This window comes from Silene latifolia, chromosome 2, assembly GCF_048544455.1.
Source record: "Silene latifolia isolate original U9 population chromosome 2, ASM4854445v1, whole genome shotgun sequence".
Lineage (NCBI taxonomy): Eukaryota > Viridiplantae > Streptophyta > Magnoliopsida > Caryophyllales > Caryophyllaceae > Silene > Silene latifolia.
In genome coordinates this window covers 88,859,406-88,931,494 of record NC_133527.1, presented here as the reverse complement: position 1 = coordinate 88,931,494, position 72,089 = coordinate 88,859,406, and the positions used below count along the sequence as shown (strand labels likewise).

At 37.3% G+C, this 72,089-nt stretch overlaps 1 long non-coding RNA gene and 1 other non-coding gene across 2 annotated transcripts; one reads left to right on the top strand and one right to left on the bottom strand.

Moving 5' to 3' along the window:
- Positions 1-3,810: 3,810 nt before the first annotated feature.
- Positions 3,811-3,917, bottom strand: LOC141645591 (small nucleolar RNA R71). Its single transcript, XR_012545069.1, has one exon. It is a non-coding gene; the product is annotated as a small nucleolar RNA R71 (small nucleolar RNA).
- A 56,110-nt stretch (positions 3,918-60,027) lies between these two features.
- On the top strand, positions 60,028-67,281 carry LOC141629913 (uncharacterized). Its single transcript, XR_012537383.1, has 3 exons — positions 60,028-60,350; positions 66,690-66,927; positions 67,051-67,281. It is a non-coding gene; the product is annotated as an uncharacterized LOC141629913 (long non-coding RNA).
- Positions 67,282-72,089: the final 4,808 nt, after the last annotated feature.

The following is a 72,089-nucleotide window of genomic DNA, read 5'->3' as shown; positions in this document are numbered from 1 at the left end:
ACTTCTCAAAACCAAGAGTTATGGGCCAACCACAAACAAACTCCACAAAGCCAAATTATCCAACCAAAATTATCATCTCACAAAAGAAAGAGAACTGTCAAAAAGGCGTTAAGGGAGGGTAAGTAAGGAACAAATGACAAGTTGAGAGGGTACAAGAATAACTTCCAAGAAAAAAAGAAAGAAAAGAGAGCTTAGAAGAGGAAATAAGCATCAAGAAGTAAAATAATGAGGCAAGGTACACAAAGAATGAGCGATATCTTTGAGGAAGAAAAAGCATTCTTCAAAACGGACAAATCTTCAATCTTCGGCAATAGGCACCAGGTCTTGATCGCAACGCGGGTAGGCTTACGGTCATTGATCCAAAGGTACAAAAATAATTGACAATCAACAAACATGTTAGAACCTACCATGAAGCATACACAAAGAGACTGTAACATTCATTATTTTAGGTCCTTATTTCTACCCATCTCTCATTCATTATTTTAGGTCAAGTTCAAATTTAATTTTGGGGTACACGTGTGTGCGTCGGGAGCAACAAAGGCTCTGATACCAACTGTGACACCCCGCGATAAAGCGGAAAGTATAACTAATAAAATGCGGAATTTTAGGGAATTTTTTTGAAACTTTTAAAATTTAAAGCGCGGGTTCACCAAAATCTAAAACATAAACAAAGAGTGCGGAAATAAAGATTTTAAATTATACAAACGTGATAGTCGAGGTGAGGGAAAATATATCCCTCGAATGACAATGCAATAAAAGGTGAGTCTAAACAATCCTAATAAACCAACTACTAGGCCAAAGTGCTCGCTAGCTCACACATGTCTTCACCCCTTGAATGCACCACTAATACCTGTCATTCATGTAAACATGAACGCCACAGTCAGTGGGGAGTAACTCAAGGTTCTCCCAGCCACAAAATATCAAAATGAACATAAGAAAGAACTAAAGCAGGTAAGTCATATAAGATACCTACAAAAGATAAGAATATCAAATTATATGTAAATATGGAAATCAAATGAGATGGAGTAATATAGATCTACATTAGCATAAAAGTGACTCAACTATTCATGTGAAATAATTAAATAATAAGAAAGACAAGATTACGGTCGTCTATGCCAAGGCACACATTTCAAGTAAGTATAACATGGATGTGAGGTTAGAATCCGAATCATGTGAAGCAGTTAAGTAAGGAGTCATCCAATGCAATTTACAAGAATAGAAATTGTAGCCATTATTTGGAAAACCACTTAGCAAACATTATACGGGACGTGGCTACTAATGTCACATTCATACTTATGGCTTGCATCTCACCATAAGAACGGATGGGATCATCAATCCCGACGATCATTGATGCGACCATAATTGGCGCATATTTAGCCCCCGAATTACCATTGTTTCTATGCTTTTTAGTGCCTATTTGGGTCATTTCTTATCTTTAGATCTTTGTTTTGCATATTCTTTGAGATTTTGATCCCTTGGTAGGAAAGGAGTAAGAATCTTGCATTTTCATGGCAAAACGAGGCTAAATGGATCGTATTCAATGACCAAGCATCAAGGAGAGACAAGACTAGAAGGCCTTTGTACATAGCTAAGTAGAAGATCAATGTTGAGAAAGGATCCTTGAGTCCCCAAGGAAATCCCCAAGGATTCTATGAAGAAAAGGAAAGAAAAGAAGAAGGAATGACGCTGTAGAAGAATCCGAACGGATCATCCATGATCCGTCCGTCCGCCCAGCTCAATCCGAGCGTCCTTACCCAGGATCCGCTCGGATCCCCCAGGCCCAATCCGAGCGTCTTCTGCCTTGATCCGCTCGGATCGTCCATGCCCCATCCGTCCGTCTCGACCTCCATCCGCTCGGATCACAGTACAGCATGGTTTCGTCCTTCAAGTTACAAAATGGAGACGCCCTTCTCTCATTGAATACCGGAGTCTCCTTGCTCAACTTAAAAAGTGTAATTACTAGTTTAACCCTTAGTTAACCCTAATGCATCCTCCCTAATTTTCACTATAAATACCCCATTAGTCTAATTAGAGGAGCATGTTCTTCTAATCAATAATTAGTGTAGTTAATATCAATCAAATCTCTCTTCAATATTGTAATCAAATCAAGTTTTAATCCAAGTTTTAGTTCCTTAATCTCTCTCTTGTTCTTACTTTATTTTGGGTAATTGAAGATCATTTGGGTTATTATTGGGAGATTGACAACCTCTCAATCTAGGATTCAAGTACTTCTATTATTCTTGCTTTATTATTGGAATCATTAGTAGGTATAATCTCTTAATCCCTTTTTAATTATTGCTAATTACTTTCATTTATTCATCATGTTTCATTATGTTAGTATGATTGACAACCTTTCTAGCATGATCAATATGATAATGAGTGAGTAGTCTCTTAGCTAGGGTTTAATGGGTGATTAAGGGAAACCAACATGGGGATGATTCATGCTTAAATCAATATGCTTTCATATCTTATTTGCTTGCTTGTTTTGATCTTAATACATGCACATGTTATGTTTGATGAAATGCTAAGCCTATGAATCCTTGCATTTATTATCATCTACTATCTCTTCAACTTGACTTGTAAGACATAACCCAACTCGAGTCTTGTTAGATCATGCATGTGTTAAGTAGGAAAGATTAAGTCGACTTGTAGGTGTTGTACAATCTATGTGATTCGGCTCCGGGACCCAAACTTTCCTAGGATTGTAAGATATAACCCAACTCAATCCATCACAACAATAATTGCTTGCTTATAAATTGAGAACATGTTTGTATGATCATATCCCATGAATCCCCTATGAACCCATGACACCCTAGTGCTTTTAATCAATTGTTTACACCCTTATTCCATTTACCTTGTTAGTTTATTTTCATTGCTATTTTAGTTTAGTAACCTTCTACATCAACCCAACTTGTGACACCCCTAGACACCACTAGTAGCAATAGAAATCTTCGTTTTCAATACCCGTCCCTTGGGATCCGACCTTTACTTGCCTCTTTACTAATTTGTAGAGTTGTTTGTGAAGTATAAATTGTGTTTTGTATCGACCATTGACCAACGACCACAATTACTTAATTTGTGAACTAAATGGCTCCGATCAAAAATGGCGCCGTTGCCGGGGACGGTGTTTAATTGATTTTAGATTTCTTTTATTGTTTTTAGTTGTGTCTTTTTTCACCTTGGGGAAGTAAAACTCCTCAAGGTTTGTTCTAATTGTTTTCTAGTTGTTTGATATTTTGCATGTCTAGAAGGTTACAAAGAGATTTGTTACCTTTTGACCGTGAAATCGAAAGAACCTTGACGAATAATAGGAGACTTGTTAGGAGGAATTTGGGAGGTGTTGGTGAAGTTGTTCAACCCACTAGTGAGTTTGTCAATCCTTTCGCAATAGAAGGAGAAGAGAACCCATTAAACAATACCACACAAAATCCACCTACAATGCCTAAATTTTCGTCCCACTCTACACCCACCGAGGAGAATTTACCAAACGGTACTCCTACCCCACAACATCTTACCGGAAATTTTATTGCCAAGTCCGCCTTCATCCAACTAGTTGAGAGGAGCCAATTCGGGGGCATGCCAAGTGAGGACCCTCATTCTCATATGGAAACCTTTTGCGATTATTGTGATGCTATCTCTCAAACGGGCGTGACTCAAGACCAAATTAGATGGGTCTTATTTCCTTTTTCGTTAATCGGAACCGCAAAGCAATGGTTGAAGGGCCTTGATAAGGCCACCCTTGGAATAGATTCTTGGAAGAAGTTAGCTCTCGCTTTCTACAAAAAATTCTACCCACCGGAAAAGACCAATATGCTAAGAGCTCAAATCACGAGTTTTAAACAAAGGGATGAAGAATCTTTGTATGAAGCTTGGGAGCGGTTCAAAGGTGTTTGTCGCTCATGTCCTCACCATGGACTTAGCGAATGGTTTTTAGTGCAACAATTTTGGAATGGTTTATATGAAGATTCAAGGAACATTCTCAATATGGGATCAAATGGAATGTTCACCGAAGTTGATGACAATCAAACATGGAACAAGATTGAGGAAATGGCGGTCCATAATTCGCAATATAGTAGGCCTCGCAAGGCTACTAGAGGAAAGTATGAAGTGGACACCGTTACTCAATTGGGTGCTCAACTTAGTGCTCACATTGACACTATCAACTTGAAGTTTGAACAAGCTATGGCTAGACTTGAGGAAAACTCAAAATCAAAACATCATGTCAATGCCATGACGGCATCCTCATCAATCCCAAGTGGGATATGTGAGAATTGTGGAACCTTAGGTCATGATCAAAGTGAATGTAGGGGAACAACCGAGCAAGTCAATGCTTTCCAAGCTTACAAAAGCGGTACCCCTTATTCAAATTTTTACAATGAAAATACCAAGTTCCACCCAAATCTCTCATACAAAAGCCAAAATGTTCAAAACCCTCAAACAACATACACTCCACCACCCATGAGAAATCAAAACCAAAGACCCTTTTTCAATCAAAACCAAGGTTACCAAAATCAAAATCCATACAATCACCACAATGACCAAAGTTTTGATGTCCAAAAAGCGGTCCTTCAAATGCAAAAGAATCAACAAGAATTCTTCACCCAAATGCAAAAGGATAGCCAAGCGAAGGATACCACCATCAACAACATTCTAGCTCACACCAAGATGTTGGAAACACAATTGACCCAACTAGCATCTTCAAGCTCACAAAGACAAAAGGGGCAATTACCACCTCAAGGTAATCCCCTAGACATGAAACGGTTAGTGCCATTCACTTGAGAAGTGGTACAAGGTATGAAGCACCGAAGGAGCAAGTTGAGGATGAAGTTGTGAGAGCTAGTGAGAATGAAGTTGTGGTGCAAGGTCCCAAAGAAGGGGAATCATCAAAAGAAGAAAGTTCAAAGAAAAATGAAGATAAAGCCAAAGAAAAGGAGCCCATTGTGATTAGACTTCCTTTTCCAAGTCGTCAAGTCAAGCCCAAATTTGATGATCAACTTGGAAAGTTCATGGAAATTGTGAAGAACTTAGAAGTCTCAATTCCTTTCACGGAATTAATCAATCACGTTCCGGCCTATGCAAAGTACATGAAAGATATCCTCACAAAGAAGAAGTCGATCCGGAAACTTGAGACTATCGCCTTCACTAAGGTGAGTAGTGCCATACTTCAAGGGAGTTCACCTCCAAAGTTAAAGGATCCGGGAAGCTTCTCAATACCGTGTACCATTGGCGACACAACGATCAACAAAGCCTTATGTGATCTAGGGGCTAGTGTGAGTGTCATGCCGTACTCGGTGAGTAAAAGGTTGGGAATGGGAGAGCTTAAACGTACCAATATCACTCTTCAAATGGCCGATAGATCGACGAAGACACCGCTAGGGATATGGGAAGATGTCCCCGTGCGAATTGGGAAGTTTTTCATCCCGGTGGACTTTGTCATTGTTGATATGGAGGAAGATTCCAACATTCCAATCATCTTAGGAAGACCTTTCCTACACACCGCGGGTGCGGTGATTGATGTGAAGCATGGAGAGCTCACTCTAGAAGTGGGAGATGAAAGCATAACTTTTAATCTTGACAAGACCATGAGAGCTCCTCGTTTGCATGAGCCATGTTTCATGATTGATCATTATAGCCTAGGAAAGATGAGAAGAAGAGATCGGAACTCCAATGGAGGAAGAAAGTTGAAGATGCTCCATTCAAAGAACAAGTGAATTGTGACAAGGAGAGCTTGCATAGCTCATCAAAATCAACCAAGGAAGAAGAAGATGGCCTCATTAGCCAAAAGAAGAATTTGGGAGAGTTGTCTCCATCCAAGCAAGAGATTTTCAATGATCAACTCAATGAAGTTTGTGGTCTTTGGGACGACGAATTTAAAGGGATCTTTAATCCCTACATTGGGCATGCCATCGATCATGATCAACAACAAGAACCACGGTCTATTGAGAACCTCTACCATAACAACGAACAAGCTTTTAATTACTTCTTCGAGGTGTTGAGCAACATCAACAACACCTTGAACATGACTCCTTGACATCTCATCAAGAATGAGAGTTTGGTGGAGTCCTCCCTAAACCACCACTTGTAAATATTTCTAACTCCCTAACTTACATTTAATTTTTGCATTGCATTTTTGTCATTTTTGGATTTTATTTACCTTGATCAAAATAATTGTCATGAAAAGAGAGAAGTGAGGGAGGGACTAATGATTTTAATTGATGTGTAGTGATTTACCTTAGTGTGGGGATGGCAATTGCCTAGGCTATTCACGCCTTAGTAGTGCCCCCACAATGAAGAACACAAGAAAAGAAAGAAAGAAAGAAAGAATGTTAAGGAATGGGTTTGCGCAAGGATCCGTGTAATCAAGGAAGAATCCGAGCGGATTACGGAGAATCCGCCCGTCTGCAGAGGATCCGAGCGTCCACCGAGAAGACGCCCGTCTTGGGCTGTGCAAAAATTGAAGAATTCCTGTCTGTTAAGGAATCCGAGCGGATTTTCGGAAAGACGCCGTCTCCCAGGATCCGTCGTCTCTCGGTAAAATCCGCCCGTCTTGAAGCCGAAGAAAAACAAGAAAAATCTCTCGGATGAGAATCCGACCGGATTTCCCAAGAGACGCCCGTCCCTCAATAAAAATCCGTCCGGATTTCCCAGAGACGCCCGTCTTTAGGCGGGATTTTTAAATTTTGAAGCTTGAAAATCCGAGCGGATTGCGCCTAATCCGCACGGATCGTGCCTGCATCTTCGAGATTTTCGTTTCTTTAAATACCCCCTCCCCACCTTCATTCATTCATTCATTCATAAACACTACCCATAACACCAAAACCCTCATCCTCTCCATCTCAAACACAAAAACCCTCAACAAAATCACCAAAACAAAATCAAACCACCCTTCAAACATCAAATTAATCACTCCATCTTCAAGAAAAATCAAAACCAAGCACAAAATCTTCACCCTTTGAGTCGATTTTTGCTCTCATAAAGGCAAAGCCTTTCACTTTCAAAATCGATTTGGGCATTCTACAAATTGAAGATTTTTGATTCTCTACTTGGTTTGTTCATCAAATGGCAAGAACAAAGGGAGCAACAAAGGCAACAAAGGCACCAAAAGCAAAGGCTCTCTCTCAAAGGCAAAAAGCTCTACAAACAAAGAAAGCTTTGGCAATGGTGGTGTCAACACCAAGCTTGGTAGTGGAACAACCTCAGCAAATTTCTATGGAAGCATCACCTTTTACTCCGGTAATTAATCAACTCTTGCATTATCCGGAGGTAACTTTCATTTCCGATGACCATAGAAATTCTTTTGTCAAGTTTGCTATGAAACAAATTCAATCCACCAAGTTCATATGTGAAAAAACCTTAGAGAAGCTAGGTGTCCTTGAACAAACAAGAGTCTTTTTCAATGCCATGGGTTTGAAGAAATTGTTTGAAATGAAAGAAGTAACATACCCCTCCCTTGTCTTGGAATTCTTAAGTTCCTTGAAAGTGACAAAGGTTGAGAATAGAGAAAATATTGAGTTTCGTCTAGCTAACACTAGTAGACGCATTTCCTTTCCGGAATTGGGTGCAATTTTGGGTCTTAGCGATGAACATAAATTCTATAAGCAATATGGTAAGTACGATCCCGCGCCTCTTTGGGAGGCAATCTCCGGGAAGAAATATGAAGATTTTCATGCTTGTCGTGCTCTCTTGGTCCATCATCCGGGCATAAGAGTTTGGCACAAAGTTGTGGGAAATACCATAATTGCTAGAAGAGACACCAATCATTTCACGGGGCTCGATTTTATTCTCCTTGAATCAACCTTGAATATTGGAAGAAGTTACACCAAGCCTTACAATTGTTTGAGGCTATTGGTTGATAGATGGCTTCATGTAGATAGTGGGAAGAAGGGTACGACCGTTATTGTTAATGGCGGCCTTGTCACGGTCCTAGCCAAGCACTTTGATCCTAATTTCAATAAGGATAGCAAGTACAAGGCTAAGGATGGTGGCCATCTCATTGATATGTCCACCTTGATTAACAAGTTTAAGTGGGTTGTTCACAATTCCCTTGATACCAAGTATGGGTGGCTTACTAGTGAGGCTCGTTCATTCACTTTACCCGCAAAGATTTGCCGTCTTAGTGTCCACCGGACCAACTATTTACTTCCCCTAACCAAAGAAGCCGAGTACATCATTCAACAACAAAAGGGTGACCATGAGGCCCCCTCCTCTTCCATTATCATACCACCTTACCCCTATGACTATGAAGAGTTTACGCCGGAAGGAATTGAAATTGGGAAAGACTATGTAACTCTTCTTATGAGAGCCATGCACAAGCAAGCTTATGAAGACCGGAAGAATGCTTATCTAGCTCAATATCCTCCCCTCCTACATTTAGCTAGGCAAGGACTCCTTGATCCATCTTGTCCTTTGCCTAGTTGGGCGGATAGAGAAGCTTTGTTCCCGGGTGCATCAAGGGATGTGGTGGAAGATAATGAGGTTGTTGGAAATGATGAGGAGATTGATGATAATATTGAGGAAAAAGCAAGTGGAGATGAAGAAAGGGATGGTGAAGATGGTGAAGATGATGATGAGGAAAGCAATGAAGAAAGTGCCAAGGAAAGTGGCAATGAGACCACTTCTCATGAGGGAAGTGGTGATAATGATAGTATGATGGAAGACTAGCCTTGGAGACTCCTACTCTCCCACGGTTTGTCTATATCTCTTTGTACTTTACTTCATTTTGATCATTGGTTAGTTGAGTCCTAGCAACATCAAAGGACTCACACCTCGGTTCCTTTGAGGTGTTCTTTATTGTTCCCATTTTTGAAAATCCAAAATGACAATCTAGTCTCATGCATAGCATAGCATGTGCATGAACTCCCCCATGTCTCGACATTAGCAATAGTGTCTTACTTGGTTTGGGGAAGTTGATGCATACGCAACGGGAGGTAATCTAAATTATCCTCTCCGTCATAACAAAACAACATGCATCATGTAGAATAGCTTAGTGTAGAATTGCATTTAGCATAGAAATCATGCATCACTCTTGCATAATTTCCATCATTTTGGCCATTGAGGACAATGCCCATATTAGTGTGGGGATGGGAATTCTAACACTTAACTTCTATTCAAAAACCCATAAAAATTGAAAAATTTCAAAAATCATAAAAATTTGAAAATTGAAAAATCCAAAAACAAGTTCATTCTCCTTTGTATATATTGTCTTGTATATATTATGTTTGTTTCATCCTTGTTCACTTTGATTGACTACGCCACATCCGAGACATGAGGATATTGAAGACCGCATGGTATGATCTTTCCAATCTCCTTTTTCCTCTTTATGTTAATGACTATGTGGCTTTATTTTGATTGATGCGGTAAAACAATGTGAACTTAGGACTTGCATTTAGTTTATATGTCATATTAGTTGGTAGAATCATTTGCATTAGGATGTTTATATGTTAGTTGCATCATGGCATGTAGTTTGCATGTTAGAAAAATTTTGCGAAACCGTCTACTTCGGAAGCTTGACAAGTGTATATAGGCCCTAGTAGATGCTTTTTATTCTTAAGACTTTGCTTGTTAGAATGCTTGTAAAACACCCTAGGATGTGTCATGCTAGTATCCTTTGACCCATGGTTTAAGGCCGAGTCAAGAGTACCTTGTGGTGTGATAACTCCTTGGCTACCGTTTATTCCAAGGTGACCCTTGAAACCATGCATACTTCTATCCATCATCCATGTTCTACCACATTTTTGTCATCAAAGGGAATGGGCACAAAAAGAAATTGATTTGAGTTCAAAGAAATGAAAAGTGAAAGAAAGTTTGCAAAAATGCATCAAATGAAAAGAGGAGCAAAAATAGAACTCCTAAAGCTTCAAATACAAGGCACCCTCGTTACTAATTGGGGTGACTTTGGAAATGTTCAAAAATGCAAAAAGTTGTCAAGTATTGAAATGTCAAAAATCAAAAAGAAATGGCAAAGAAAGTGTTCTCAAATGTCAAATGCCAAAGAAATTTGGGGGGAAAACAAAAACAAAAGCAAACTCCCAAAGTGAAACTCAAATACTATCGATCCCTTTATCCATCATATCTATTTTTGTGCATGGTAGAGAGGGGACGACCCTTCTTCTTGTCTAGGCAAGAGGGGAATTCCGCGATCCTCCAGTGTTTCTAACACCATAGGGAGTCTACTCTTGACAAAAGCATTTAACGATTGAGGACAAAGGTACCCTAGCTTGACACCTTTTGGAGGTGATTTATTGGTATCCTTCTAGGCTTAGTAGTTTGAACAAATTGCATCTATGAAGGATTGTGTACCCTCGAATTGCTTCCCTTGTAGATAATTTCCGCCACTTAGATGAGGAAAGTGGCTATTCTTTTGTAGATGCATCCATTACTTGATTTTGTGTGCTTAATGTTTGGATGTGTCGCCATTTTGGCAAGACCCACCTTGCCTTGCAAGAAGGCATCCTACCTCATGGTTGTCTTGTTGTGAGTTGAAGGGGCGGAGTGAGACCCGCTAATTGTCTCATATCGGCTATTATTATTAGGTTAGGTTAGTTTTGGTCCTAGTCTTTGTCACCTCTTTACTCGGGACGAGCAAAGGTTCGGTTTGGGGATATTTGATGCGACCATAATTGGCGCATATTTAGCCCCGAATTACCATTGTTTCCATGCTTTTTAGTGCCTATTTGGGTCATTTCTTATCTTTAGATCTTTGTTTTGCATATTCTTTGAGATTTTGATCCCTTGGTAGGAAAGGAGTAAGAATCTTGCATTTTCATGGCAAAACGAGGCTAAATGGATCGTATTCAATGACCAAGCATCAAGGAGAGACAAGACTAGAAGGCCTTTGTACATAGCTAAGTAGAAGATCAATGTTGAGAAAGGATCCTTGAGTCCCCAAGGAAATCCCCAAGGATTCTATGAAGAAAAGGAAAGAAAAGAAGAAGGAATGACGCTGTAGAAGAATCCGAACGGATCATCCATGATCCGTCCGTCCGCCCAGCTCAATCCGAGCGTCCTTACCCAGGATCCGCTCGGATCCCCCAGGCCCAATCCGAGCGTCTTCGCCTTGATCCGCTCGGATCGTCCATGCCCCATCCGTCCGTCTCGACCTCCATCCGCTCGGATCACAAGATACAACATGGTTTCGTCCTTCAAGTTACAAAATGGAGACGCCCTTCTCTCATTGAATACCGGAGTCTCCTTGCTCAACTTAAAAAGTGTAATTACTAGTTTAACCCTTAGTTAACCCTAATGCATCCTCCCTAATTTTCACTATAAATACCCCATTAGTCTAATTAGAGGAGCATGTTCTTCTAATCAATAATTAGTGTAGTTAATATCAATCAAATCTCTCTTCAATATTGTAATCAAATCAAGTTTTAATCCAAGTTTTAGTTCCTTAATCTCTCTCTTGTTCTTACTTTATTTTGGGTAATTGAAGATCATTTGGGTTATTATTGGGAGATTGACAACCTCTCAATCTAGGATTCAAGTACTTCTATTATTCTTGCTTTATTATTGGAATCATTAGTAGGTATAATCTCTTAATCCCTTTTTAATTATTGCTAATTACTTTCATTTATTCATCATGTTTCATTATGTTAGTATGATTGACAACCTTTCTAGCATGATCAATATGATAATGAGTGAGTAGTCTCTTAGCTAGGGTTTAATGGGTGATTAAGGGAAACCAACATGGGGATGATTCATGCTTAAATCAATATGCTTTCATATCTTATTTGCTTGCTTGTTTTGATCTTAATACATGCACATGTTATGTTTGATGAAATGCTAAGCCTATGAATCCTTGCATTTATTATCATCTACTATCTCTTCAACTTGACTTGTAAGACATAACCCAACTCGAGTCTTGTTAGATCATGCATGTGTTAAGTAGGAAAGATTAAGTCTTGTAGGTGTTGTACAATCTATGTGATTCGGCTCCGGGACCCAAACTTTCCTAGGATTGTAAGATATAACCCAACTCAATCCATCACAACAATAATTGCTTGCTTATAAATTGAGAACATGTTTGTATGATCATATCCCATGAATCCCCTATGAACCCATGACACCCTAGTGCTTTTAATCAATTGTTTACACCCTTATTCCATTTACCTTGTTAGTTTATTTTCATTGCTATTTTAGTTTAGTAACCTTCTACATCAACCCAACTTGTGACACCCCTAGACACCACTAGTAGCAATAGAAATCTTCGTTTTCAATACCCGTCCCTTGGGATCCGACCTTTACTTGCCTCTTTACTAATTTGTAGAGTTGTTTGTGAAGTATAAAATGTGTTTTGTATCGACCATTGACCAACGACCACAATTACTTAATTTGTGAACTAAATGGCTCCGATCAATCATATCGCAACTAGAGGGCTTATAGCTCACCCCTAATATCCGATAGGACCAAGACAAACAACACAAGGCATAACTCTTACCTTAAAAGACAACTACCAATATCTATAACCAAGCAAGACCTTTACTACTCATATATAAATATACAATTCCCCTGGTAGGATGACAATGATACTCCCAAGACTCAGTCCTAGTCTAAATCTGGCCAGACTCTCGGGACAGTACAGTTCCCGATTCGACATGCGGCTGATCGGTCCGCATCCAAGACTCGAAGACAGATCGGAAATCGAGAACCTACAATTGGCAGGACAATCCGAAAGAGGCGGAAGATATGAGCTAAACCCACAATCGGCAGGACAGTCAGAAAGAGGCGTAAAGATAAGTCAAGCAAAAAGGTATTGCATAAAGGCATTATCATAAGAATACGACTCAACCAAGCGATACGAATCAACTTGGAAAGAAACTAATACATGTAATGAGCGAATGATAATCCAAGTCCAGTTATACTAGTAAACATGGATTACAGACTCATTTCTTAAATACTTGTCACTTGAATAAAGATGTAAATAAACGGAAACAGACCATTATTAATCAAAACAAGGACTTAATTGCAAATAACTCATGTGTTGGATAAAGCATTTATTCCTTACAAGGCATAAACAAATAAATTGGACTCATATTAAAATGGAGACATGTCATTTCATATACAAATGAGGTAATAGTGAATGTATTCCACAAGTATCAACCATGTGAGAAGAATATAAAAATGAACGATATTTAATGAATTACATTATATAAAATACGAGGCGGGGTTTTAATAATTCAAACAACCAACTTATGCCGAGACAATCATTAACCACGACTCAAAGACCCTTTTGGACAGCACCCAAACACGACTCAAGGGCGCCATTTGTACAGCCCTATACACTACTCACAACTAGCCATGACCAACCTGCAAAATAGACCGATTACAGCTGTGAAAAGCAGCCAATGCAGGCCTTGAACCGCCCAGTTGCATGGCAAAACAGGCTGCATTGCAGCACCGACATAACTACCATTTGACTGCCCACAATCACCAACTATGTCGCCCTAAAATAGCACCTCAACGGCGGTCCAAAATAGGTCCAAAACACTGTATAAAACCGTACCAAAAATGGTACTAAAACAATCCAAATAACCGTATTTTACCATCCAATTTCAGCACTAAAACAGTCCACTTCAAACCCGTTTTTAAGACGACTCTTGAGACAAGGTTAAGGCGGAAACTAAACACAACAAATCCCTGAATAACAACGACCAAACATTATCCAACAATACTCGGAATTACCATGAAACAAAACAGCTCATAACTGAAACAAATTTCCGCATTAAAACAGTCCCATTTTAAGACCCTCTTAGACAAGATGTAAGGCATGAATAACATGGAATTCACTCCCTTGAATTACCCACCAGCTCAGCCGAGCTCAACCCGACCACATCCTGGACTGGAGGCAAACCGTGGCCTCTGCACAACCAGGCCACCCCTCCTTGCACTCTCCCAAGCCGCGGCCAACACCACGCCACATGACGGGTCTAAAATATAGTACACAACCCAGTCAAAATAAAACATAAATCTGAAATTAAAGGGGCAAAAGCACGGACTTTTATACATGAGACGAAGTTTATTAATTTACACACCCTCACACTCAACACGAACTACCAAGATACTCAAATCTGTGCAGCACAGTCCACACCGCCCTTATTCCGACTGCCTAAAACAGAGGACGAAACCGTCCCAAAACTGTTCTATTTCTATCTATAAAACAGTTCAATTTCAGCTCCTAAACTTCATGGAACCGTACCAAAGCGTAAATTCAAACGACTCGATTCAAAGATCATTTTGAGACGAAAATCAACATACAAAAGAGAAAAAAACACAAAGAACCAAGCTTTAACAAACAAGAGCATATAAAACGATTTAAGACAAAATTTCGACGTTTTTGTCGAGTAACCTATCACTGTTACCTTTTTGCTCTCCTAAACGACTGAGGAATCGCCCAAGGATGACCTTAAACCCAAAAATAGAAGAAATTAGACCAAAATCCGAATCCCTTGTAAGACGGCCGTTCTGAAATAGGACGAAAGCTTGACTCTTTCTTACATACAAAGAAGGAGGATGAGATGAGGAAGCTATTGGTGTAAAATTTATCGAATTTAGTTGAGAAATGGGGACGGGATCGGGGTAAGGAGGTCGGCGGAAATGGGGTTTTTCTGGGTTATGTTGGATGTGGTGTTGTTGTAGCTAAGGGCTCACGCAGAAGAAAGGGAAAAATGAAGGGGGTGGGGACGGGAGGTAGAACATTAGTGATAATAATAATAATAATAATAATAATAATAATAATAATAATAATAATAATAATAATAATAATAATAATAATAATAATAATAATAATAATAATAAATAATAATAATAATAATAATAATAATAATAATAATAATAATAATAATAATAATAATAATAATAATAATAATAATAATAATAATAATAATAATAATAATAATAATAATAATAATAATAATAATAATAATAATAATAATAATAATAATAATAATAATAATCATGAAGTTAGAGTGTAAGAGTGAGTGTTGTCGGAATCGGGTTGGTCCGAATTGAAATAGCTTTATAAGAGAAATGCGACGATCCTGCTAGACGGAAATGTGTCTATAACTTAAGACGGAAAACTATTATTATCGTCACAATTATTATTATCCGACTGAAATATTTATTTTATATAAACAAGCTTGTAAGAATGTAAATTTTATAAAATTTATGTTCAAAAGGAGGTTAATTAAATTAGATAATTTAAAAATATGAAATAAAGTAATCGAATGGTTAAATAAATTTGAAATGTCAGAATGAGAAATTTGCGGGTGTTACAACAATCCTAGGAAGGTTTGGGTCCCAGGGCCGAATCGATTAGATTGTACAACACCTGCAAGTCGACTTAATCCTCCCTACTCAACTATATGCATGGTCTAATGAGACTCGAGTTGGTTTATGTCTTACAAGTCTCATTGAATAGGTAAGTGATGGGTAAAAAATGTAAGGATTCATAGGCTCGCATTTCATCAAACATAACATGTGCACAAGTTGAGATCACAACAAGCAAGCAAATAAATTATGTGAACATATTAGATTAAGCATGAATCATCCCCCATGCTGGTTTCTCTTAATTACCCATTAACCCTAGTTAAGATGACTACTCACTCATTATCAAGTTTAACATGCTAACAAGGTTGTCAATCATACTAGCAAGACAAAACATGATGAATAAATGAAGATGATTAACAATAATTAAAAAGGGATTAAGAGAATTATACCTAATGATGATTCTAAAATAATAAGCAAAGAATAATAGAAGTACTTGATGATTGATGGAAGGTTGTCAATCCTCCAAATAATACCCAAATAATCTTCAATTTTTAAAAATAAATGATGAACAATAGAGAAATTAAGGAAATGAGATTTGTATTAATGCTTAATTAAGAGTTGATTACATGATTAAGATGAGATTAGAATTACATAAGAGAGTATATGAAGGACATGATAATCTAATTAGTACAATGGGGTATTTATACTAAGGATTAGGTACATAAATTAGGGTTACTAAGGGCTTAAATGACGATTAAGACCTCTAAGAAAAGTTGAGGAAGTGCTCTTCTCGAAGGAGATGCGCATATCCGTTTTGGAGGTCTTCATGGAATACGCTCGTCCCGAGCGGCTTGGCTGAGGGACGGTCTGCACTGGAGAGGAATCCGAGCGGATTGGTGAAGGCGACGCTCGGATTGAGAGGGACCAGGACGAGCGTCTTGGCCACGGGAAGCTCGGATTGTAGCAGGCCAGGACGCTCGTCCCGTGCACTGCGACGCCCGGATTGTTAGCCAGTCAGCTTCTCTTCTTTTCTTTCTCCAACAATCCTCAAGGATCTTGTTAGAGATGCAAGGTGTTGGGGCTGGTGTCCTTAACAGTTAGTGCAAGGACTTATAAATCTCTAAAAGGATCAAAGGGTATACTTTTGTATCATAATCAGTTGGTCCACGTTTATCAATAACGGTTGGCTTGCTAGATAAGTTTGACGTTATTGTCATACAGATGGCGGTGATCAACTGGTCCCTAAAAGTCACACATATAGGATACGTTTGAGAGATGTGACGGTATGAAAATACAGTCATGTAGATGCCAATTTTGACTAACCAGTTAGTCTGAGTTATTTGACTAATAATTAGTCAAAATGTGATGTTGAGATATTTTATTTAATACGGATTAAATAATAATGGCTAAGGCGGATTAAGCAGTTAATTCGTAAAATTAAATATAAGCGATTTATATTTGATTAATGTATATTGGATAAATTAATTATACGATATTGTCTTTGTCGGACACGTATTAATAATTCAACTAATCCGTGTAATTAGTTGATGCTTTAATATCCGATAACCGATGACAGTTTATAATTAGACCGTGTCATATACACTTAGCGAATTACGAACCGGACCACGAGTTAAAGTTAAGAGGAAGTGGAAGCCCACTTCCCCTTGATCCACTCGGTTTGGCCGAGATTAGGAGAACAAAAGAGAGCCTCCTCTCTTGCTTAACCTAATCATTCATTTTGCTAAAAATTTAGGGTTTTGAGAAAAGTGCCTCTCGAAACTCGGATCTCTCATCCAGCAAAACCTCACAAAACAATCCTCTCAATATTGCAAGGCCATTAGAGGATTCATTCTAGCACAAGGGCATTTCTCGGACAATCTTGGGTGCAACATTTAGGAGGAGATCTACTTTGATCTCTCATTGCCGAATTGCACTAGGACCGGAGGTTATTGCTTAATCTTTATCGTTTCTTTATGTTTTTCGTTTTATGACCATAATCACATGTAAATTTTGCGTTATAGTCCTAATTTTATAGGGTAGTATACGGATATTACCCCACAAGTGGTATCAGAGCGAGGCCACGTAAATTTTTCTATGTGATTTTCATCAAACGGATTGAATCGATAATTTTTTTGATGCATAAAACCACACGGCATAAATTTTTTTGTGCACGGTTTTTATTTTTTTTGGCATGGCTGCATCGTTTTTCGTGCCTTGTTTTCTTTTGTTTTCGATTTTTGATCTTTGCATATTATTTTGTAATCGATATTCATTGTAATATGTTAAAGATCTATCAATTGCTATTTCATTTCTATACGGATTAGGTGGTATCGCAATTGGTTTTTATCAAATCGATGATTTTTGCTAAAAAATGATAAAACCGTGTGGCTGTTGAAGGTCTCGACATTTTTATAAGTCTCGGCCTGTTTTTTTTACATTGGGAACCGTGTCCAGTTTACACGGTTGCTTTGGTGACGATTTTTGTTTTGTTTTCGATTTGTTCTTTGCGAATTGTTGTTTTAATCGATAATTACAACAATATGTGAAGATCATGTCAATTGTAATTTTGTTTTAATCCGGATTATGTTCAAATTGCAATTGAGTTTTGTCAAATCGATTCGGTATTGGATGATTAATCTCGGTTTGAGCGGCTGTTTTTTCCTCTTTTGTTGCTCACGGTTTTAAGCAGCAATTTTAAAAAAAAAAAAAAAAATTTTGTGGTACTGTTCACTGTTCACGTCCAGCAGTGAAGAAAAAAAAAAAAAAATTTGTTTTATTTTTTTCGGCCTTGTTGCATAAAACGGATTTATGCTCTCGCTTGATAGTGAAACGGTTCACCCACGTAAAATTAAGTTACTTTAAAACGATTTATAGTAACGGATTATCTCGGATTAAAATTAACTTGACTAAAGCGGTTTTGTCATATAATTTTAATTATCTTTGGTGGTTTGGATAAATTTAACATAATTACGGAATTATGTCACGAATAAATTTAATTTAGTTGATGCATTTTATTTATCGTTCTTGTTTAATTTGAATGCTTTTAATTACGTATTTATTTATTTTTGCAAACGGTTGTAACTTAGTGTGGCCTTAGTAGAACGTGTTACCGTAATGATGGAACACGGTCTTGGTTGTATTTTGAGATCTCGTATCTCCATTTTTATTTCCTTTAATTACAGTTTTATTTAGAATGTAAATAGGTTTATATTTGTAAATTTTAAATTGTAATTTTTGAGAAGACCAAAGATGGAGACCGGATGCTCACTCCCGCTACATGGATCAAGATGGAACATCAAGACAAGCTTCTCGGGTCCAACGGTGGATTCCAAAGTTGTTATATGTTCTTTTTATTAGGATAGGCCACACTAGGAATTTTTATTTACGTATTGCATTCTTTTATTTATTTTTCGTAACGATAATATGCATCATATTCCGCCTAAAAACCAAACCACCTAATTATTGCATGAAAACTGACACATATAGAGGTCACGAGTTAGTTTTCTTTGACATTCTCATGTCACACGTTTTTTTAAGCCATCACCCAAATTAATTCATTCACGCAGACGCTAGTTATTCGTTCACTTAATATGAATTATAATTTAGTTGATGGGATCTTCCTCGTACAAACAAAAATTGAGAACGGTCTTTATAGGTCAAACTCCAATGAGTCCCTTCTTCGTCGGTAGGCATAATATGACCCCTTCTACGTCGGGTAAGTTGGAATCGATTGACCTATTTTATCTCAACACTATGGTCACTCGTACGATCCTGTGACTATGGTGGACTATAGATAGGATTTACGGAAATCTATCGACCAAGAGTTCTTACGGAAGAATTAGCTAAACAGTTGGCTTATCAATTTACAGAAATTGAGTCTTGGGATCACTTGTATCATTCTTGAGGGAGATCAATTATGCAAGTGCGAGAGTCTACACGTTAAAATGAATTTTAATAGACTTAAATCACCTCGATGAGTTGCTTATTTCGTTTTTGTTTTTCTTTCTTTTCAGTGTAGATCACGAACTTTTAAAGCGCTAAAAACAAATGGTGGTTCTACTGACAACCCAATGCCAAGTGCCACATTGGACCGTGAGTCCTGGCTTCGGATCTTCATGAATCGGATGAATCGGTCTACTCGATCGAAGAATGATGGATCAAACTTCGCGGACTAGGAGGCGGCATTACGGAATCTTTGCCGCGCCGACGGAAGCTCAAATATCTATTAGAGCCCATCCCGGCAAACCCAGGTCCCACGGCTAGAGCTGCTGAAATCACCAAGTTTAATGATTTCTGTATGGAAGCGGGTGGGATTAAAAACGTACTCATTTTTGCAATGGAACCCAATTTGCAGAAACGCTTCATAGCCCATGGTGCGAACAAGATTTTCACCACGCTCACCAAGGAATTCTCGAAAGCACCGAGAATCGTGACCTATGAGCATACCACTCGCTTCTTTGATGCGAGACTCCATAAGGGCCAACCAGTTAGCCCACACATTCTCAGCATGATTGAGAATGTCGAGAAGCTGGAGACCTTTGATTGTAAGATCAGCGAGAACATTGTGATCGACCGCATGCTTCACTCACTCCACGATGGTTTTTCGCAATTTAGAGCGAATTACTATATGAATGATTTGAAGAAAAGTCCCCATGAACTTCACTCCCTTCTCTCGCATGCAGGCACCGAGAAGGACATGAAGTTCGGTGGGAGCATGAAACAGGATGTTCTCGTTGTGACAAATAAGGGGAAAGGTAAGGGCAAAGCTCAGGCAAACCTAGCAGTAGGTAAACCGAAGTTCAAGAAGTCGGGTTCAGGTAAGAGTGGGCCTGGTGAGTCGAGCACCTCATCAGGCGCGACAAAGAGCAAGAATGAAAACATGGAATGCCATCATTGCCACAAGACTGGGCATTGGAGGCGTACATGTCCTGTTTATCATGAGGACTTAAAGGCAGGTCGTGTTAAACCTGTTGTTATGTCTTCTCTATCTTCTACTTTTATTCATATGATTGAGATTAACCACGCAAGTTACGGAACTTGGGTACTTGATACTGGTTGTGGTTCTCATCTGTGTAATCATGTGCAGGGCCTCCGAAATCTCGAGCCTCTCGGAAAGGGTGAGGTTGACCTGCGTGTCGGGAATGGAGCAAGAGTGGCTGCCATCTCGAGGGGAACATATGTGATCCAGCTTCCTAGCGGATTTGAGTTACTTTATATAACTGCTATTATGTACCCAGTCTTTCCAAAAACATTATTTCTGTTTCTGCACTTGACAAACTTGGTTTTTCATTTGTAATAGAGAATAATACTTGCATTTTCTCATTACACGATATGATTTATGGCAAGGCAGTCTCCATGAATGGAATTTATGTTTTAGATCAGACCACCGAAATATTACACGTAATGAATAAAAAGTTAAAGGTTGGTGACAAAGATCAAACGTATCTATGGCACTGCCGTATGGGACACATTAATGAGAAACGCGTAAAACAGCTCATTAAAAATGGAGCTATCTCGGCCTTTGATTTTCAATCATTTGGCACGTGTGAATCATGTCTCATCGGTAAGATGACTCGTATTTCCTTCAAAGGTGTTGGAATGCGCGCTGCTGGCCTATTAGGACTCATAGACACGGATGTATGTGGACCTATGTCAATCACCGCACGAGAAGGCTATAGGTATTTCATCACTTTCACGGACGATTTAAGTAGATATGGCTATGTCTACTTAATGAAGCACAAAAGTGAATCCTTTGAGAAATTCAAAGAATACCAAAATAGGGTACAGAACCTACTTGGTAGAAAGATTAAAACACTACGTTCAGATCGTGGTGGCGAGTATCTTTCTCACGAGTTTGATCAACACCTCAAAGACTGTGGGATTGCCTTACAGTTAACTCCACCTGGAACACCTCAATTGAATGGTGTGTCCGAACGGAGAAATCGAACACTACTTGATATGGTTCGATCCATGATGAGTCACACCGTGTTTCCTGACTCATTGTGGGGTTATGCTCTTCTGTCAGCTGCTCTAATACTTAACCGAAGTCCGTCTAAAGCTGTTGACAAGACTCCATATGAACTATGGAAGGGAACGGTCCCTAACTTGTCCTTTATACGGGTTTGGGGCTGCGAGGCTTATGTCAAGTGGAGACACAAGGATAAGCTCGGCCCGCGATCGGTCAAGACATACTTTATAGGTTATCCTAAAGGAACACTTGGTCATTACTTCTATTCGCCAACCGAACAACGTGTTTTTGTTGCGGCAAGTGCGACATTCTTAGAGAAGGAATTTCTCGAGAATGCAAAGAGTGATAGAACCTTCGACCTGTCGGAGATTCCAGAACCAAATACCGAGCAACCATTGGAGGAACCAATTCCTTCAATCCCGGCTGCGGTGAATATTCCTGAGGAACCTAGGAGGTCGGGAAGAGTCTCTATTCCTCCAGACAGATACATTGGTATGGTCGAGGAACATGACATAGATGACGTTCTACTCTTAACGAGTAGTGAACCCGCAACCTATAAAGGTGCCATGACTAGTTCCGACTCAAAGCTATGGCTTGAGGCCATGCAATCCGAGATGGACTCTATGTATGAGAACAACGTATGGGATCTTGTTGACTTACCTGCTAAGGTTCGTCCCCTTCAATGCAAATGGCTTTACAAGATAAAGCATTCTGTGGAAGGTCAACAAGATATCTACAAAGCACGACTAGTTGCTAAAGGTTTCACCCAACTGCCAGGTTTGCACTACGATGAGATTTTTGCACCCGTAGTCATGATGCGTTCCATTCGGATTATCTTAGCGATTGCCGCCTTTCATGACTATGAAATTTGGCAAATGGATGTGAAAACCGCCTTCTTAAACGGCTTTTTGGAGGAAGAGTTGTACATGGTACAACCCGAAGGTTTCATCGATCCAGAACATCCTAAGAAAGTGTGCAAGCTTAAGCGTTCCATTTATGGACTTAAGGAAGCATCTCGGAGTTGGAATCATCGCTTCGACCAAGTGATTAAAGAAAATGGATTTACTAGATCGGTCGAGGAACCATGTCTTTATATCAAGTCGAGTGGGAGCAAGATTGTCTTCCTAATATTGTATGTCGATGACATACTCCTGATTGGGAATGACATACCTCTCTTAACTTCGGTGAAAGTATGGTTGAAAAACCATTTCCAGATGAAAGATCTGGGAGAGGCACAAAGAATTCTAGGCATCCGTATCTATCGAGATAGATCACGACGGATGCTATCTCTCGTCAGAGTCTTACATAGACAAAGTCCTAGAGAGATTCAAAGCATGACTAACTCCAAGAAGGGGTTTCTTCCCATGGCTCCAGGGGTGCATTTGAGCAAGTCTCGGGCACCGGAGACAGGAAGAGAAAGAGCGCATGGCACGGATACCTTATGCCTCGGCAATAGGATCTATCATGTATGCCATGATATGCACACGTCCGGACGTGGCATATGCATTGAGTATGACAAGTCGATTCCAACAGCATCCAGGTGAACCACATTGGCTGGCTGTCAAGAACATTCTTAAGTACCTACGGAGGACTAAAGATTGGGCATTGACTTATGGAGGCGAACAAAAGCTATGCGCAACCGGTTACGCAGATGCTGAAGGAAAAGTAGATTCATATACATATTAACATACTCATATATGTCATAATTAATTTGTCATAAAATTAAATGTGGATTTTATGCATGCAAACAATATAAAATATAGAGAAGAAATCAACATCTTACATTGGATGTTTTCGGATTTATGGGCACAAGTGAGTTCACCTACTCACTTGTTCTTGAGCTCTCCTTATGGAAGAACAAGGATTCAAATGTAGAATCCCTCCCAAAAGCATATACCCAAGGAATACATCTTAATAACCAATATTATTTAGATCTAGCAATAATATTAGTTTTTGCTATAAAATTAATACAAAATAAATTGTATTTTGGCTCTTGAAAATTTCGGTCAAGAGGTGATGTTTTTGTGTGATTTTATTTCTCTAGAATTATCATAAATTGTAGAGAGTTTTTGGAGGATTTTCTTACACTAGAAAATTTGATGGGAAGAATGAATTGTTTTTGTGAAAAAGAAAAGCTCTTCTCTTTCTTGTGGAGTGGCCGAAATTTTGGCTTGGGTAGGATGCCCAATACCTTTTCATTTTGCTCTTCTCAAAAGCTTAGGTTTTGCATGCCTACTTGTTAGCTTTTATCATTATGTTTATACTTAAACAATTAACACAATTTCCACTAACTCCCTCCATTTATTTGGTACATCACATAAAATGGATGAGTCCATTTTATTTGTGATTTTGTCAATATGTCACATGTGACACATTTCATGACATCTTATTTATAAAATGTATTTTTAACCATTAAAAATCAACATATTAATAAAATATGTCACTTATAAAAATTATCATTGTAATTCATAATTACATGTACCAAAAGTGTTTTCAAATTATAAACTACAACATTCTGTATTTATAATAATTAATTCATTCCGTTTCAATTTGTTTTCGCAAACAATAATTTCATCCAAGTAATAAAATAATTCGATTACTTAGACCGTGTCTTATTTAATCATATTTACAATAAGATACGTAAATTATACTCACAAAATCATCCGTCAATTTTAAGCAATTTAATTAACTCGTATCGGTATACGATTAATTAAATAATCAATTAAGAGTATTTCCCTATAGGTATGACCTAAGGGGATCAATCGATCACCACCGCCGCACGACAAAGAATGTCAAACTCTAGTCACCAATCATTACCGATATGTGTGGACCAGTTGACTGTAAAATATTACATCCCACATGTATTCTTAGAATGAGATTTAATAATGATATTTAAATCATTTGATCGCACTATTGTTGAGGACACATTTCCCAACAATCTCCCACTTGTCCTCGACAAGTGTGCGTCACCAATTCTCTTGTCCTATTACTATCTCCCACTCAATGGAAGGTGTCTTTCAGGTCGTACTTGCAAGTGATCATATCGAGAGTGGTTTCCTCGATCTGGAGAATAACTGATTGACCGGATTTATCCACTCTGGATACCTTCCGAGCGTGGCCACGCATTTCCAGTTCATTACTCCTCGAGTGGCCCTGAGATATTGTTTTAACCTTGACAAGGGGATGGACAATTCCTATCGCACTCATTCCCTTCGACTAGCCACAGCCATCATAACCCAAAATATGCCCATTTGACCCCATTTACGAAGGTCGTAGTAACACAAATCAAAGTTAATCTGAAACTGTGCCATCTTAGGTGAATAGTCTTTAGTCAAAAGAATCGACTCATTAGAATACTATAGCAGCTCTCGCCACGACCAGGCTATATAAATTGCCAGAACTCTATAAGCGGTCATTAGGCCCGACAAAATGTTCCTAACAGTCTGCCTATGTGATCGACTAGTCATCTCACATGACTCTATGGCACTTGAACTTGCCATCAATCGCATCACACTCTAGTCACTTCGAGACGTCACCTCATACAAATGACTATGGGCGAATACAATGCTAATCCGTGTTCACTTTAACGGGGTTCAATTGTCTCTACAACCCGTTTGGATGTAACAGAGTATAATAAAAGAGTTTTAAAGTAAAACTCGAACGACAAATGTGATTATCACATATGAATAGTCAATGCCTGATTACTATTTCATATTCTATAATCTAATTTGATCTTGTACGTAGTTGTTCATTTCAATTCAATTGAAATGACATGACTCATCATGTTTAGCCTTTGAGAAGGCTTTGGTTAGTAGGTTTTATCAACTTCTTGTACCTTACTCAACCTTACTACATACTCGTTTTCCTTTGTAATGTATACATTTGCATCACAAAACTTTCTGAGTACGTGTCGAGATCCAATCAAGACATAGGCCTTCTAGCCTTAGAATAGCTCCCCTTTGTTTTTGCGGTGTGCGGGACTCTTCCTTCTTGCACATCTCATGATCGCAAGTGTACTCAATTTCCGTTATAAATATCTCTCATTGTTCTTTATTGCCTAGAACGATTCTAGAAAATCTACTTCTTAATTATCATAGACACAATGGTATCTTAACCATCCTAATGTGTTTTGATTATGGTTTTGTCGGAAACCATGCGCAACCTCAATTGTCAATTGTCACTTGTGTAACACCCTTACACAAAATTGCATCATAAACACTCTGCTTTACTTTCTTAATGCTTCTGCAAGCACTTAAGGGTAATCTTTATATACTAGGTAAAGATTACTTAAATTCGATTTTGAAAACAGTTCATCATACTCAAAGCATATGAAGTGTTATACATCATTTCTTTTTAATTGATTCGGCAGCGGAAGCAAATGAAATCAATCAAATATGTTCAATTTAATTGAACTAGTCATGAATCTTATCAACATAAGACTTCTTACTGACCCTAATATCATGTGGATTTATCTTCATAAATCCGGATATTCAAGATGTATTATAATACTCCAAAAGTCTTAAATCATTCGCAATGATCAATATGTCATCCACATATCGGACTAATTAAAATTTCCGTAACTCCCACTAAACTCCATGTATAAACACAACTTCTCGACTTATCGAGAAATGTTTTATCACATGATCAAAATGTTGATTCTAACTCATTGATGTCCTACTTAAGACCCTCTCTTAAGTTTCACATTATCTTAGGATTGCAAGAATCTACTAAACTCAAGACATGTATTGAATACATTCCTTCTATTGAAGAAGTGGGTTTTAGATTCACTTGCTATGTATTTCATAACCTTATAATGAAACACAATCCCTAAGAAGATCCAAATAGACTTAAGCATTTCAATTAGTGCAAAACCCTTTGCAACCAATCTTGCTTTGAAATATCTCTTTATTAGTGCAAAACCCTTTGTCACTAATCAAGCCTTTTTGTTTCGGATTTTCATGGCTCTAAGCCTTGTATTGAGTTGTGACTTTAAACACTCTTATGTAAGTCATATGTTCATTACTTTCTAGAAGTAATCAACTTGAATCAAACAATTTCTTTTGTAAGTTATAAGCTCTTTACTTTCTTAAAAGTAGCATGAATTCATCATTTTGAACAAGTGACGAATTTAACCTCCTAGGTTTTGAAGAAACAATGTCTTACACAAAACGTCTCATGTAGCCAAGAAAGACCAGTTTCTTGCAACATAACATTCTTTGTGGCTCTTGAATAATTTCTCCCACTCTGTCTTCTAAAATGAACTTGTATTTTAGAAAGACAGCTTCATGAGCCGCAAACCCGTCGTGCTCGTGATAATTGAAAAGGGAAAAATGAGCATTTGTTTCTTGTGAAAACTTACAAACATGGTACTTTTACCATTTCATATCTCATATGATTCGATTTAGTGGAAAAATAATTTAGACAAAAATGATAAAATCCCCAAAAGGATCAAGTAACTCAAAGTAACTTGATTGAAATCCAAACCATATCGAATAGCGTTTGATTTCTTATCTAATCACACATTATTCCATAATGCGTCCTAAGAGAGATTTAACTTGTGATACTATATCACATTTCCTTTGGCTTATATCAAAGTCTTTACTTTGATAATCCCATCACGACTAAATCGTGATTCCTTGAACTCTTTGAAATTCTTCAAAGATTTCTCCTTTTACCTTATTAAGTGAACATATTAGCGTCAACTTAAATCGTTGGTAAAAGAAAATGATTAACCTATTTTGGATCGATGATATACAACCTCGATCTCCTTTTCAACCAAAAGGCACGAGACATCTTGCTTTGAATACAAGATACGCATATACCATTAACAATCTAATGGTTTCAAGAGTACTCGATAACTCTTTGCGTTCATCATTCCAAAATTTAAGGTTTAATCTTGGGTTACCAATTTGAGTCTTGCATCATCTTTATGATATATCATTCTAGTTTGGTTTAGAATATAATCACCTTGATGATGGGCTAGCCATTCATCAAATCATGGTGTATAGGGTCACAAAAGTGAAACCTCTTTTGTATCTTTAACAAATTGTATTCTTATTTAGAGTTTATGTACTTAATAGTCACAATTAAGTACAACTCCAAACCCGAAAACTAGATTTAGTACACAATGACTCTATCTCTTGATTTCATGGTTGCTAGTCGTCATATTCTAATCATCCTATGTATCAAACATAATGATGAAAACCACCACCGGTTTCTAATATTGACGAAGTAATACTAGCAAAATTTATGTTTAATCAAATAAACATTTAACGAAGAAGGTCCCATTAGATGTCCCACAACTAACTTGTTGATTCTTCAATAATTTGGGGTAGTTTCCTTTCTCGTGTCCAACATTTAAGACAATGGAAACTTTATCGGTCGGGATTGATAGGTTTAGTATCGTTATTCTCAACAACTTTACTTTTAACATTACCTTGTATCAATTCCATTCTAATTTTACTTCTTTAACCTCGTCCTCATCTTAACGGTTTAAGAGAATGCTCCCACTCATTTCAATGAGTCTTTACTTAGAGAAGCAAAGGTGAATTTTATAAAGATTACTCTTCAATTCAATCGTTTTAGTCTTAAAACTTTCATTGAAGTGGTTGCGTTATTTTGGTCAATTACGAATTCTGACAAAACTAATTACCAAAACAATTTATCGCTTCAAGGTACTTAATTCAATTAAGTATATGAAAAACAATCCATTGTAAGTAGATGTGTTAGTCAAGAATCAAAACCTGTTTGATAATGAATAACTTTTATCTATACTCTTTACAAGAGATCCTTCCAATGGATAATATGAGGTTTTAGAAGAAAATTTATATTTGTCTTTAGTTACGATGTTTTAATGGAGATTTGAATTAAAATCGAAATTATATCGTATATAAATTGTGGTAAAGAAATAGAACAATATGATAACGGAATAATGGAAAACTTAACATTTATCGTTTTATTAATACTTGTAAACAAGTATAGCATTTACATAGTGACCTCTACCCAACTATGATAAATGATTCCAAGACCCAAATTCATATCGACTTAGGCACGGTATGGCCGATGAAACCCTTATCAATATAACTCGGTGGATTAACGCTTTAATCGATTCTACTTTTAGAACTCTTGGTCGATAAAATTACTCTAATATTTATCTATAGCCCGGAACACATGCAACTACGGTCGCGAATACTTCCGTTGAGCTCAATCCAAATTTCGAATAAATGTGTCCATTATCCAAATCCACATCAACTTGGGCACGGTATGGCCGATGAAACCCTCATTAACATGAACTCGGTGGATTAACACTCATCACCCACTTCCCCTACGTAACAAGGTTTGTACCCCGGTAGGGCCGAGTGCACTCCCTTGCGAAATAGGTTTTCATGGTTTCTACTATTTGGTAAGGCTATGTCTCAATTAATTGTTTTAGCGAGAGGTCATGTCAATTTATTATCTATCACGTTTTAAGTGAACTAAAGCGGTGAACTACGATAATTCTAATTGACACGGTCGATAAACTCGATTAAAAAGACAATGCATGTTTAGTTATGGCGTTTTAGCGATGCATGCGACATAAAATAAAATGCAAGCATAAAAATAAATAAATCCTAGTATGGCCTTTCCTAAAATATAAAAACTATTTAACCATTACATATTCGGAAACCAACTCCATTGGTCCCTTGAACTTCGGTTGTGGCACGCATCTCGAGGTAACACCGTCTTTATGTATCGTCATTCTTGAAGAAATCCGTCTTTGGGAACTCCGGAATGAATAAAATTACATAATAAATTACATAATTTCCTATTATACATTGTAACTAAAATAAAATAAATCTATTAAATTACAACACGGTGATACGAGATCACAATAAAAATTACAACCGAATCGATATTCCCATACATTTCGGGAAATACCAATTAAAATCTAAGGCCATACTAAGTAAAATTACATAATTCAAAATTACATAAATTAAAATTATGACAATCATAAAGAAAAAAGCAGCATTATAATATGTATGAACATGCTCAATTTTATGCTAAATCGCCTTTAAATAGCCAATATCGTATATTACTCGGTTTTTACGGATTTGCGTGATTTCAACATTTTATAATCACAAAAATACATAAACTCATATTTATGCATAAGTTAATTACCCTAACCTCTTAGGACTCAAAATTTAGTCTTCACTAATAATTTGACCATAATTAACCCATATTTTATAAAATTGTTCATAAATGGACCAAAAATTACAAAAATAAGCCATAAACTTCAAATAAATCACAAAATTTCAAATAAATTCAAAATTTGAAATTTAAATTCATGAACATTCTGGAAAAATTCCATGACACTCATAATGTTCAAAATCTTAGGTTAAAAATTTCGAAATTTTTCCGGAAAAACAATGTTGCGGTTTATCGATTTTTTAATAAAATAATCATAAAAACATGGAAAAATTATTTTCACTAACTTTTCAATTTTAGATCTGAAAAAGATAATAAAATGCAACATTAGACGTTTTTCCTAAGTCATAGATTATGTTTTATTAATTTTCCACTAATAATGTCACTATTTATGCTATTTTTCTTCAAAAATCCATAAATCATGCAAAAAGACTTCTTTATAGCCAATTATTTTACACACATCTTGTAAAATTGCATGTGACAACATATTAATTTTCTATGACCAGATTCGAAATTTAACTCATATTAACCTATTTTTCACTTAAATCCGAATTTAATAATGAAAAATTCATTTTTCGAGCATAACAAGTCCAAAAATTATGAAATTTTACAGGTTATCTCAAAATAATATATGTGACAACATATCCAAAAATCAACTTAAAATTCGAAGTATAGCTAATTTTAGACCAAAAATGACATTTTTACTCATAAAATCACATTTAAATGCCATTATTGTAAATTATGAACAATAAAAATCCGAAAAATTAACCAAAATATCCTAAAACATTTTAGGACCTGAAATATTAACATGCATGTAATAATTTCGTGATATATCATAATAACACAAATTTTACAAGTTTTATTTGTTATTCATATAACTCGGAAAAACTTTTAACCAATTTGCATGCAAACAACCGTGGCTCTGATACCAATTGAAGGAAAAGTAGATTCATATACATATTAACATACTCATATATGTCATAATTAATTTGTCATAAAATTAAATGTGGATTTTATGCATGCAAACAATATAAAATATAGAGAAGAAATCAACATCTTACATTGGATGTTTTCGGATTTATGGGCACAAGTGAGTTCACCTACTCACTTGTTCTTGAGCTCTCCTTATGGAAGACCAAGGATTCAAATGTAGAATCCCTCCCAAAAGCATATACCCAAGGAATACATCTTAATAACCAATATTATTTAGATCTAGCAATAATATTAGTTTTTGCTATAAAATTAATACAAAATAAATTGTATTTTGGCTCTTGAAAATTTCGGTCAAGAGGTGATGTTTTTGTGTGATTTTATTTCTCTAGAATTATCATAAATTGTAGAGAGTTTTTGGAGGATTTTCTTACACTAGAAAATTTGATGGGAAGAATGAATTGTTTTTGTGAAAAAGAAAAGCTCTTCTCTTTCTTGTGGAGTGGCCGAAATTTTGGCTTGGGTAGGATGCCCAATACCTTTTCATTTTGCTCTTCTCAAAAGCTTAGGTTTTGCATGCCTACTTGTTAGCTTTTATCATTATGTTTATACTTAAACAATTAAGACAATTTCCACTAACTCCCTCCATTTATTTCGGTACACTCACATAAAATGGATGAGTCCATTTTATTTGTGATTTTGTCAATATGTCACATGTGACACATTTCATGACATCTTATTTATAAAATGTATTTTTAACCATTAAAAATCAACATATTAATAAAATATGTCACTTATAAAAATTATCATTGTAATTCATAATTACATGTACCAAAAGTGTTTTCAAATTATAAACTACAACATTCTGTATTTATAATAATTAATTCATTCCGTTTCAATTTGTTTCTGTAAACAATAATTTCATCCAAGTAATAAAATAATTCGATTACTTAGACCGTGTCTTATTTAATCATATTTACAATAAGATACGTAAATTATACTCACAAAATCATCCGTCAATTTTAAGCAATTTAATTAACTCGTATCGGTATACGATTAATTAAATAATCAATTAAGAGTATTTCCCTATAGGTATGACCTAAGGGGATCAACTGATCACCACCGTCGCACGACAGTAATGTCAAACTCTAGTCAGCCAATCATTACCGATATGTGTGGACCAGTTGACTGTAAAATATTACATCCCACATGTATTCTTAGAATGAGATTTAATAATGATATTTAAATCATTTGATCGCACTATTGTTGAGGACACATTTCCCAACAGATGCTAGCTTCCAAACGGATCGAGATGACTCGAAATCTCAGTCTGGATTCGTTTTTACTCTTAATGGCGCTGCATGATCAATCACTGGAAGAGTTCGAAACAAAACATAAAGCAGATTCTACGACTAAGTCCGAGTACTATGCCGCGTCTGAAGCTACAAAGTAAGCGATATGGATGCGTCAATTCTTACATGGGCTATCTATAGTGCCTAGTTCGAATGACCCGATCACCATCTATTGCGACAATAGTGGTGCCATCTTCCAAGCTAAGGAGCCAAAGTCTAGCAACAAGTCTAGACATGTACAACGGAAAGCTCATCTAATCCGAGATTACGTGGAGCAAAAGGAAGTAGTGATAGAAAAGATTGCTACAGATGATAACATAGCAGATCCTCTCACTAAAGCATTACGACAAGATAAGCATGAAGGGCATGTTAATTCCATTGGAATTAAACGTGTTCCTAAGTTGTAGTACTCTTTTATGGATTAGATTCATTCCCTTTTGTACTCTATACGACATCATCGTTTTGATATTTTATATATATTTTGTTTTTCATGTGGATTTGTACGACAAATTTTGAACACCACAAAGTGAACTCAACGAACATTATATTTTTCGGTCCTTAATTGCCCACATGAGCTGATAACTCGGCAATTATTTTGTGACGTTGGTTGATGGTGGGTTCAACGAGCCATAAGTCAACCGGTTTACTGACCAATCACAGAGGCGATTTATACGGATATTTCGTAGGACACAATTGTGACATCGACGTGGAGTCCTAAATGTTTTATAACATTCGGTGCCCGGTCGTGGATAGGACTTCCATGGTGATCCTAAGAGTCGATTCTTTTGACTATTGACTGTCTCTTGAGACTAAGGCAGATTTTGGGTGACTTTGGTTTCTTTCTCACGGTCATCCGTAACAGGGGGCCAAGTAGATTGTTTATGGGTCATTTCATGCTGTGCTTAGATCGGAAGGAGTTCGAGTTGAAGGAAATATTCAGCCTTTATCAGGTACTCGATATTTCTCAGGGCCACTCGAGGAGTCAGAATCGAAATGCATGGCCATGCTCGGATACGGATTCGTTTTATCAGTTAAGTTACTCTCTAGTCGGGGAAACCACTCTTGATCCAGATCGATTGTAAAATACGAACTTTGTGGATCCAGATCTGCAAATTGTTTTACATTGAGTGGGAGAAATTTTAAATGAATATGAGAATCGGTTATCGCACATACACTTGTACGGACAAGTGGGAGTTTGTTGAGCTGTGTCCTCCGTTAGTGCGGATAACGTCATTGCACATACACTTGTACGGACAAGTGGGAGCTTGTTGGGGCTGGTGTCCTTAACAGTTAGTGCAAGGACTTATAAATCTCTAAAAGGATCAAAGGGTATACTTTTGTATCATAATCAGTTGGTCCACGTTTATCAATAACGGTTGGCTTGCTAGATAAGTTTGACGTTATTGTCATACAGATGGCGGTGATCAACTGGTCCCTAAAAGTCACACCTATAGGATACGTTTGAGAGATGTGACGGTATGAAAATACAGTCATGTAGATGCCAATTTTGACTAACCAGTTAGTCTGAGTTATTTGACTAATAATTAGTCAAAATGTGATGTTGAGATATTTTATTTAATACGGATTAAATAATAATGGCTAAGGCGGATTAATCAGTTAATTCGTAAAATTAAATATAAGCGATTTATATTTGATTAATGTATATTGGATAAATTAATTATACGATATTGTCTTTGTCGGACACGTATTAATAATTCAACTAATCCGTGTAATTAGTTGATGCTTTAATATCCGATAACCGATGACAGTTTATAATTAGACCGTGTCATATACACTTAGCGAAGTACGAACCGGACCACGAGTTAAAGTTAAGAGGAAGTGGAAGCCCACTTCCCCTTGATCCACTCGGTTTGGCCGAGATTAGGAGAACAAAAGAGAGCCTCCTCTCTTGCTTAACCTAATCATTCATTTTGCTAAAAATTTAGGGTTTTGAGAAAAGTGCCTCTCGAAACTCGGATCTCTCATCCAACAAAACCTCACAAAACAATCCTCTCAATATTGCAAGGCAATTAGAGGATTCATTCTAGCACAAGGGCATTTCTCGGACAATCTTGGGTGCAACATTTAGGAGGAGATCTACTTTGATCTCTCATTGCCGAATTGCACTAGGACCGGAGGTTATTGCTTAATCTTTATCGTTTCTTTATGTTTTTCGTTTTATGACCATAATCACATGTAAATTTTGCGTTATAATCCTAATTTTATAGGGTAGTATACGGATATTACCCCACACAAGGATCTTCTCATCATTGCCCATTTACTTCATTATTTACATAGGCCTTCTAGTCTTGTCTTCACTTTGATGCTTGGTCATTAGATTCGATCAATTTAGCTCCATTTCGCCATGAAAATGCAAGGTTCTTACTCCTTCCCTACCGAGGGATCTAAACCTCAAAGAATATGCAAAACGAAAGACTAAAGATAGTAAATGACCCAATTATGCACTAAAAAGCATAGGAACGAGGCTAATTCGGGGACTAAATATGCTCTAAAATGAGTCACATCAGAGGTATTTTGTGTGCTTGACTCGGATTTGACCCGTGTTGAGTCGGGATTTGAATTTTGAGTCGTTTTTAGGCCCGGTGTTGGTTTTGACTCTAATTAGGGTCATTTTAATGCAAATGACATGATAAAGCCATTCATGGCATTATTTTTGTCATTCGAGACTCGGGTTGACTCAGATTGACTCGGGTTGCGGGTTTCTGAGTCGATTTTAAATTCGAGGACGGTTTTAACTCTAAATAGTGTTGTTTTAATGCAAATGAAGTTAGAAAACCATTTTTCAAATGATTTTTCATATCTGAGTAATGCATTAAACCGTCTCATGTATAGCCAATCAACGCACGCATATAAAAAACACGTTGTAGTCCGATCATATCATCGGGTGGTTTTTGGAAGGTGTAGATACCGGGTATCTACAGAACCCCCACTTTGACTGAGGCTTGGACAGGGCAAAAGTCAAATTATAGCCCCAAGGTCAATCTAAGATTACAACCTGGAGACTGAAGCGACGTCGAGGCGACTCAAAAGGGTTTGAGCCAAGGACCTGCATACAGGAAGGGTGACGTCGAGGCGACTCGGGGATGCGACTAAAGGACCTGCTTCCGGAAATATTTTAGAGTCTTACGACTGTCGATGCGGGTCGTTTAAAGTTAATAAAACTACGTATAAAGGCTCGCCAGCCATAAGAAGGAGTCATACCTGAGCCATCATCGGGAAATGTCCATGAATTGCTTCTTGTTCATATGTAGAGGCTCACCAGCTATTGAAGGTGGCGTAGAGACTCGCCAGCCATTGAAGATTCGTAGAGGCTCGCCAGCCATAAAAGGTGTGTAGATTCTCGCGAGCCATCGATGGTCGAATGATCGACTGCGGTAAATAGCCTGAAACATCGGGCTTATTTCAAGATATTATCCGGTAATGAATTCGAACCAGGTTGATGTTGATAGGTTTGGCTAGGGAGCAATGAACTCCAACGTACTGGGGGTCCTAAACGAACTCCATGGGGATAAATCACCTAGGCAAGGCTCTCTGTAAAACCATTTAGGGAGAGTGCTACGTCGGGATCATGAATGATGTTGCGAGGATCTTTGAAAGACGTGTATAACTTCCATTTGAAAATCGGCACTCACTGGGGAGTTAGAAACTTATCAGGACTCGCTGGGGATATGAATTACCGCTCATTAGGAGGTAGCGTATGCCATGTAATCGACGCATTTAAAGCCCTTAGACTTGACGGGTCAGCGTTTGTTGGGAAGAACCCAGTACTCAGTTCGAGTGCGTTTTTCTTCTCAATATTATCTGCGTGGTTAGTGACCACATAAATCCGCAGTCGCATAGACAAGCACGTAGCACGCAAGCATATAAGTACATAAGCATGTCAGAAATTAACATATAAGCAACTAGCATGTAATATCTCACGCGAGGGGAGATAGGAGTTTTGAAAGTTATGAAGCTTAATATTGAGTCTTGTTGCTCAAACATCCGTGATTTGATATATTGGAGACACATGACCGTTGTGACATTGATTCACACGGACGCATACTGACAGGCTGACAAACAGACGGTCGTGAACGTGATACAAAGTCGGTATCTACATGACACGGAGGTGACTCTGACAGACTTTGCTTATGTGTGTGCAACATCTAGCCGAAAAAGGGTGACAACGCGTATCAAATCCTTGAGGTAGAAGGTCCACTTGGTTGGGGAACATGAATTGATTATCTTCTCCAGACATCTTTGCCTATGTTTGCTTGTTTGAGATCATTCCTTGTGGCATGATGATTCGGAGAGCAAAACCAACATCTTGCCATTGTCCGAACCGAACGCTAGGCTAAAGGTGGTTTATTTTGGACTGTAGTTGAGACTCAAAAGATGTTTGAGGATAAAGGACGGGTGGCGTCTCGAAAGAGAAGCTCCTAGAGTAAGAAGATGGGAATTTGGCAAAAAGAAGAATGGGCGACGTCTTAAGGAAGAAGCCCCCAGTAAAGAGGTATTAGATTAATTTTTGCAGCTGGGTGGGATACTTTTGAAGATTGATGTTGATGTTTAAGATTGAAAGGGGTATGCGATTGTGTCCTCGTTGGGGGACTGCCTACGTATTGGCGTGAAGTGAAATCAAACCAGATCGTAGTACTTACGTGTGTGTTGAAATGGGTTGCAAATTGAAGGTGTGAGAATTGAATATGTGTGGTGGTGTGGTTGTGCCCTCATAATAGGACTGTCTAAGTATTCGCGTGTTTGCGAAATCAAACCAGGTCGTAGTTCTTGCGTGTGTGTTGATAATTGACCTTTAGGTGTATGGTTGAATCCTTTAAGGACTACCTACATATTCACGTGGCGTGAAATTAAACTATATCGTAGTTTTGCGTGTGTGTGCCTAAGCTAACTGCTAATACCTTAAAGTGTGGGCGTCACGACGGTAAATTCCGTTTGGTGACTAGAAAAATTGATTTGAGAGGATTCCCCTTGATTATAAGTCCAAGAGATATAATTTGTGAAAATGTTCCTTGTCATGTAAGGACACTAAAAAGTGAACCCTAAGGGTGAAATGGGCATGTCCCGTTCCGGGGAGCAATGTTTTTTAAAGACTCTGTATCTGGGTCAGGGTGAAAATGGCTTCGACATTATGGAATGTGGAGCCTTGGAATAATAGGTTTGTTTGACAGATAAAAATCTGAAGCTGAGGTTCACGACGGTAAATTCCGTTTGGTGACTCGAATGTTGATTGGAGAGAATTCCCTCTTGATCATGAATTAAAGAGGCATAGTTTGTGAAAATGTTTCTTGTTACGTGAGTACACTAAAAAGTGGACTCTAAGAATGAAATGGGCATGTCCCATTTCGTGAAGCAATGTTTTCTGAAGACTCCGTATCTCGGTCAGGGTGAACATGGCTTCGACAATATGGAATGTGGAGCCTAGTAATAATAGGTTTGTTTGACAAAAAAAAATCTGGAGCTGAGGGTCACGACGGTAAATTCCGTTTGGTGACTCGAAATTTGATTGGAGAGAATTTCCTCTTGATCATGAATCGATGAGGCATAGTTTGTGAAAAGGTTTCTTGTTACGTGAGCACACTAAAGAGTGGACTCTAAGAATGAAATAGGCATGTCCCGTTCTGAGAAGCAATGTTTTCCGAAGACTCCGTATCTGGGTCAAGGTGAAAATGGCTTCGACATTATGGAATGTGGAGCATGGTAATAATAGGTTTGTTTGACGGATAAAAATCTGGAGCTTGTATTTGTGTTGCTTGGGCCGATGGGTTACGACTTATATTGTGGTGTGGAATGGGGTCTTAGGCTTGATGTGGCCTGAGCACGAAATGGTTGGAAAACAATGTGGGATCAGAATCCTATGTCTGGACCTTAAAGGTTAAGGTGTGATATTTTGAGCTTGAGGGGGGAATCCTCAGAATCCTAGATAGGTCTCCCTGTAGGAGTCTCTAGAAGGACTTAGGGGTGAAGCAGTGTTAGTTGAGGTTTTGGTGTTTGGTGTTTTGGACTCATCGGTCCGGAATTTTGTGTGTTGGACTTATTGGTCCTTGGATTTGGACTCATTGGTCCTGGGCTTGGTATTTTTGACTTATTGGTCCTGGATTTGGTGTTTTGGACTCATGGGTCCGGGGTTTTGATGTTTTATACTTTGTTTGGATTTCGGCCTTTTAAAAAGGGTTTCAATTTTGTTTTGTTTTGAATTTGGCTCAGGTCTTGGCCTTCGCCTGAGTAGCTTCTGGCTATGGGTTTTGCTTTGGTTTTTGGTTTGGGTTTGGGTAAATGGCTTTTGCTTTGGGCATTAGGTTAATCGCCTTTTGGCTTTGGGATGTAAGGCCTTTTGAATGTGACCATTGCTCTGGAGAAATTGGGAAGGTGACTTGTCCCTTATATGTTGTCGTTGTTTGAAATGTCGGTGTTATATATTGTTCATGCACTGGGTCACAGTCGAATTCACGAATGTTATGGAGCTCTTGTCCAACAGATCGTCCTCTGAGGGCATCGAAAGAGTAGACCGCTTTAAGATTTTGGAGTATTTTTTTAGGTTAGACTAACATTTTTGTTAGACGTTTGTTTGTGTTTTTTTTTTGTGGGAAAAGGGTTTGACTTGGTGGGTCGAGGTCTCACCTTGGAGGCATGTGTAACAGCCCCATACACCTAGTGCCTTACCAGGCCCACCTAATGCATGGGAATGCTACCATCTCGGTTACCCGAGGCAATGTATATCAAATAGACCATAAAGAAACATACTTAAATACGTGAAATAAGTTAAGTGATTACAATTCCAAAACGAAACTGTAAAAGCAATACAAATGTTCTCAAAAACCAAACAATTGAAAAGTAAACTAAGTTCATGACACAGCGGAAGGCTCTAAGACATGTGATGACTCCATCCCAGCTATCCCTCGAGCAAACCATCTCATACCTGCTCAATAACTGCTCACCATCCCCAAATAGATCACCACAGTTTTCAAAACATTTAAACGGGGTCAGTTACTGATTACACAAAACACAATATATAAGATACAACACCCACATTACCCAAACTCCGTCACAACTCCACATACCTGACTACACTCCTGCCAAAATACCCATCGCAACAGATATTCCTCGCCACTAGTGGGGGACCGCAGCCGTACCCACCTAATCCTCGCTCATCTCATTCGAGCAATAACCCATGTTCATTAATGTGCACATCCCCTTCTGAGGCGGGTTCCACAAAGGGCGAATCAAGGGCGTGAAGCCACTCCCGCAAGTGACTCCACTTAGCCGAGGGCGCACCTCGCGAACCACAGACAATTACACAATCAATTATGCAACAACAACTCAAACACAAAACCAACATGTTATAGATCAACAATAAACACAACCACCATCAACAATTATGTAACCAATAACCAAGTAGGGAAACCCTACCTGGAATAAGCAGTCACGATATCGTCACAAAGCAGCTAATCAATATCGCTCCTCTACGAAACCTCCTCCTATAAACACATGAACATATAATCACTACCTAATATAAAATCATACTCCCAAAACTCCCAATCTACCCAATTAGGGTTTTAAACAAAATCAACGAAACGGTAAATAAAATCATACAAGGAACTTAACCACGACACGACGAACTCAACGGCGTAAAGAACACGATGATCCGACAACCTAAGCCTTTGGGATTTGATAGCAACGCGACAAATAAAAGCAAAGTAACTTGTTTTCTCTCTTGAAAGGTTTTTAGAAAAGATAAAAGTGATTAAGAAAGTGACGGAAGGCTTTAAATATGAATCATGTGTTACTAACAAAACCCGGCTAAAACAACCTGCAAAACCAACTTACTCGATTGAGTAAGTAACTTACTCGATCGAGTCCCCAACTTACTCGATCGAGTACCCTTCAGCAGAACACTGTTTCGTAAACCAACCATACTTACTCGACAGAGTAAGCCCCACTCGATAGAGTACCCAAAGACATAGAAAACCGTGGTATTGCAGTCTTCACTACTTAAAAAGAACTTCATCCCCGAAGTTCAACCCATACACAAAAGTAAAACATACTAACTCAAACACGACACAACAACGCAACTAAAAACTCGAAACAAAACTCCCAACCAAAACTCAAACTAACTCAAAGCAACTACTAACCGTACCAAAACTAACATATGCCATACCAAAACCTTATGCGATCACCTCCTACCCCCCTAAAAGAAACATGGTTACGTCCCCGTAACCACACATACCTGATAAAAAAGAGACGGATACCGCTCCCTCATAGGCTCTTCCACCTCCCAAGTACCTTCCTCAACCTCATGATTAGACCATAGAACCTTACGCAACACCGTTTCCCCGGACCTAGTTTTCCGAACCATGCGATCAAGAACCTATTTTGGCACTTCAAGATAAGACAAGGACTCATCCAACTCTATGTTATACACCTCTAGCACATGTGAAGGATCGCTTACATACTTCCGTAACTGAGACACATGGAACACATTATGCACACGATCCAAAGCCGCTGGTAACTGATGGGACAAGTGTTGGTCGTCACACATCCAATCAAACACATTTATATTCTCAACAAACAACTAGTTAGCGGTAAGTCGAGGTCAATCCATGGGATGGTGTGCTTTGGGTTCTAAGTCTATCTATCTCAATTTATGCTAGTGTCACAATTTGTTTGGGTTTCTAGTTGTATTCTAGACTAATACAAGTAATAAAGTAAAACGAGCAATAAAAGGAAGGATGTAAACAAATGATTAAAAGTGCTAGGATGTCATGGGTTCAAAGGGGAATCATGGGAGTTGATCATACAAACATGTTCTCAATTATAGGCAAGCAATTATTGTTGTGATGGGATCGAGTTAGTGTATATCTTACAATCCCTAAGAAGGTTTGGGTCCCGGAGCTGAATCGATTAGATTCTACAACACCTACAAGTCGACTTAATCCTCCATATTCAACATTATGCATGGTCTAATGAGACTCGAGTTGGTTTATATCTTACAAGTCTCATTGAAGAGATAGGTGATGGGTGAAAATGCAAGGATTCATAGGCTTAGCATTTCATCAAACATAACATGTGCATAAATTGGAATCACAACAAGCAAGCAAATAAATTATGTGAACATATAAGATTAAGCATGAATCAATCCCCATGTTGGTTTCCCTTAATTACCCATTAATCCTAGCTAAAGAAACTACTCACTCATGATCAAGTTTAACATGTTAATAAGGTTGTCAATCATACTAATAAAGCCAAACATGATGAACAAGTAAGAAAGATTAACAATAATTAAAACAAGGATTAAGAGAATTATACCTATGAAGATTCCAAAATAATAATGCAAAGAATAATAGAAGTACTTGATGATTGATGGAAGGTTGTCAATCTTCCAATAAACCCAAATGATCTTCTAATTACCCAATAATAAATTTGAATTAATCAATAATAATCTTGAACAATAATTAAGGAAGGATTAATGTGTAATTTTGTGGAAAGATTAAAGGATAATCTTTTCTAATCTACTCCTAATATAATAAAAGGAAAGTTGATTTAATCTAAGAAAGCTTGATTTAATCTAAGGAAACTTGATGGTTTGATTATTACAAATGGAGTATATATAGTAGCGCATCATTAGGTTAAGCAAAGGTAGATTAGTAAATAACAATGCTAATTGCTGAGTTGAGGAAATGCTCCTCTCGAAGGGAGATGCTAGTCTCCTTTTTGGTGGTCTCCAGAAAATATGCTCATCCCGAGCGTCTAGGCCGAGGGACGGTTGGCACTAAAGAGGAATCCGAGCGGATTGGTCTCGGGACACTCGGATCACAAGGCCTCAAGATGAGCGTCGTGAGAACGGAATGCTCGGATCACAAGGATTCAAGTCGAGCGTCCTGGAGAGGGGGACGAGCGTCTTGTCTCAGGGGACGAGCGTCTTGAGTCTCGGGACGAGCGGATTGGCGGACAACTTCTCTGTTTGAGTTCGGATTGTAAAACGGACGTAATTTTCTCATCCGGACTCCTGTTGTAGTGATTCAAAAGCCTAGATCACTTGATTTTTCGACGTCGTTACATCTAGCATACTTTCAGAGCCAAAGGAGAAACCGTTGGTTTGGTCCCGAGCAATTTCTTCTTGCAATGACTTCCTTCTCGTCATCCTAGATCTTAAGCTAATGATCCTTCTAAATACTCTTTATTCCTACATCCTTGGTCATCATTCTTACCTTCCTCTTCATACTAGTCCATCCAATATCATCAAAAAGCTTCCAATGCACGAGAGACGGGAATTTCCGCCTAATTATCTTCCTTCCTACAAAACATACGAAATGCACTAGGAAAGCAAAATAGAAAGCATTTGACGGATAAAAGGGCTATGGAATGTTATAATAGTATGCAAAATAGGCTCAATTAGGGGACTAAATGTGCGCAAATAATATTCCCATCAAATATCCCCAAACCGAACCTTTACTCGTCCCAAGTAATGAGGTGACAAAAACTAGGACCCTTATTCAAACTAACCTACTAATATAGCCGATGTGAGACAATTAGCGGGTCTCACTCCGCCCCTTCAAATCACAACAAGACAACCATGAGGTAGGTTGCCTTCTTGCAAGGCAAGGTGGGTCTTGCCAAAATGACGACACATTCAAACATTAAAGCACACAAAATCAAGTAATCGATGGATCTACAAAAGAATAGCCACTTTTCTCATCAAAGTGGCAGAAATTATCTAAAGGGGAGGCAATCTAAGGCTACACATTCCATTATAGATATGGTTTCTTCAAACTACTAAGCCTAGAAGGATACCAATAAATCACCTCCAAGTTGTGTCAAGCTAGGGTACCTTTGTCCTCAATCGTTAAATGCTTTTGTCAAGAATAGACTCCCTATGGTGTTAGAAACACTGGAGGATCGCGGAATTCCCCTTCTTGCCTAGACAAGAAGAAGGGTCGTCCCCTCTCTACTATGCACAAAAGTGGATTCGATGGAAAGGGATCAATAGATTTTGAGTTTCATGTGGGAGTTTGCTTTTGTTGTTGTTATTCCCCCCAATTTCTTGTGGCGTTTGACATTTGAGAACATTTTCTTTCTGCCATTTCTTTTGATGTTTGGCATTTCAATACTTGACAACTTTCAACTTTCTGCATTTTATTTTGAACATTTTCAAAGCTACCCCATTTGTAGTGAGGGTGCTTATATTTGAAGCATTAGGAGTCTATTTTTGCTCCTCTTTTCATTTGATGCATTTTGCAAACTTTTTGACTTTCATTTCAATGCTTGAACTCAAATTTCGAACAATTTTTGTGCCCATTCCCTTCGATCACAAAAATGTGGTAGAACATGGATGATAGATGCATGGTTTCAAGGGTCACCTTGGAATAAACGGTAGCCAAGGAGTTATCACACCACAAGGTACTCTTGACTAGGCCTTAATCCATGGGTCAAAGGATACTAGCATGACACATCCTAGGGTCTTTACAAGTATCTAACAAGCAAAGTCTTAAGAAGAAAAAGTATCTACAAGGGCCTTATATACACTTGCACTACTACAAATACAGGCAACCACAACGGCCCTTTAACAACGCTTATTCACGAAAATCATCAAAACACGTTGTAGAATTGATTCCACGAATTTTACCAAACTTAATTACAACGGTTCTGTGTTGTTAACCGTTGTTATTGGTTTGAACAACGGGTCGTACTTGAAAAACCGTTGTTAATATAAAAACTAATAACAACGGTTAAATTTTAACCGTTGTTAATAATTTGGCGCCAAATTAGTGAAAAGTAATCACAACGGTTATATTAGAACCCATTTTTAATACTTTTTAACAACGGTTGTAGACTCAATAACCGTTGTTATTAATGTTATGAAAATCTTAAGAACAACAGATTGCTTTATTCTGCTATACGCAACAAAACACAAACACAAGCTAATACTGCTACTATATCATCCTCCATTCCTCCCTGATCGTCTCTCTGTCTTCATCTCCGTCACTGTTGTCACCGTCTTCTCTCCCTCATTGTGTTTATCAATCAGGTATATATATGTTTCTTGGCAACACTTATAGATATAGGATTTTTTGGGTTATTATCTAATTTGTTGATAATTTAGCTTAATTGCTTTCCTGAATTTCGTTTATTTGTTTGCCTATTATTGTATTTTCTGAATTAGTTGCCTATTATTACGAATGTAGAATAATGACTCGAGCTTGGATGATTGATGCAAATATGAGTGACCGCGCCTACAAGGATGGTTTAGCTGAATTTTATGAATTCGTTTCGAACAATTTGAAAGGTTCTTCTAGTATTGCATGTCCTTGTGAAAGATGTGGTAATATTAGCTATATGGCTTTTCCGGACGTTAAAATACACCTAGAAAAGTGGAGATTTAGTCGATCCTATACACGTTGGATTTTTCATGGGGAATCATTAGAGGGAGAGAATAACTCTGAAGAAGATGATGTTGAGGTACACGAAAGACTAACTGATGATCCTGAGTTTACCGAGTTTTTTGAGTTGGAAGAGTTGGAAGTAGAGAAGTTGAATGTTGGGTCTATAGATAATGAAGAGAATGATGATGAGTCGATTGCTTTTGAAGATGTAGGTGATGACACTAGTAATTGGGATGACCTTAACAACATGTATGAGAAGTTGTGTGAGTCTGAAGCACCTCTGTATCCTGGTTGTAAGTTCACAAAAATGTCGGCTGTGGCGAAGTAGTATAATATCAAGGGGGCAAATGGGGTGAGTGACACGTGTTTCACTAGTTTTTTAGCCTTGATAAAGGAGTTGCTTCCTGATGGTAATGTTCTACCTGTTAAGACATATGAGGCGAAAAAACTAATAAAAGGAGTGGGTATGAAATATGAGAAAATACATGCATGTCCAAATGATTGCATATTGTATCGGAAATTATATCAAAACTTAACCAATTGCCCTAAATGTTTGGAGTGGCGTTATAAGGATAAGGAAGGGATCCCAGCTAAGGTGTTGTGGTATTTTCCATTGATACCAAGAATCATAAGGATTTATGCGAATCCTGATGATGCAAAAATGTTAACTTGGCATGAAACAGGAATAATAAATGATGGAAAGCTAAGACCCCCGGCAGATGGTAAGCAATGGAAATCGTTCGACGCTAAGTATCCCGAGTTCGACAATGAACCTAGAAACTTACGTCTAGCGCTGTCCACTGATGGAATGAACTCACACGGAAACATGAGTAGCCAACATAGTACTTGGCCAGTAGTGTTGGCTATTTATAACTTACCTCCATATGTGTGCATGAAAAGAAAGTATTTGATGTTGTCGTTGTTAATTTCCGGCCCTAAACAACCTGGAAATGATATAGATGTATATTTGGAACCTCTTCTAGATGATTTGCGATTGTTGTGCGATAGAAGTATTTGATGCATAAAAGAACGAAACTTTCAATTTGAGAGCGATGTTATTGTGTACAATATCTGACTATCCGGCTTATGGCAACCTTTCTGGGCACACAGTTCATGGGAAAGAGGCTTGTCCAGTGTGTGGGGAGGATATCGAGTCTGAATACTTGAAGTCTTCTTGTAAGTATGTGTATATGGGAAATAGGAGGTTCTTGTATCATGACCATTGTTATCGCAAGATGCAGAAAGCATTCAATGGAAGACAAGAACTTCGTCAACCTCCTAGAATTTGAGTGGGCATGAAGCTTATCAGAAAGTAAAGCATATTGAGATAGATTATGGGAATAAGAGCGGCTCTAAATTGTCTACTCGTGGGTATAAGAAAAGATCCATATTTTTTTATAAACTTCCATATTGGACTGACCTGGAGGTCAGGCATTGCCTCGATTTCATGCAGATTGAGAAAAATATTTGTGATAATATTATCAATACCCTTCTGAATGTTCCTCGTAAAACAAAGGATAACGTCGCAGCTAGGGAAGATATGAAAATGATGGGTATTACGCTAGAGTTGGCACCACAGAAGAGAGGTAATCGTACATTTTTACAGCCAACAGCTTATACCCTTTCACGGAATGAGAAAAAAGAGTTATGTGCATGCTTGAATGGAATTAAAGTGCCACATGGTTATTCGTCGAACATCAAAAGCCTAGTGTCGATGCAAGACCTAAAACTCACCGGGTTAAAGTCACATGATTGTCACACTTTGATGTAACAATTACTACCTGTGGCTATTCGTTCCATTTTACCTGAAAAGGTAAGATATGCTATAACTAGATTTTGTCTCTTCTTCCAGTCCATATGCGAGAAAGTCATCGATCCCGATGACGTGGATTCATTGCAGGACCTCGTTGTAACCTCTCTTTGTCAGTTGGAAATGTATTTTCCACCCTATTTCTTCACTATCATGATTCATCTGACCATTCACTTGGTTAGGGAGATTTTGTACCTTGGGCCCGTGTACTTGAGATACCAGTATCCTTTCGAAAGATTGATAAAAGTCTACAAGGACTATACATATAATTGGTATCGTCCGGAAGGTTGTATTGCTGAACGCGCTATTTTAGACGAAGCTCTTTCATATTGTTACGCTCATCTCTCCCCTGAGGAGTTGATTGGCGTTCCTAAGAATCGTCATAGTGACTGGATGACCGGAAAAGGTATTAGGGGCCGGGTTGAAAAAATTGTGACACGTGAAATGTTGCATTTAGCACACACGTATGTGCTAAACAACGGAGATGAGGTGCAACCTTATATTCAACAACACAAAGATGAGCTCAAATACGATCACCTAAACAAGACCGAGAAGTGGATTGCGAACGAGCATACGAAGTCGTTTGCAGAGTGGTTTAGGAATATTGTCTTAGAGTGTACTAATCAAACTGGTGATGACATCTCTCCTAGGTTACTACGTCTTGGTTTAGGTCCAAATGCCAGGGTCACCTTTTACAATAGTTTTGCCATTAATGGATATACTTTTTACACCCGCGAGCAAGATGAGTTGAGCACAATGCAAAATAGTGCTGTGAGTTCTGAATTTGAGGCAATGCACTTTGCTACTTCAAAAGATAAAAAGCCTATTTGGGGAAAATGCCTTTATTATGGTGTTATTCAAGAAATATTGGTACTAGATTACATTGATTTCACAATGCCTTTGTTTCGATGTAACTGGGTTGATAACAACATCCATTGTGTCCGAAAAGATAAGATGGGATTTACGTTGGTCAATCTGGGTAAGGTTGGCAATAATAAGGATGATCCTTTCATAATGGCATCCCAAGCTAAACAAGTGTTCTATGTCACCGATCCTATGGATAAGAAGTGGTCTGTTGTACTGTCTATAAGGAGTAGAAGGAGTAGTCCATCCGATAATGGTGATGATGATCAGGATGTCGTTTTTGAGGGAATGGATCAGTCTACCACTGTATCTTATTTCGACGATGTTGACACTGATCATGAGGACACTGAAAGCATCTATATGTGTGATGACCATGGTGAAGGTATTTGGGTTAACGAAGAAACTATGACATCCAAGAAACGTCCCCGATCCTGAGATAGTTCATCAGGACACAGTGATATGGACGACCAATATTTTGAGTCATTTTCAGACCAATAATTTGATGGTTTAATTTATTGGTAAATCAATAATGGTCATTGTTAAATAAAAATTCCCAAATTTGCATGGCATGGTAAATCCCGTAGCTTAGATATGCAAAGATGTATGCATGCATCTTTGGTGTTGTCTTATTTTCTTGATCTTATTATTAGATGTGGATGCTGGTGTTGAAATTGCTGAATAATGTTGCAGTATATGGTGCTTCTGCTGTTACAGTATGTATTGTTAGAGGTTTGGACTCTAATGGAATTACAGTAATTTTTTAAAAAAATAGGTTCAACAATAACAACGTTTATATTTAAATTACCTGTTGTTAATACTTTCAAAAACGGGTGTAGTACCTCTACCCGTTGTCAATGATTTTTTTGACATATTTCATTTTGGCGCAAATTTGGTGAAAATATATTACAACGGGTATATTTTAACCGTCGTAATAAAGTTTTGACAACGGTTGACTTTTATTGACCCGTTGTTATTAACATATAACAACGGTTTTACTTTTAGAACCCGTTGTCAATAGTTTGTCTTAATAAAAAACTAATTTACAAACACATACAGCATACCATACACAAACACACACAACACCAGTTCAACCGTTGGTATCCTGAGTTTATTCTTCTCTCTTCCTCGCTTTTTACATTCTCGTCGCCGGCCGACGCCCCGATTCCGTTGCCTTCCCTTATCATCCTGCTCGTTCTCTTTATCATCATCATCATCAGGTATGTTCACTTTAATTTTGTGTTTCGTCATTAGGGTTTTAAGACGATCATCTTTTTTCTTTTTCATGCATCTGTTTGTTTTTCGTCTTCTTTGTTATCTTTATCATCCCGCATCATCTACTTCACTCCTCTTATTAGGGTTTAGGATTTTAGAAGCTTAATCTGTTGTTTTAAATTTTCATTCCTATTAGGGTTTAGGGTTTTAGATAATACTCTGCATGTACGTACGTTGTTAAGTTGTTCATTTCCTATATCATTCATATTTGGGTTTTAGGATTATCATGGGTGAAAAACGGAAAAGAAGTCAAAAGAACAAAAAGCCTGGGGATAATAAGCCTGGTGAGAGGGGTGCTATGAAATGCCAGAGATGCCTTGCAGCTATAGCCGCTAAAGAACCGATGGAAATAACATGGAGTGAGAAGGGTTTCCCTACTGGTCCAAGATGCCTTGCTAGGGATTGGTTGTATGTGGACAAGGCAACGGGGGAGATGCCTAAGACCCCACCGGGAGACAATAAGTGTCCTACCATCAGTCATGAACAATGGGATCTTTTCAAAGAGATGAGAACTACTGAGAAGTTTCAGGTTAAATATCCTCGCCTTTTAACGATTTACCTATCATTTTTTTAATTAATGAGTCCTTTATATAATCTTTTTATTATCTCATCTACTTGCGCTTTTATATAATTATTTGAAGGCCGTTAGCAGAAGAAATCGTGCTACCATTTCATGCAAGAAGGGGAAATGGTATGGTTCTCGAGGCGGTTACAGAAAGATAGAAGAGAACCTCGTAAGTAGCATGCATTATTCCCCTGTGAGACTTTATTTTTTTAATCACACTTGGACTTGCATTGATACACATTTACATGTATAAATTTTACCATTTTAATGTGTAGGTGGCAAAGGGAGTGACCAACTTGGATCGGCATATAACTTATAAAGAAGGGCACACGCCTAAAGGATCCCGGTCGCGTGACAAATATGATGAGGAAGTGTTGGCCAACATAGTAAGCATTATTTTATTAAGACGAGTTAATTACTAACTTTATTATTTTAGTCACAAATATAATTTGAAGTTTATTTAATATATTATAGGACAACGTATTGAAAGAGGTAGAAGAAGGGAAATTCACTCCCAGTGGTCGTAATGACGTTCTTGCTAGAGCTATCGCCGACCCGAACATCCAGGTCATTTGAGGGGCATCCCGTTACAGGTTGGAGTAACGAAATATTATGGGACAACTGCCCCGATAAAAAAGAAAAGGAAGACTAAGTCTGAGAAGGCTGACATGGTACCATTTATTCTATTATTTTCATTTAAGTTCAATTCACATGTTATTGTTGGGATAAAAATTGCTGACACATTACATTCTTGGCACGCAGCTTCAGTTAATGGCATCCGTACTACTAAAGCTGAATGCTAGAGGCAAGCTTTCCGAAGAAGAAGTGAAGATGATGGAGGATGTCATTTCTAAAGGGGGTAATAATAAGGTACAACAGATTGGTCAAGAGGCCGCTACTACCTTGGCAATACATGAGAAGGAAGTATCGGTCAACGAGATTCAGAAAGATCAGGTACCTAATGTTTCTGAAGTTGTAACAACTAAAGCCGATCAGGTAGCTAATGCTTCTGAAGTTGTAACAACTAAAGCCGATCAGGTACCTAATTAATACTTCCTTATTTTTCTTTTCTTTTTTTTTTGGGTAAGATCAGGGGGTGTGTTCACTGCCAGCTCTAATGCTATAACTTTTGACATGGTGCCATTGGTTAATTTTATTAGGTAAATAATGGGTCTGAAAAGGCGATGCAACTTGAGAAGACGGCTGATGGAAAACAGCAAACATCCCCTTCAAGTCAGTTCCCTGTTTTCAGTAAGGTATGCATGAAGTGTTTAATTAGTTAAATTTATATGAATTCTATTAAATTTTGGGATATAATAATGTATGTGTATTCTTCAGGCCGTAAACAAGAGACCAGTTATTCTTGCTGACCCTAAATTCGAAAATCCATATGTGCGTGTTGGCCGGGGTCTCGTAGAAATGCACACCAAATCAGCAGCGGAAACTGTAGTGGTTGTTCATGGCGAAAAACTTTTGCCGAATCATAGAAAAGTAGAGATAACTATAGTCTTTCCAGGCCATGAAAACTTTCAACTGCCTGTCCCAGTTCGTGACGACATTACCATTCTAGGAGATGCGGTTGGAAGTTTCATCTAATAACCTGATTCTCACATCTTTTTGGCTCGGCCGTCTCCGCCTCAGCCGAAAGCAGTTGGGGTTATAAGAAATACCTTTATATATATGTTAAATTTTTAATTGTTGAATGTTTTTATATGTTAAATTTATATGTTATTTTTTTTTGTAGGGAACAAAAATGCCGGCTTTGGCGGATAAGCCTAAGTCCACAGACATGCCAACTACCTCGTCGAGACAACAACTTGATGAGGTATTTAATTAACTTCTCCCTTTTTTTAAAAACGTCGCTCCCTTTATTTATATTTTGTCTGTATTTATAAAAAGCATGGTAATTTTGTGTAGGGGACAAAAAAGACTGATAATCCTAAGTCCCCAGTCATACCTGCTACTACTACCTCATCATTGAAAGAGCAGGTTGACGAGGTATTTAATTAAGTACGCTTTTATTTTTATTACTCCAACTAGGATATGTTACCTTTGGATTTTTTATTATTTTAATTATCTACTACATGTGTAGGCTGGTGGTAGTAGCACAAAATCAAAGACTCATTCTTTCCCGGACCTGAAAGAAGTTAGGAGTTTAAACTCCACACAATATACTGGGAAGGATTACATGCAAAAAGTAAGAACGGTGACGATGAGGAAACTGCATGAGGAGGCTAGCCATCGCATAACCATCGAGCAATTGATAGTTATTCCGCTCGAGGAGGATATTCTAGGGGTTGAGCGCGAAGCACTTCTATCATGGGATATTCTAATATTCTGACTACTAGATAGTGTTTTAAATACCGGAATTAATACCGTAATAATGTAGGATATTGAAATTGAGAGTGATCCCCGAGAATAGGATTCCAGGTGATCAATACGGATTCCTGTGGCCCTTTGTTTTATCTTTATTTATTACGGAATTCTCGTTCGAAGTTCGGGTTGATTATATTGCTCAGCAATTGGCGACAACCAAGAAGCTGGTTTTTGCCGCTTATAATGAAAAAGGGTAATAAACAAATTAATATTACGTTTCCCCCTACAATTGCATTTTCATAACTAATATATATATATATATATGTACTTGTTAATAATGATGATGTCTCTTGATGTAGGACTCATTGGGTGCTAGCAGCCATCATGCCGACAAGGAAGAAAGTTTTCTGGTTGGACTCTTTACATAATCAACCAAGCGAGACTTTTAAGCACTTGATTAATATGTAAGTTTATAATACTGATTTATTTATAATAACATTAAGTTTCAATTTTTATTTATAGCAAAAAGCTCATTTTTACCCCTAAAAAAATGAGTGTCTGCCTCCTTTTGTTTTTTTTAAAATAAGGGCCTTTGAGAAGAGAAGAGCTAACGAGCAGGATCAACCCACGAAAGATTCTGATGATGGCCCTAATTTTATTACGATAACAGGGGTACGTTCTCAAATACAATACATTAAGTGAAAAAATCTGTGTTTAAAACTAATACAATACCTAAAGTTAAAGATTCTGATGTGAGCCTTCTCTCGTCTGTTTGTTTTTATGTAGTAATAGGCCCCTCGCCAGCCAGATAGCATACAATGTGGATACTACGTTTGTCGGTTCATGTTGGAGATTATTAGGCGAAGATATATCATTATTCCAGAAAAGGTTAGTAATTTAATAATGTGTTTATTACTTTTTTTAAATTAGAGCTAATGTTGTCTTGCTTGCTGCTATATATACCATGATGTTGCTATGCAGTAATTGATGTTGTTACAATAATGTCTTCTCTTTGTTTTTTCCGCAGTATGTAATCAACTCGTCACAACAGATTGAGCAGTACTCAAGTATAGATATAGACGAGGTAAGGGACATGTTGGGCAAATACGTCTTAGAAAATAGAAATGCATGATACTCAAGAGTTTAGATAAGCTTATTAGTAAATTTTTTGTTGAAGTTAGGGAATGATTAGTTCATGTAAATTCAACTCCTTGTATATATATATATATATATATATATATATATATATATATATATATATATATATATATATATATATATATATATATATGATCTTTCTTTGTTGTGGTTGAATTGAATCTATTGAGTTCGATGAACCCACTGTGATTTATGCTCGTCTTTGGTATATGGTCTTTCTTGATATATGCAGGTTTTTTAATGGCATGAAACAAATTTAATTTTTCAAAACATTAGGAGTTCGTAATAAAAACGGTTACTAAAAAAACCGTTGTGAAGACCTTTCACAACGGTTAATAAAAAAAACACCGTTGTGAATGACTTTCACAAATACCGCGCATAATATTCAACAACAGGTTTTAAACGAAGAACCGTTGTTAAAAGTCTTCACAATTTTAGAGGTAAAGTTACAACAATGGGTTTTAAACTAAGAACCATTGTTACTAACAATTTCAACAACGGGTATGTAGCATAAACCCGTTGTTAAAAGACTTCACAATTTTGGAGGGAAAGTTACAACAACGGTTATACATATGACAACCGTTGTTATATTATTCCCTCCAAATTTTTGAAACACTTTCCACAACGGAGAACACCCAACAACAACGGCTTTTAACCGTGGTGAATACTTTCGACAACGGTTTCATTAAATAACCAAACCGTTGTAAATACCTTCTACAACGGCCGCTTTAACAACGTCCGCTTTTTGTTTTAACAACGGTTTTTACCCGTTGTTATAGCCTGTATCTGTAGTAGTGTTGTCAAGTTTCCCAAATAGATGTTTTCACAAATTTTTTCCTTAATGCAACTATATGCCATGATGCAACTAACATTTATACAACCTAATGCATATGCTTCTACCAACTAGCATGCCAAATAAACTAAATGCAATCCTAATTTATCATTGTTTATACCGCATCAATCAAAATAAAGCCACATAGTCATTAACATAAAGAGGAAAAAGGAGATTGGAAAAATCATACCATGTGGTCTTTAATATCCTCATGTATCGGATGTGGCATAGTCGGTCAATATGAAAAGGATAAACAAACACAATATATACAAGACTACAGTACAAAGGAAATGAACATGTTTTTGGGTTTTTCAAATTTTCAATTTTTTATGCATTTTTCGAAATTTTTCAATTTTTTTATTTTGAAATATAAATTCCCATCCCCCACTTTATTTTGGACATTGTCCTCAATGTACATGTAAGAGTAGGAATAAAAAGGAAATACATTTTTATGGATTTTTGATTTTTTTGAAATAAAGTACAAATGCAATGATATGATATAAATGAATGCATGCTCTAACTAAATGCAATTCTAAATGACATATATAAAAAATGAATGCAATCTAAATTATACTATATGATGCATGATTTCTATTAAGCTATGGTCACCTATGATCAAATCTCCCCAAACCGATTTAAACACTATTTCTAGTGTAGAAATGAATAGGTTTGGCCATTAGTGACTATGCATGAATTCTAATCTATATGCAACTAACTATATGAATCATGTGAGATATATTTGAAAGATCATAGATCCATATTAGACTCTCTAATAAAAATTAAATTATCTCATAATTTATCATTTTGGTGATCTATGTAACATGCATGCAAATATAAAAGCATAAAATTAAAGATTAAGGAAAAACAATTTCCTTACATTGATATTTATGGTAATATGGGCACAATCAAGATCTCCTACCTTGATTGTTATTGAGCTTAAAACAAAAGGATGATCCTCCTCACAAATCTTCAAAGAGAAGATCTTCAATCAATGTGCACCCAAGAACAAATACCCAAAATAATCTTACAAGTATTAACTAGATACTTGTAAAATTCACCCTTGATAATATGTGAATATTACTAACAATCTTAGTAATTATATTTATTTTACCAACAACTTAGTAAATGATTTTATTGGTTTTTAGAGAGAAAGACCAACAAGTTTTTATTCACATGCAAAATAGTGTACAAGTGAAGTGTAAATAAAAGAACAATATGTTGGTCTATATGGAGGGGAAGAGGACGGGTGGAGTAGGTAGTGTGTAGGAGTGAACTTGTTTCAATTTTGTCTAATCTCTTTATCACATGCACATGATCATATGACAAAAGATAACTTATGGAAGAATATAAAGTAAGGTGAAATGATTATGTTTGTAATCATCCACACCACTCTATTTTACACGGTCCAATTGCCCATTTACGGGTCCATATCGATTCTTATATTTGTCGCACAAATACGTGTAAATTTTATTTAAACATCGTTTCATGTTTAAATGCTTCCAATTAATTTCGTCTAAATCACTCCATAAATATACGTGTACCGCTACACATATTATTTTACGTACTAAAATTAATCACATTAATTAATTAGTACAATTTTAGTGAATTAACAATAAATTAACTAAAACCCGTCTCCCAAAATTTATTATTCAATTATCGCATAATTAAATAATAACTGCTGCGCCTCGAGTTCGCAACTCGAAATCTCTCTAAAAATAATTGACTAACCTTTTAGTCTATAAATCAAGCGACTAAATAAATTGTATCTCATAAAATTAATTAGGTGTCAATTGGGGTTCGTTCCTATAAGTGTGACCGAAAGGGGTCAGTTGATCACCGCCGTCTCACGACAATAACCTCAAACTCTAGTCAGTCAACCGTTATCGATTTACGTTAATCAACTGACGAGGATCAAATAATTAAATATCTAATAATATTCCTTTAATGAGATTTATTATGTAAACGCACTATTGTGGAGGACATTAACTCCAACATTCTCCCACTTGTCTGACACAAGGTGTGCGCTACCAATTCTCTTGTCCGTTTTAATCTCCCACTCAATCCAAGGTGTCTTTCAGGTCGCACTTGCACATGAATATATCGCGAGTGGTTTTTTCGATCGGGAGTGTGACTACCTGACCGGAAAAATCTCTCACAAATTACTTCCGAGCGTGGCCACGCATTTGTAGTCATTAACTCCTCGAGTGGCCTTGAGATATAGTTACCCAACGTGGGTGGACAATTCCTGTCTGCCCTATCTATCCTATTGCACAGTACAGATCACCATGACCTAGTAAATGCCCTTTGGCCTCCTTTCACGGCACGACCTAGGACAAAAACCAAAGTCACTCAGAAACTGCACTTGCTCAGATAATAGTCTCCAGTCAAAAGAATCGATTCATAGGAACGTCTTAGAGATCCCTGCCATGACCAGGCGTCTATAATAGAAATTAGGGACTCTCTAAATGGTCACTGTCCGGCAAAGTGTCACACACTATGCCTATGTAATCGACTAGTCATCACGTATGACCTTATGGTGTTGAACAACCATCAATCAACTTACAATCTAGTCACACCGAGACGTCATTTCATTAAGTCACTAGGGACAAAATACAATGTTCATCTTGTTCACATGAATAGTGTTCAACATTGTCTCCACAACATATTCAGATAAACAAGGTATTCAATGTTTTCAGTCAAACTGAATAATTGAGTTCTTAAAGAAACTCTAACAATGAATGCGATCATCTGTGACACCCTCATTCATTGCGGAAAAATAAACACGTAATTCTAGAATAAAACTGCATGGATATGTTTGTAATAGGTTCATTTCGGTAAAAACCTGTAATTTTTAAAACCGAAAATGAAACCTGTTATAAAAGTATCCAAATGGGAAGGTGTCAAACATGCAAGGTCTAAAATAAATCTCACAAATAAAACCTCGCTAAAGTCGCGAAACAAAGTTATACAACCCAAATATGAAAAAGGGAGACATATGTCCCTAAAAAGTATATGACATAAAAAGTGTTTAAGGGTCACAATAAAATAAAGCCAATCTAGGTCCCAAGGTTACTTTGCTCGCTAGCTCGTCCATGTACCCCATATATGCATCACCTACCTGTCAATCGCATTTTATACAAATACGAAAGCCACAGTCAGTGGGGAGTAACTACGAGTTCTCCCAGCCACGAAATGTCATAATTAATATAACATGTAAACATAAGAATATGAATATGAATAACACATAGCCTTAGCATATAGATGCTAGACAATCGTGCTTATCATGTGAACAACAATATAACATCACATAGTCCTAGCATGTGAATACTAGACCGGCTCATACTACACTATCATGTGAATCACATAACATCCAGGAATCCAAACTCTATCAACCATAGCCGGCTTGCATCTCACCTTCTATGATTCATAGAATCATCAAACAAGAAAGGACAATATATCTAGAGATAGGCATAAGTTCTTAGGACAGTCAATAGTAACTCTGTAACTCGAGTCTATACCACGAGGTAAGGTAAACACCCTAGTCCTAAACCTGCGCATACCTAGCGACATGCGAAAAACTACCGCATCCAAGACCCATGATAACAACACATGAGTACCCCTAAGGAGTCAACCAAAGGGTTGGCTAGTACTTAAGCTGGCCACATACTTCTAAGAGTACGTCAGGAGGTCATGCCCTAACTTGGATATAAACCCACCAAGCTAAGACACAAAGGCTATTTAGCGGTGAACATATACTCGTCAAAGACTATAATGGCCTATCTATGACGAAGGCCGAAATACTCACCTAAGACCTAGTCCCAGCTTGAATACTTTAGCCCACACCACACAAGACAAGTAGGACACCCACTTAACCATAAGAGGGGCAAAGAGTCCAAACTTGCACACACAAATGATTATACACACCCTAGCATATAAAAGGCTACGCAAGAGCATATTCAGCTGACAAACCAACGATATCTCCAATATCAATAATAATCCAAATTTCAGCTAACCAACAGTACCATAATCCATGAGAACAAGCTAAAATGGCAAAGAGGCAACAAGACTCAAGCATAAGGCATCCAAAGCATCCAACATCCAACATGTGAAATGATAATTACAAATATCAAGGCATAACATAAAACATCCAATAACAACCAATCTCACCTCAAAGACAAACCCTCGACCCGAGTCCCGCGATGGGTCATTGGTCAAATCGAGGTTGACCGGTTTAAACCTAGTTTGACCAAACTCATTCGGTCAAAATAGCCCAGCTCAGAGTCTTGGCCCATTTTGGCCCAAATCACAACATTCATTACAATATCATTCTCATGCAATATTCCAATTTCTATCATGTGAACACTATCAACATAAAGAAAACATTCCAACTTACAAAATAACTAATTCCACAAAATTCTCGCATAATAAAATAGCATAAATAACCATCTCACACAAGGGTAAACTTTTCTATAAAATTTTAATCGAAAAATGACGCCATTTACTCATACGGACTCCGAATTGAGTGATTCAAGTGGCTAAACCACCTAATTTTTCGATGCCGTTCAATCTGTCATATTTTTGGAAACATTGGAAACCGTCTCGATCCAGTACTGACGCGTTCCAGCCAAAACACGGACTTGTCACAACATATAATTCCTCATCCATATTTGTTCCAAACAATAATATACAAATGGGTAACATAAATTAAACATAAGCATACTCATCTTACTCCATTCATTCACTTATCAACAAGATCGTCTCAAACAACAACAAACAACAACAAACGACAACAAACAACAACAAACAACAAATACAACTAATAATGTGACATTAATTCGTCGAGTGACTCGGAATAGTTACCTTAAGCTAGCAAAGAGACAAGTAATAACTTGAGAAAGCTTCTAAAACCCAAAATTACTCTTCATCTTCAACCACATATGAGTTACCTAACTCATCTTCAAATTCTTCACCTATAAGAACAACAAAAACACAATTATTAAGCTTAAATTCGAAAACCCTAAAAGATGAGCCTTAAAACAAAATTGGAAAAAATGAAAATAAAGCTTACTAGTAGATGAGGATTGAAGAGAGGATTCCAAATATATAATTTTTATGAGATTTGGTGGAGAAATGAAGGATTTATGGTGGATTTAGGGATTGTAAGGAAGATTTTTTAGATGAATTTGGTGTTTCATGAAAGGAAGAGAGAAAGTGAATTATGGAGGAAATGAGAATTTGTTGTACTCATATGCCCAATATCCAAACTCGTTTACCCAACGACCGTAAGAAATTGGAAAATCCCAATTTTACCACTTTTATCCGAAATCTATTTTATCAAAGGAAAAGGTTTAAATATAGTTTAAATCACTTTTAAACATTTCTAAACTATCAAAAATAATTAAATTTCTTCAAAATAAAATAAGATTATATTTTATCAAATAAATTTTATTTCAAATAAATTAATATTAAATTAAAATAGATTAAAATATTACTTTTAAAATATAATAAAGGTCTTCAAATTTACGGGGTGTTACATCATCACTTATGTAAATATCAATAATCTATCCAATATTTACATAACGATCTTTAGCAATTAAGGTATACTCCTCAATTCACATTGAGATCACATAACCATCATGTCTACGGCTTTGGTTAGAGGATAAGTAACAGTTGCATCACTCTAATTTTAATTGTTATTTTCCTTTGTTCTATGCAATCTTTTCATCACAACATAGAGCATTTCTAAGTACACGTCTAAACAAGTTTTTAGACTCTGGTTCTACAGCCAGTCAAACACTCCCACTGTTTTCACAGTCTCTTGGGATACGATATTCGGCTAACAGAACTACTCTAGTCCCATTAAATTCCGGTTATCAACTATCTCTCTTATAACATCGGATGTTGTAATATACTTAGCTTTCGTTCATGATTTGTACGTATAAAACTTATACATACAAATCCTTCATATGACATCTTTTATGTATGACTCCTTATACATGTTTGCTTTATACATGTATAACTTCTTATACACATATGTATAACTTCTTATACATATTATTCTTTATGCACATAGCACTCTTACATGCTAATCATTCCTTAACGAGGCTCATAACATCTTATAAGCATAGGAATGTTTCCATGTAATCCTTTTACACAAAATTCATAAATTCCTCCAAACTACAAGAGTAAATCCTCAGTGCTTCTCAAGTACTCAAAGATGCTCTTGATAATCATCTAGTGACAATCACTAGGAAATGATTGGTAATGACTTCTCATATTCTCAACATGATAAGTCCCGACGAGAGAAGCTTTTAGTATATTTAATAGATCCTGCAGCGGAAGCACAAGAGATCATATTAATTGTTCAACAACTTGAACGAGTCAAGAATCTTATCACATAAGTCTCTTGACTATAATGCTAATATCCATAGAGATCTATCTCATTAGATCCAGATATTTAATATGCGCCGTGCTACTCTCAAGTATTCACCCGAGAATATTTCTAATCACTAATACGTCAAACACATATTTTAGACCAAGAAATATCACCTTAGATACATTTCTAGTCAATAATATGTCAAGCACATATTTTAGACTAAGAAATATCACCTTAGCTACATTTCTAGTCACTAATATGTCAAGCACATATTTTAGACGAAGAAACTCATTTTAGCTCCCACTAAACTCAATGTATCATCATGTTATCTCGACACTTGAGTAATACCGTTTTGATAGACTACATGATTGAACCCAAAGTTATTCCAACACTTTGACGTACACTAGTAGAAAACCCCCTATCGTGGCGCCTTTATCGTGGCGGTTTTAACAGAAACGACGCAAAAAGCCCAAAAAAAGGGCGGGAACTAAATTTTTATGGGGTAGGAGGTCTATTACGACGGTTTAAGTTAAGAACCGACATGATAATAGACGCTATTTATGGCGGTTTAAAAGTAAAAACGCCACTATAAATCAATTGTGGCGGTTATATTAACAACTGATGTTATTAACGATGGTAAAAATAATGTTAAGTGACGATTTTTTTTAATAAAAAACCGCAGTCTTATGTGTTTATGGTGGTTGTAATTACAACCGACATTAAAAATGTAATCAAAAACCCTTTTATATTCACGTGATTAATCGCATCTTCAATTCTTCATCTTCCTAAACCATAAGCCTATAATGCATCAACGACTCCCTCCATCATCATTACCCACGCCGACCGCCGTCATTCCCTCTACTCACGCTATCGTTCACGTCTACTACCCAAGTCAAGTTCAACTCCGTCTACACGCCAATTACAACTCCGATAACCCACTTTTCGAACTCGCTACTACTGGTATCGGTAATACTGATTGTTTCCGATGACACCACAAAGCAACGACACACCCATCATCCCTCGTGTGCCCGCCTCGGCTTTAGCCGGCAGTTTGAAATCAGGTATGATGTTTTCTTTGAATTTTTTTTTCATCGAAATTCATCTATTTTTTAAGGATTTGATTTCGTTTCACACTGAATTCATCATATTAGGGTTCAATTAAGATTTAGGGTTAGGGATTTCAATTAAATTTCAGTCAATTGGGAGATGATTCATTTTCTACTGAGATTCATTTGAATAAGGGAGATAAACAGATTCAGTTAACTAAACTAAATTTTATACACCCATTTATTTAAACAAAACTTTCACTTCATGCGTGAGTGTTTTCGCTTTCATTCACTGTCATACCAGGTTTGATCTTGCTTTAGCTTCTCATTTTGGTACTACTTGGTCATGAATCGGTTTACCTGTGTAGTATTACATGGGTATTGCTGTGTGTTCACTGATTTTTGTTAGTTTAATTGTATGGTGGTCTGCTAAGCTATGGACACACTTGTTTGACTTAAATCTTAGTTTGTTCAATTAGTATGCTCTCTGCCAAGCATTGACTACTAGAAGTGTTGTTTTGTGGTCTTCTTTCGACTTATATGCTCTTTCCAGTAGCCCAAATTCATTTTTGTCGTGGTTTGGTGAGGCGGCTATTCTTTGTTTACAAATTCCGTCGTTGACTCTAACATTGGTTATGTGATGCTTTAACTCTACATTTAATCCTAATTACTTGCATATGTTGTTAATTAATTTTGTTGTTGGTACTCTCATTTGTGGTTAATTACTTTTGCATTTGGTATTTACAGACATCTAATATGTTTTAGTGGGTATTAAAACCTTCTTTTTTTTTTGCAAAAGATTATCATTTCATTTCAATGAAGAAAGAAATTACAAGTAATTTTTTGCAAGAATTACACACTAGGTAATAACCTAAGTCTAAACTTAAGCAAAGCCACGCTCTAACAAATGAGCACACTCAATGGAGCAAACTAATCACTAAACTGAGCAACAAATTTGGAAAATCTAGGATTCATATACAAACGGACTGCAACATTATACTTGAGGCTATTCACCACTGTTTGAGCTGAGCCTTCCTGATTCATAAAGATGCGCCTATTCCTCTCCATCCAAATACCATGAGTAGCAGCAGCAAGGGTCGTTCTAAACCAAGCTGCAGCCCACCCACTCTGGGAACCATAACTCCATTGCATTAGATCAAGCAAGTCAAAGTTACTGAGAGGCAAATGCTGCCACTGAGCCAAAGCTGTCCAAACTTCTTGAGAAAACGAGCAGCTGAAAAACAAATGCTGATGAGTGTCCAGATCAAGCTTACAAAGACTGCACCTGCTAACAATTTGGAAGCCCCTATGCTGCAGATTATCCATGGTTGCCAACTTTCTTTGAGCAGCAAGAATAGCAGCCACCCTATGACTAGGGACAATGCTTTGATGAAAAAACACAGAAAACCAGTCCTCCTGCTGAGGAGCATCAAGCAAAAACTCATAAATTTTGCTGATAGTAAGTTTACCACCTGCAACCCAGGAGTCAAGCAGACCCTCAGCAACCTGGCTAGAGCCTGTTTTAGTGAGAAAGACATCCCTGGCAGCCAAAATTCCTTTGAAACTAGAGGAAAACTGATCTTTAGAAGTAAGAGACCAAATGGTATTAGTTTTCAGAACATACTTCTTATGCCAATTAACCCACAGACTATTAGAACCATTAGAGAACTTCCATATCCAGTTAAGCAACAAAGCAATATTCCAAACTTGCATATTCTTTATGTTAAAACCTCCTTTATGCCAAGGAGCACAAATAGCATTCCAACTTTTAAACTGCATCTTCCTTTCCCCATCCTTAATGCCCCAGAAAAAATTCCTACTTAAGTGATTAACCTGATGTAGCACAGTTTTAGGCAGGAGAACACTTGAACACCAAAAGTTCTCAATTCCAAAAATGACAGCATCCAGAAGTAGAGCCTTACCAGCATAAGTAAGAGACTTAACTGACCAATGCTGCAACTTAGTCTGGATCTTAAGAATCAAAGAATCAAACATACTCACTGAATATCTAGAAGGACCAAGAGGCAACCCCAGATAATGAAAGGGAAAACTTAGTCAGAATGGCAGCTCTAACCTCCTAAGCTACCCCACCAAAATATATTTGAGTTTTATCCACATTAGCATGAAGACCGGAAACAGAAGCAAAGGAAGCCAAAGCTTGCTTCACAGCTAACACTGAAGGCACATCCCCACGAACAAACACCATTAAATCATCAGCAAAAATAAGATGAGTCAGGCCCAACTGACTACATTTAGGATGGTAAGAAACCAAAGGTTGAAGACAAAGAACTCTAAGAGATCTAGATAAGATTTCCATACTAAGAACAAAAAGGTAAGGGGAAAGAGGATCCCCTTGCCTTAGGCCACCCTTGCCAGAAAAAAAACCAAAGAGACCTCCATTAATCTTCAAAGAGAACAAGGTCCCAGTGATACAGCCAAGGATCCATCTAATGAACTGCTTAGGAAACCCAAACTCCTGTAACATATTTGCAACAAAGCTCCATTGTAAAGAATCAAAAGCTTTCTTGATATCCGCTTTGATAAGGCATCTAGGAGAAATAGATCTCTTATTATATCCTTTAACCAAAGCTTGAGAAATAAAGATATTCTCATGAATACTCCTTCCTTTAACAAAAGCAGCCTGTTCTTCTCCAACAATTGAAGGAATCACTCTTTGAAGCCTATTAGCTAGAACCTTACTAACAGCTTTATAAAAGACTGTGCAGCAAGAAATTGGTCTGAAGTCCATGACAGTACTTGGAACAACTTTTTTAGGAATAAGAGAAAGGATAGTAGAGTTTGCCTGCTTAGCCATTTTACCAGTCTTGAAGAAACTTTGAACAACCTTACAAAAATCACCACCAACTATACTCCATGCTGACTTGAAGAAGCCAGCTGAAAACCCATCAACACCAGGACTACTATTGGAGTCCATACTAAACACAGCATCTCGTATTTCTTGAATAGAGACAACCTGAATTAATTCATCATTATCATCCTCAGAAATTTTAGGACCACTTGGAATGGGAACAATATTGAAGTTAGCAACAGGTTTAGCCTCCCCTAACAGAATCTGATAGTAATTTTGGAAAGCAGACCCCACATTATCAGGACCTTGCTGCAGAACCCCAGACTGATCACAAATTGCACCAAGAACTTGATGATGCTGACGTTCAGAGAGCTTGTCAAAGAAATATTTAGAACCACTATCAGAAAGTTGAATATTTTTAAGCTTAGCTCTTTGCTGTAGGATATTTAATTCAGCCTTCTTAAATTTAGTAAACTCCTGCATCCATTTCTTTTCCTCTTGAATCAAGTCAGCAGAGAAAGGATCAAGTTGAAGCTTCTGTTGACAACAAAGGAGCTGAACTTTGGCTTCCTTAACTTTGAGGGAGATATTACTAAATTCTTTACTATGCAGCTTCGTAAGAGCATGCTTGACAGACTTAAGCTTAGCAAACAAACAATACATGGGACTACCAGCAGTAGGAGAGACCCAAGCCTTCTGAACAGTGGACAGGAAATCAGGATGCTCCACCCAACTATTCAGGAAACTAAATCTCTTTAAAATCTTTCTATCCTCAGTAATATAGACCAAGACTGGGGAATGATCAGATACACAAGCCTCATGGAAGACTACATGAGAACCATGGAAAGAAGAGATCCAAGAAGGATTGACAAGCACCCTATCAAGCTTTGACCAAACCCTAGAGTCAGGTTCTTGCTTGTTAGTCCAAGTCATGTCACACCCAGAACTATTAATATCATCCAAGTGACAATCAGAAACACATGAGTTAAACTCAAACATCTCATTAAGGAGAGGAGGATTAGGGCTAAGCTTCTCCTCAGGGTATCTAACAACATTAAAATCTCCCAACACAATCCAAGGATTAGGAGTGGCCACTGAACGAAGAGAGTCCCGTAATTCCTTTCTCTGAACAGCATCATTACTAGCATACATAATACTAAGATTGATATCAATGTTAGTTTCAAAATGATGAACCAAACCACTAATTACTTGAGCCTCCATCTGAGTAACACTAATAGAGGCAGTACGAGGATTAAACAGCAGCCAAATCCTCCCATTATAGTGCTTGTCATAGTTACAAATACTTTGCCAATTACCAAAATAGTTCTTAAGAATAGTCTTAGCTTTAGGTTGCTTAACCCTGGTTTCCAACAGAGCAATCACATCCAATTTATTCTCATATATATAGGTCCTAACCTCACTATTCTTGACAGGGTTATTAAAACCCCTAACATTCCAAGCAGCACCTTTCATTTATGTTTTATCTGGTGGAACCACAACTTTTTGAGTAACCACTAAGGAAGTCTCTGGACATGCTGAGTGCTTTACAGCACTAATGCCAACAAAGTTAGGAGTGGGTTCTAGAGATCTCTGGCCAACGGAGCCTACATTCTCTAAAACAACCCCTGCCTGTGCTGGATTAGTCACTGAGGTACCACCTAGTCCAACATCCTGAAACACCATAGTATCCTCAACCAGTAAGTCCTGATCATCAAGAAGGGAAAACTGATTGGGAGGAAGGGATGGAGGTAGTTTCCAAATCCTCAACAAGAGGAGAAGAGACTCTAATAGGATCAACCACAAAATTGCCAGGGCATACTGAGTGTTTTACAGACCCCCCTTTTGACAGCTTTCCTCTATAGGGGGAGGATCTCTGACCTTGCTTAGAGCCTGAGTCTACATTCCTCTCCTTAGATGGAGAAACTGTCAAAGGGACATCTGAGGTACCACCTAGCTCCTGACTACTAGTACCAACAGCCTGGTCAGGGCAGTCAGACCCAAAAGGAATACAAGATGCAGTCTCAACTAATGGTTTATCCTTAGTAACCTTGGCTAACAGTTCCTTAGCTTTTTCCAACTTACAAGAATCCAAAGTATGACCGAACTTGCCACACCCTTTACAAAAGTAAGGGTACCATTCATAGACAACCTTCTGAGTGACCTGCCCTAAGTAAGGAATGTTAAGTATTACTTGATCAGAGAGTGGCTTAGAAACATCAATTTCAATCAAGACTCTTGCAAATGAGAGCTTGGCTTTAGTAGTAGTGGCAGGATCAGCAAACAAAGGCCTACCCAATTTACTTGCAATCTTACTTAGCACGTGGGTATTAAAACCTTAGTAATATGTTTCACTGATCTATCAATCTCATCTTTTTGTCTTCTGTTACTTGATTTACGAATTTATAAAAATGTAATTCCCTAATCTACTTCCATTGAGGTCACTCTTTTTACTTCTTTAGTGTCACAAACTATCTGAGGGAAACTTAAACGACTCCTACTTTAGAGTTCTGAGAAAATGGAAGTGAAAGCAACACCATCAGAACATGGGTATCGTATGCCTGCTGTATGGGAGCTCGATTCACACTGTTGGATGGGTAGGCATGTATGTTTTCTCTTCACTTTCTCTAAATTCTTCTTCTTCACTGCTTTTTCTGTAATCTCTTACCAATTTCTTATGTGGGTTTTGATGACTTGTGTTTAGGTTTGTTTAATACTAGTTCAATGAGACATTTTTGCATTATTCATCATGTTACAAAGCCAAACTATAGCACATCTCTGGTATCAATTAGAAATGGAAAAGTATAATGAGGAACTCTGAATCTTACTTCCATATTTGAAGTTTAAGTTTAGACTTGTCTAGTTAGTAAGTATGGAGCGTTATGCTACTAATTTGCTATGTGCTAGACTTTTTTTCTAGTTTGACATTGTGGCTATTGACTTCAATTTCTGTGACATAATAATAACGTCCAGATAACTAGTGAGATGGTGCGGTGTATGCTCAGCTTTTATATGGTATGTGATATAGTATGTTGTTGACATTTGACATTTGCATATTTAAGGTTTACTTATTGTACCAACAGATAGGTAACACAAATGAATTAGTGACTGCAGCTGTAAGCTTATGATTGCTCATACCATTATTTTGATTTAAATGTATTTGAAGTCTTCGCAATAATGTAAATTTTGATTAGGTAAAATGACATTTATTTTTTGGATATTTTCTAAGATTCTGACATTTGATACACTATATAACATATTCTGGAGTCTATAACACATTACCTACTCAATTTTCTATTATAAAAGGGTGTAATGTAACTTAAAATGAGAATTGTATAGTGCCTTGCATGTAGAATAGTAGAGTAGCTTACCTTTGTGGCAGGTTTTGCATAGAATTTTGGAACTGAATGCTATTAGTGTTGTTGAATGCTATACTTCTGTTAGCTTCTCCGTGATTGCATACTGGCCTCTGATTTCAGATTTGAAACTCATCCCAAACTTTGTTATAAACAACATCTGTAATACTTTTTATTGTTAACAAATTACAGGTTATGAAGCATGTAAACTGACAAAAGCTACTGAAATGCTGTGACACAAGAGGTTATGATGCTTATTCTTGTTCAGGATTTTCTTTTGTTTCGTGATTTGAAAAGGTTAGGTTGTGACTTTGTGTGAGCACGAATGATTCTTAACTATCTTTATTTCACTCTATTTCATATAAATCCAAGAAATTGCAACCCAAAAGGAAGCCTCACAATTATCTCACCACTGTTTTGCTAGTCTCAGGTCACATCTTTTTTTGCAAGTTTTTCTATGGTACCACTTGGTGAATTCTGATTGTTCATGAATTGTATCCTATTTAACAAGCTTGTTTTTCTTACTATTGGTTTGCTAAATTTATTATTGCAGATTCAACATCAACAATGTTGATTGACAAGATGAAAGATGTTAAAGAGGTCTGGGCTATCAAAAGTTTAGAGAACGTGTAATGATTAGTTTATTAACTAAGACGTGTATGTGATTATTTATACACTTGGATGTGTATTTTTTTTAACAACAATACTAATTTGTTGGGTCGAATTATACACAAGTTTTTTTATTGTCATTCTCTTGTATGTATTGTTTGTTCATTTTGCTATTTGGATTGTCAAATCTCTAGTATATATTGCTACCAAAATCTTGGTAGCAATTTTGTTTTTTAAATAACTACCTATAGTGGCGGTTTTTCACCAAACAACCGACGTTATAATTGCATTTAATGGCGGTTCTGTAGCTATAACCGACGTTATAGATAACATGCAGTGTCGGGTTTCAGGGTAAATTTATTTTAAAATACCTATGGTGGCGGTTTTGATGAATTACAATGTCGGTTCTTGTATAAAAACCGTCGTATTAGATGAGTTTATAATGGCGGTTTTATATAATAACCGCCACTATAGGATAGCTATAGTGGCGGTTCAACAACCACCTACAACCGCCGTATACTTTATACGACGCCGCAATAAACGACGCACCCTAAATCTCTAAAAACTGCCGTAAAAGGTCATTTATAACCGCCACCGTAAGGGGTTTTTCTACTAGTGGTATATAGATCACAAAAGGGATCTTTCAAGCATGCTAGGCTTCTTAACATTGACAAGATCAACAAAACTTCTCCCAATGAGAAAGTTCGTTATTCTTTTGCCGAATCTCATCCTCATGAGAGGCTATATTGCTAAGAACATACGAATTGATAAAGGCATTTGGGTTGTCACAAATTCTCTATAACAAGCCCAAATTTTAAACATCTTATGTAACCTTTTTGACAAGATCAAGGTAACCAACCAAAGTATTCACCTTAAATCAAGTCTCGTAAACATCTCGTGTTTCCTTCCTTATCGCATCGTGTGCAAGGTGATCAATTCGAATTGCATGGTGACACGCCATCACATAGAGTTCATACTACCGAAAAGCCTTTGATGAGGGTTTAAGATTTGTCACTTTTGAAAAGTAACGCAATATAATCGCAAAATTATCTCCTTATAACCACTGAGCCACAATAAAGAACGTATTCTTGCATTGTACTCCCCACTAAGCCTCAATAAAGAACGTCTTCTTGCATTGTACTCAGTTTGTGGGTCTTGGACTTCCGTAAGTTAAAAATTTCTCCCACTCCGTCTTCCAGAAAATGAAAATCTTTCTGGAAAGACAGTATTACGAGCCACAAACTCTTTGTTCTCGTTTTGGAGGAGTAAAAACAAAGTGGTTCAATTTTGGATAACCCTCACAAATACATAAATTGGTTCTGAACATAAACATTTATGGTCCCAAATGTATAATAATGACAAGTTAGGGAACCTCCCTACCCATATCTCATATGGAGTCATTAAGGCTATTATAGTCGGGTTTTAAACTTTTTGTGAGAAAATTGCTTACAAAATTGAGAAAAACCTCAAAGTATATCTAATAAAGTTTGGTTTATCTTCTTGACTATACCATACTCTATGGTTCACAATCTTCTTAGTGATTATCAAGGTCATTACTTGATATTACCCATTTGATCTTCAAAGTCATTACTTTGAAATTTCCGATCAACATTATGATCTTGTCGTGCTTTTGGTTTACTACTTCATTTTGAAAATATAACACGTTTCAAAAATCACTTTTATATCTTATTAAATAGATACGAGGTTTTCATATCTACTTAACATTACGGTAAAAGTAACGAAGTATATTTGATACCGTCGTTTAGTACCAAAGATAATATTTATAACCTAAATACTACTAACAGAAGCTAGTGGCAGTCAGGGTCGAACCACAGAGAGGCGATGCAATTATTAGTTGTCTAATCTCAATCTAAAGTAACAAATGGGGGTTTGTTTTGAAATATTTCTATAACTAAAGGGCAAAAACTAAATCAAAGTAAATAAATGAGCAGTAGATGAAATCAAATATTAAAAGGGGTGCTAAGACGGTCGGTTCACTGTAGTTTCGGCGGCAGTATCCTAGGTAAGTCTGAAATAATCACGTAAGACGGGAAAATAAGAAGTCCTCTCGGTCCACTCTTAACAGGTAACATCTTTCGATCTAGCTACGGGTCCCTAATATCACTAGTACTGACTCTCGTCCTGAAAAGTGATTTAAAAGTCTAAATTAACTTATCTCTCGATCTTATTAATTTAGTCATCTTAATTAAGTAGTCTATCTCCCTCCCCTATCTTTCGATCTTATCGGGTCGGTCAATTCCTAAGCATTCAACTAGTCGCGTGCACTCGATTCGTCAAATATAGCAATTAAATTAAATTAAACGAAGTTGTTCTCACGTGAGCCAGTCGATCGACCATGGCGCGATTTAGGTCTTCCTATTTTATGCCGCCTACACTACAGGTCCTCTACATCCTAGCACGAAGGGTTTAGCTACTCATGATCGTGATAAAAATAGCAATAAGATTATCAAATAAAGCTATTGAATGCATAATTTAATTAACTAAACAAGTAGATAACATGAAACGATAATTTCGGCTTTGGGGAATCTAAACTAGCAATTCTAATCTATGAATGAAATAAAGAGTAAACTGAAATTATGGAATTAAAATTACCAGTTGAAAGCAGGAAGAAGGATCCAAAGCACGAACGAAAATAAATTGTATTGGACGATTAAGAAAACTAAACTAAACTCATTATTAAACCCTAGATCTTTCCCTAAAATTCGATGATAATGACTTGATGTGTAATACCCCGTATTTTATATAATCGATTAAACGGATATTATTATATACTAGTTATTATACATTTTATATTGGTTGCATCGTAATATCGTGAATGTTATTAAGTCGGGTTTATATCGTATATGTTGAGTCGGGCTACATCACATTTTGTCTTTTGGGTCAAGAATCGTATCACCCATTTAACCATCTACATTTACCCAACGACCATACCCGTTTAACCCATTTGCCTTACCCGGAACATGTAACCACCATTTACCCTAAACCTAATCTAAGAGCCGCTCTCCCTCTCTCCTCTTTTCATATTATCATTCATAAAACCATTTCTAAACCTAGAGAAAGGGAGAGGAAGAAGAATTGCCGAGCCTTTCATTTGATTGAAGATTTCTCATCGATTCCAACCTAATTCGATTTCCCTTTTGTAAGTCGATTTCATTCCATTGTTTATACTGTTTTAATGTGTTTGTCTTCAAAAAGTTTGAAAAGAGAGTCCTATTTATTTGATGTCTAGTTTATGCATATAAAATCTCGTAGTCAAATTCTTTATGGTTTGTCCTAGGTGATTTATTTATGAACATGTCGCTGAAAAGTCCGCGAATCTGATTTGGTTGTGGAAAATGATTTGAAACCCTAATTTTTATGTCGATTCAGTTATGAGGCTTCTTCATACATCATCTTTGTATAGTCTATATGATAATAGGATTTGGAATTACTGAAAAATAAGGTTTTAAACTCGTTTTATGAATCAATACTTTTTATGCGACGGTTTCTGTCAGTTTTTGGAAATCAGTCTGAAAACCCTTGATAAGTTTGGAATTTGAGAAAAACACGTTAGATATAATTTGTAGCTAAGACTCATGGGGTTCCAATACAATTGGCCTTGTATCAATTTGATTTTTCTGGAATTAGTTATGTATTTTATTCCGAGTCTGTCATGTGCTGGAAAATCAGGAAAAATCATGTTTGTTCTTTAAGTTGATATTCCTATTAAGTTATGATGAGTCTAGGTTATGTGCATGGTTATTTGATTGAGTAGGTGGTAATTATACATAATTATGTTATGTAGGTGATGGATATGTGAAGGATCATAATTGATTGCTTGTGTGCTTGGATTGCGAAAAGGTAGGGAAATACACTTGACTTATTATCCTTGTTGTTGAATTGTGTTGACTTGTTTGTGTTTCATATGACTAAACTGTGAACGTTGACTTGATTCGTGGTTGTTGATTCATGTTATGATTCATATCCTGGAATGTGCTTGACTGAATTGATCGTATTGAATATATTATCACAACATTCGTGAACTTAGGCATGATTCTATGATTTACCAGTTCAATGATATACAAATTGTGTTGCATTAATTTCTTGAGCATTCATATGCATTGGAGATGGAGGATGTTGTGGTGACTTGGTGTGGTGATGATGATGTTGTGATAAGGCCCAGGCGGGTTCTGCAGGACTTGCCCTGGTGTCCTCAGCTGCGAGTTGGCAGATCGGCTACGGTCGATATATAGTCTACCGGGGATCGGTATGGCTGGGTTGTACGGGTTATGAGATATGAGTTGAGATGGAGATGGAGGTGACGGAGGAGCATGCATATCATATTTTGTTGTTTCATTGTATTCCCTACTCAACCTCGTGGTTGACCCTGTGTATTCGTGAACACCTGTGACGATCCAAATATTGGGGAGCAGACTTGACAGGTTTATGAGATAGGATGGGAGCTTGATGGGTGTGAGACACTGGATCAGAAGACTTAGTAGCTAGATCATCATTTAGAAGACTTTCACTTTTATTTATGCTAGTTCTTTGTAATTTGATGTAAAAGAGGTTTTGTAACAATTAAGTTAAAGTAATTATATAATCTGCCTTGGAGTTTAATTTGTCATTCACTACCTCGGGAAACCGAGATGGTAACAGTCCGGTTTATTAGGGAATGTCTTGCTAAAGGCTCCTTCATAAATCGGGGTGTTACAAAGTGGTATCAGAGCGAACGATCCTCAGGCCTAAACTAATGAACCCAATGAACGTAGGATGTGTCTAAATAAAAAGAACCCCTGGGAATAAACTGTTAGGAGCTCACAGTGCGGGTAAGAAGGCGCCCTTAATGCGTGCTCTTTTGCCCTCTCAGTTTTGAACCCGGTAACCCGAGATAAATTGAGTTAATGGGGTAGTTAAAAGGAAAACCTTGGATATAATCGAGTTGATGTATACCTTGAGACCCATATATTCTAATCATTCTGC